Below are 72,089 nucleotides of genomic sequence, written 5' to 3'. Positions count from 1 at the left end.
CTGATCCCACATGAATTAATTAGTTTTGCTTCATTTCGCAGTAGCTTCCATTTAATGAGTACCTACTTTAAGCCAGTCCTTATGGTACGCTCTCCCTACATTTATTTCAAATACTACCAAACCTGGTTCCCTATCTGGAGCTCCTCTTTCTGTGAAAGGCACCCACATTTATTCAATTGGCAAGCAAGAAACACTTGTACTTCTTCTCTCACAATCTTTATTTCCAATTCACACCAAGTTCTATGAATTTTACCTTTTAAGTATTATCTAGAGTCAGTTTACATCTCTCTTGCTTTACTTCTGTCCTCACATTTGGAACTTAAATAATCTCCAGCCCAAGCTACTGAAAGAGCCTCATAACTCGTTTTCTTTCACTTACTCCTGGTCTCCTCTTATCCACTTTCCACCTGGTACCTGTCCAAGTCTGCCATTTTTAAGTAGAGTCATTTGGTTTTCTACAATTGAGGTTTAGGAGTGCTTTGTATGTTCTGAATAAAAGTATCTCTTTTTGAAATGTGCAGCAAGTTTCTGACAAATAATAGAAGATCAATGTTTCTTGTTGAATAAATGAATGAATAAGCCTGTTGGAGCATAAATTACCCCTGTTTATGGCTGAAGAACAGGTTCTCAGAGGGGTTAAGTTACTTGCACAAGGTCACCTAATTAATAAACTGCAGAACCGGGATTGGAAACCAGGTCTGTCTGATTTCAAAGACAACCCTTTCCACTATGCTGTGTTGATTCCCAATTCACTGCCACAAAAATGTGTTCTTAAATTTGCTGAACCATCTTATAAATGTATGTGTTACAGGGAAAGGGAGGCATGTCAAGAGAGTATAAATACATAGAATTACAGGTACTATCAGTAACAGAAAAACTATGCAAAGCTTATGTTTCATTATGATTGTGTCAGCAACTCTACCATTCATCCATCTATCTTTCCATCCACCCATCCATCCATCTATCCATAACTTAGCTACCCATTTTTATCTATCTACCAATCACCTAAGACAGCTTCTCTATTTTATGTGGTCTAAGGTATACCTTTTTATACTGAAAGAAAGATAAATAATATTAAACATATATCAGAAAGAGTTATTTTTACAGTTCATTTTTCAGTAAAATTTGCCTTAAGTGTTCAATAAGATGAACTTGACAAGCCAATGCAGCCATATACCTCACACCACTGTCAAGATAAGGATCATTTCCATTGCCCAGAACTTTCCTTCATGCCCCTGTCCAGCCACCACAGAGACAACCATTTTTCTTTCTTATTTTTCATCATAGATTAGTTTTGCCTGTTCTGGAGCTTTTGTGTGACTGGGGTTATAGTAGATTCTCTTTTGTGTCTCACTTCCTTCTCTCAACCTAATGTCTTTCAGACATGTCATATTGCTCTTGAATATATAATCAGTTTTTATAGATGAACACTATTCCATTACGTGAATATCCCGCAATATTTTTATCCGTTCTCCTGTTGATTGATACTGAGTTATTTCTGGTTTGAAGATATTAAAAATGAAGCTGTTGTGAGTCATTTTGAACATGTACTTTTGTGAACATATGCTTTTCATTTCTTTTGATTTCATGCCTTGAAGTGGAATAGTAGGTCATTGGTAGCTGTATTATTAACTTTATAAGAAATTGACAAAATTCCTTCTAAGTGGTTTTAGCATTTTTTTATGCCTACTACCAGTGTATGAGAATTCTAGTTTCTCCATATTCTAGCCAATATTTGGTAATAATAGTATTTTTATTTTAACCATTCTAGGGGTGAATAGGGATATCTTAGTGAGTTTTTAGTTTACATTTCCTTAATAATTAGAAATACTGAATAACTTTATGTGCTTATTGGCTATTTGTATATATTCCTGTGTGAAGCAGCTGAACAAGTTCTTCCCCATTTTCAAATAGGGTAGTTTATGTTTTTGTTAGTGAGTAGTAGAAATTATTTATATGTTCTGTTTATGGGTCTTTGTCAGATGCAAGTTTTATGACTATATTGTGGTTGGCCTAATCTTGTTTATTATTGAAGCATAATTGATGTATAGTAGTATATTAACTTCAGGAGTACAAAATGGTGATTTGATATTTACATACAATAAGAAGTGGTCACCATGACCAGTCTAGTTACCTTTTGTCACCATGCAAAGATATTATACTATTATTGACTATATGCTCTACTCTGTCTGTTACTTCCCAATGACTTACTTATTTTATAACTAAAAATGTGTGCCTTGAAGCCCCTTTATCTATTTCTTATGTTTATGTATAATATTGATCTGTGATTTTTCCTAATAATATGTTTACCAGGTTCTGTTATAAAGACTTTTCTGACATCATCAAATAAAAAATTTGTATAATATTATATTATTTCTCACTTAGATGCTCAATAGAACTCATAAGGGAAACTATCTTTGCATTTCACCTAAGTTGGCACATGTTGTTCATAATATCCCTAGGTTTTCTTGCAATACTTTTAGGATCTGTAGTGAAATTCCCCTCCTTCATTACTGATATTGGTCATTTGTGGATTTTTCTCTCATTTTTCTTGGTCTTTTTAGATGTTTATGGATCTTTTTAAGAAAACAAATATGCTCTTTAATTGATTACTCCTCTTATTATCTTATTTTTCTCACTTTTTAAAACTTCTTAAGGTAGAAACCTAAGACACTGCTTTTAATAGTACCATTTTTCAATGTAAGCACTTAAAGCTGTAAGTATTTCTTTATACTGCTTTAATTCTATATCACAAATTTTGATATGTTGTGTTTTCATAATTATTCAGTTTTTAATATTTTTTAAACTTCCTTTGTGATTTCTTCTTTGACCTAAGAGTTATTTACTGGAGTGTTGTTTAATTTCCTAGTATTTGAGACTTTTCTTGATACCTCAATATCATAGGAATGATTAGTCATATTGATAACTAATTTAATTCTGTTGTTTCTGTTTTATGACCCAGTATATAGTGTATCTTGTTGAATGTTTTTGTGCCCTGGAAATAAATATGATTCTACTGTAGTTAAGTTTGGTACTATATAAATGTCAATTAGGTTAGGTGATTGATAGTGTTATCCAGATTTTCTTTACCCTTAATTTTTTGTCTACTTGTATATTGAAAATCAGATGTTAAAATTTCCAACATTATTCATGGATTTGTAGCTTTCTCCCATTAGTTATATAAGTTTATATTTCACATGGTTGCATCTCTTTATTTAAGAACTTAGACACTGCAGCCCTGGCTGGTGTAGCTTAGTGGATTGAGCATGGGCCTATGAACCAAAGGGTTGTGGTTCGATTCCCAGTCAGGGCACATGCCTGGGTTGCAGGCCAGTTCCCAACAGGGGATGCATGAGAGGCAACCAACCATACATTGATATTTCTTTCCCTCTCTCCTTCCCTTCCCCTCGAAAGATAAATAAAATATTTTTTTAAAAAGAACTTACACATTGCATTTCCCTGATGAATTGAAATTCATCCTTTAATCATTATGAAACATCTGTCATGTTATTTAGATTTTACTCATTTTTTTCTGTTTTTCATATCCATTAATTTATATAGCACTCTACTTTCAAATTCACTGTCCTTTTTTGACATATTGAATGTGCTATTAAGAATATCAGTGATTTTCTAACTTCAAATACTTTATTTTCAATTCTAGAATTTTCTTTTGGTTATATTTCATAATTTCCAAGTCTATGCTGATATTTCTACTGTTTATTTGTTATCAACAAATTTTCCCATTAGTCCATAGCATATTATAATAGCTGATTTTTATTGAATTTACTGGGGTGGCATTAGTTAATAAAAGTATATATGTTTCAGGTGTACAATTCTACAATACATCATTTGTACACCATATTGTGTGTTCATCACCTCAAGTCAAGTCTCCTCCCATCAGCATTTATCCCTCCTATACCCTGTACTACCTTCCTTTACCCCCTTTTCCCTCTGGTAATTACCATACTGTGTCTATAAATGTGTTTATTTGTTTGTTTTTTGCTTAATCTCATTACTTTTTCATAACAGCTATTTTAAAAGTCCTGTCTACTAATTTAAATATCTAGATCAGCTTTGCGTTTATTTATAAGGACTGATCTTTTTTTTTTTTTTTTTACTATGGGGCACTATTTCAGGTTTCATTCCATGTCTAGTAATTATTTTATCATTGTGGGTAGTATGTGGCAGAGATTCTGGATTAAATGATCTTACTGTAAGGAATCTTAAATTTCTTCTGGCAGGCAATTACATTTCTGTTAGGTACATTTGAACTTGTTAGATTTGGTATTTTTCACTAAGGTGGTTCTGTTTCAGTTTTAAGCTTAGTCTTGATTCATATTTGTTAGTTCATGGCATGGACTCTCAAACTGAATACCTAAGTCTCTCATTGAAGTCTCTCTATTCTGATGGAGCTGACACTCCATCTCTCAACACTGTATTAGGAAATCTCTGCTAAGCCTCTTGGTATATTGTCTTGAGCATGTGCACCTCAGTGATTTCTCAAGAACATTCACTGAACCCTACAAAGAGTTTAGACCCACCCCCTGTGAGCTTTTTCTTTTTAGATATCCTGCCTAGCACATTCCAGTGACTGGATTAGCCTAAAACTCCAATCTGATCCTCAGCAAGTTAAGACTGCTGTTCTACTTAAGTTCCACATGTCTGTTCTGTGGCATGAAAGTACCCATAGGAAAAAGTAGGAGCATTCACAGGCATTCATGGGGCTCACGTCATGTGTGTTCTTTCTCTCAAGAATCATAGTCTTGAACCACACCTGTTTTTTTCATTCCTAGCAATATTTGTCATATTTACGTTACCTGGTATTACAATTTTTTGGTAAGAAGGTAAGTTCAGTACCAGTTACTCTATTAACACTAGAAATGGAAGATGTCAAGATATAATTATTTAAAATATACATGATCAATTTGTTGTTATATATAATTCTATTAGCTATATATTTCTATTAATCATGTTTCAACAAATATATAGTAAACTAATAGCTGAAGTGACAGATGGTATGCAGAAGCTTCTTGTCAACTTAATAGAAAAGTACACTCATTCAACAGAAATTTAAAATTTGAAATACACACACACACACAAACACACACACATATATATGTATTTCCTGAACATAGAGATCTATGAAAGAAAGGACTGGGAGGAGCTGGCCCACAGCAATGCTAATTTCATGTGGAGTAAAACCAAGGCTAAATTATAGGGCATAGCTCAGTGTATTTCTATACATATATAAGAACACTACCCTGGCATGTGTGAGCCTAAAGCTAATCATAGGAATAATAAACTACCCTCCAAACAAGGAAAGTATACTTCATTTTGTGTAGTTTAATTGAGAACAAGGTTTTTAAGAAGTCGGAAAACTTTACATGTTCTTTCCAGCTGGAATTTCAGAGTTTTTTCTCCATGAAAAAAAAAATAGCAAAGTATCTCTGAACATTCTCTCTGAAGCACAGTGAAAGCTAAGCAATCATGATATTTGACTATAACTATACATTAGAGGTTCAAATAAATGAAAAAGATGGAACAAGGAGAAATAAAAGAAAAATAGAAAAGCAAGTCAGAAAATATCCTTTAAAAAGGGTAAATGATGATTAAAAAGAAAAATTGCTAAGTTTCAAGTAGTAGTCAGGGGGAAACTATATGAATATCACAGGGGAATAAAGAGGAAGAGGAAAGGGAGGCTTCACTAGCTCTAGCTCCTTCCATGGATTCACTTATTTAATCCATACTGCAACTCTGCAAGCGAAGCTTTGGCCAAGAGGATAGCTGACCGCCAGGGAACCCTGCTTCCCTCCCTCGGTAGAGAGCTATTGATGAGAAGCAGCTGTCCAGCCAGAACTACATTTTCCTGCTCCTTATGTTTGGGAGTGAGGTGTGGGACTAGTCCTCACCAGGAAGGTGTGAGTAGTACTGAAGTGTGTCATTTACAGGCTGAAGCTGTTAAGATATCTGTTCTTCCTTTATCACAGAAATACTTCACCATGTTATAACACTGAATATTGGGGGTTTATCGGTTACAGTCACTAGCATTATCTTAACAAGTACGGTAATATGATAACAAACCTAATCAACAAAACAAACAAGCAAGCAAAATATAACTAAAGACATTGAAATAAAGAACAAACTGACAGTAACCAGAAGAGGGGGGGAGGGGCATAACCGAGGAAAGAAGAGGAAGGGTCATCAAGGAACAGTATAAAGGGCCCATGGACAAAACCAGTGGGGGTAGGAGTGAGTGTGTGACTGAGGGAGTGGGTGGAATGAGGGAGAGTCATGTGGGGAAATGAGGACAAGTATAGTTGACAATAACAAAATAAAATGCATTGAATTTCACACTTAAAAAAACACAAAGCAAATGTATGATCCCTATTTTACAGACAAGGAAACTGAGGCACAGGGAGGAAATATCTCCATTTAGCAGAATAAAGATAATCAATGCTTGATTTAATTATTGCATTAACTGTAATTTTCACAAGCATATGATTGTAGTCAAGAGAAGTAATGAACTCTGCCTAGAGACTGAATTTTGAATAAATATTGAAGTTAGTGAAGTATATTGTCCTCTAGGCAAATTGTTGACAAACATGTTGTTCCATTGAAATAATAACAATAAAAATGATTGATTGATATGATTATTAGATCATCAGTGGTGGGTATTATTTTAGAACTAACATTTTGAATAATTGTGAGATCAGATGGGTGTGTTGAAATTATTCAGGTTTATAGAGAAAGTCTGAGCTGAGGCAGAAGACAGGCCTAACTGACAAGCTTAGACCAAAAGAATCCAAACAAGCAAAATCTGGTCACTGGTTTGGAGACCATTGATATAGTTTTGTCTCAGAGCCTAGAACTGTGATTGGAACTTGTGCATAAGTCTGCCCCTATTCTAGGCTTTTTTGATACTATTTTCATGTTCAATACTAAACATACAAAACTTAGAAAGAAAACACTTTAATGAAGAATAAATCAACCAAAGACAGCTTCTAGTTTTAAAATGAAATGCTGCTGAACATAACAGTCTGAGATCTATGGTACACAGAAAAAACAATCCTAAGAGAGAAATGCATAGCATTACAGGTCTATCTCAAGAAACAAGGAAAAATTCAAATAAATAATCTAACTTAACACTTAAAGGAACTTGAAAAAGAAAACAAACAGAGCCCAAAGTCAGTAGAAGAAAGGAAAGACAAATACCAATGATGTATTTCACTAAATCAAATTATTTCAAAAATGTATATGGAACCACAAAAGGCCTAGAATAGCAACAGTCATCTTGACAAAGAAGAGCAGGGTTGGAGGAATCATGCTACCTGATATCAAACTGTACTATTAGGCCATAGTAATCAAAACAGCATGGTACTTGCATAAAAACAGAGACATTGATCAATGGAACAGAACAGAGAGCCCAGAAATAAACCCACACCTTTACAATCAATTAATATTTGACAGAGGAAGCAAGAACATACAATGGCTAAATATAGTTTATTCAATAAACGGTATTGAGAAAATTGCACAGATATGTGCAGAAAAATGAAGCTAGACCACCTTTTTATGCTACATGCTGGAATAAATTCAAAATGCATTAAAGACTTAAGTGTTAGACCTAAAACCATAAAATTCGTAAAAGAAAACATAGGCAATAAAATCTCAGACATTGTTCATAACAATGTGTTTTCTGATATATCATGTCAGGCAAGGAAAACAAAAGAAAAAAGAAATAAATGGGACTACATCAAACTAAAAACTAATGGCACAGCAAAGGAAACCATAAACAAATTTTTTTAAAAACCCACCAATTGGATGAATATATTCACTGATATAGCTGGTAAGGGGTTAATATTGAACATCTATAAATAACTTATGAAACACAACACCAAAAACCAAACAATCCAACTTAAAAATGAGCAAAGGAATTGAATAAACACTTTTCCTAACAGGACATACAGATGGCCAACAGACATATGAAAAGATGCTTAGCATCACTAATCAGAGAAATACAAATTAAAACCACAATGAGATATCACTTCACATGAATCAGAATAGTTATCATCAATAAGTCAACATACAACAAATGCTGGTTGTTGCATCCGCCGTCATGAGAAACAGAGGTTCGGAGACTTTCAGAATTTTCAAGATGTTACTTTATTGGCAAAGTTTTACTTGCACAGGGGCGAGCTCTCTAAGTGTCCGAGGACACTATGCTCAGGAGAGCTGCAGATGAGAGCCGTGCCCCAGTGCTTACGGCTATGTCCTTATATAGGGGTATGCAAGCAAGCTTTGAACAGAAGCAGATGTGGCTGTTACCTATTGGCTAGCTCTAAACAGCTGATTGCCATTGGCTTATTAGGGAAATTCAAAAGGCTGTTGGCGGTTAGCCCTTTTAGGAAGTAAAAATTTCCCTGCTCCTGGTCAGCCTAACTTTAGTTCCTGGTCAGCCTAACTTTATCTGGAGCTCGTTCGGGATTGTCCCTTTTCAACATCTGTTTTGGACCTCAACACTGGTGAGGATGTGGAAAAAGGGGAACCTTTTTGCACTGTTAGTAGGGATTCAGATTGGTGCAGCCACTGTGAAAAGCAATAAAGAGATACCTCAAAGAACTAAAATGGAACTGCCTTATGACCCAGCGAGTCCAATTCTGGGGATTTATCCAAAGAAACCCAAAACACTAATTCAAAAGAACATAAGCACGCCTATGTTCAGTTCAGCATTTTTTACTATCACCAAGATATGAATGAAAGCAGCTCAAATGTTCACCAGTAGATGAATGGACAAAGCAACTACAAGACATTTACACAGTGGAATATTACTCAGCCACAAAAAATTTCCCTTTGCAATAGCATGGATGGACCTGGAGAACATTATGTTAAGGGAAATAGGCCAATCAGAGAAAGACAAATACCACATGATTTTACTCATGTGTGGAATCTAATAACAAACTGACCTAACAAGCAAAATAGAGATAGACTTACAGATTCAGAATAGGCTGGCAGCTCTTGGTTGGCAGGGGAGGTTGGTTAGAGGAGGGGAGGGATTGAGCAAAAATGAAAATGGACTCATGAACTTGGACAACAGATTGGTGATTATGGTGGAGAGGCGGGTATAAGAGAAAAAATGGTAATGGAAAAAATACAATTAAAAAAAAAAGAGAGAGAGAGAGAGAGGTCCTGGGAAAGCAGTCTCCAAGGAGGAAGGAGGAAACTGAAGGTGCATTTATGTTGGCAGACTTGGGGAAAACCTTGAATATTTAGGGAACAACTGGATCACAGAAATAAAGACTGCAATCAGACTCCATCCTTTGAGCAACCATAGTATTAAAGCCACAGATTAAGAAATAGAATTCCAGCCTACTTGGCTTTTCAGTGAGCAATGTTTTTTCTACAACACGGAAATACATTTGTGTTAAAAATGCAAAAAAAAAAAAAAAGTAAAGAAAGGAAGGAACGGAGGGAGGGAAAACAACAGAATGCTGCTTTCTCATTACAAGAAAAATATTTTCTTTCCAAAGGTTAAATAAGTTAATTCAAAAAGAAAGAATTCCACGGAAAAAAAGGGTTTATACAAACTAGTCTTTGGCACTGTGTCCATTGTGTTTTTATTTGATTATCGGTTGAAGACATTTTTATGTTCTTTAATTGTCTGCTACCCTGTATGACAAAAAAAGTCCTAAAAATAGATTTTACACATCTAAAAATTCTAGTAGCTCAATGATTCTACCCTTGCAGTATCTGTAATTTACACTTATTCCTCTCTTAAAATAGACCGAAGTTTACAGATGTGTTTTTATTGAATGACTGAACTTATTGGGGGCTTGATCACTTAAGAACCTGTTCTTACCCACTTCTCTTTATATAGTATCTATTACTTTTGAAGCCAATGGCTGCACAGAACTCATTGTGAAGCTCCGAGTATTTCCTTGGTCTTTGCCTTCCTTTCACTATTTTACAACTCTTTTGATAATAACATGATTATAAGTTTCCATTTCCCACCAAGACTGCTCCAAACTCAACTTAATTTGAGACATAAATAATCACATAATTTTGGGAAAAGGGGTGAAAGCTGTTAAAGGACATACAACAGAAAAACAACATAGGTGGGTGATAATGCAAGTAATTCCCAACTGTCATTTCTGAGTTCCATAAAATAAAAAGACCACTGGTGCTTTGAGATTTGCTGGAATGATAGAATCTGTACTGACAAAGAGGTCAATATTTCAGAAGTTATATATATATATATATATATATATATATATATATATATATATATATACACACACACACACATATATATATATACATATATTTTTTATAAGTTCATTCAATAAGTAAGTTTTTGAATCCTTAGGTGTCAAGATCCGGTGTAAGACCTGGGGAACTGGTTGTGCCCTGCGAAGTATGCACAAGGGAACACGAGGGACACCTTCTCTAATAGTCACTAAAACTTAGTGTTTGAAGAGGATTTGATGGAAGCAGATACAGCCCTGCCCTGAAGCAACTTGGAGCAAGGGAGGCAGACATTAAACAAGTAATAAGCAAAACCATGTCAAGTTACAAATTGTGTCAAGTGCCTGAAGAAAAGAAGCAGGGTGCTAAAAGAGGGAATGACAGGGATAAAATGAACATTTCTCAGTCAAGGTTCCTTGTCACTTCTCAGATGAAATTATATTCAGGCTGAAATCCAATGGATGAAATAGAATGTGGCAATGCAGCAATGGGGTGTGTGTTGGGCAGTTCAAGAGTAGGGAACTACCTGCACAAAGCTACTCAATCAAAAACAAAAACAAAAACAAAAACAAAAACATCTCAGGAAAAAAATTCCTGAAAGAAGATCAGAATGACTTCAATTTCTCTGGCAGACACATATACAAAAAATTGTGTTTTTGGCTTATCTATACTGTAAAGTAAGTCACTCGCTCTTCCAATTAAATGCCAATCTGTCAATTTCTTACTTTCTATAAATTCTTGATAACAGGACATCTCTTACTTGGAAGCATTTGTAAGCAAAATGTAACATATTGTATGTCGGGGCACAGGTCCGCAAATTCTGCCTTGACCCAGGATGCAAAGCCTACCACTTCCTCCTGAAATAGCACAAACTCAAGCATAGTGGGGACCCCATTTGGACAGCCTGGCCTAGAATACACTACAGGCTCGTAAAGTCTGGGCTGACCTGTAGGGGTCTAATTTGTGTGAGACACTGCAGCACTTGGGGACGACCTTCCCTAGTAATGCCAGGGTGACTTGAGGAGCACAAGTTTGGCCCCTAGAAGTCATGAGGGAAAGGCAATATTGAACTATAGGAAAGAACATGCTATTAACATTGTCCTTTAGCCTGTTTTCATTGCAGACCAGGCCTGAGGAGAGGCCTGGCAGGGATGATGGTTAGAGTAAAGGGTCTGGAGCTCAAACTCTATTTAAGATGTGAATGAGGAGAGGTAAAGGCCACCATTTCTTCTTTGTCATTGGAAGTCACAGGAGCACAAAACATATCATCATAACCACTTGGATTGGAAACAGCTACAAGTGAATAATAAAGACAGGAGATTAATAAGCACGTGTACTGTGCGAGGCTCTGTTCCAGGTTCTGGGTGCAAAACAGATACATCTCCTGCCCTCACAAAGCAGAAGAGAGCCACTTATCGATAATTACGCCAATACATAAATACAAATCATGGAGGGCTATGAAAGACCTACGTAATATGTCAAACATCCTATTAGTTGTGTGTCCTTGAGCTTATTACTAAATTCCCATGAGCTGAAATTTCCTTATCCATTCTGTTGCTGTGTCGTAGTGATATAGTAAGACAATGCACGTAAACCATTTAACATGCACTTGGTCTGTAACAGGCTCAATCAGTAATACCTATTAATAATAATTGAGAAGTTCAATTATTCAAATTGTGGCTGATTTAGAGAAATACTCTTTTGTCCAGTGTTTTTGCTGAGGAAATATAGATGTCACAGATATTAAGGAACTCAGTAACCGTGTCAACTTTCCCTCTGCACACTTACATCGTGACCCTCCCAGGGAGCACTGGCAAACCCAGGCCTGTGGACAACTCTGTGGGTCTCACTGTTTCTCAAGGTAACAAACCAAAATTTGATAATGGCCCTACATGTATTTCAGTCTACATCCAATGACCCTCTAATAACACATATACTCAATTCCTGAAAGCATTTCAAGTTGCAAAACTAAGCTTACTGGAACCAGGCATTTAAAAACATTTTAACTGAGTACTGAAGAGCTTTTAAACAGTTATAGGACGGGGTTTCCCACATGCGTTACGTGTCAACACCTCTTAGTCTGTCTCGTGGGAACTCCTCCAACAGTGCGCCGGGCCCACCGCTTTTCATTAAACAAATGAAATAGGCTCCGTACCTTTATTAATGTGCATCCTACTTTAAGTAGATACAGCTGTACGACCTAAATTTATTTCAAAATATAAATCACAAAAAGTAGAACACAGGTACAATATATGAGTATTAATCATGACACACTGAAAGTGAGAACACCGTCAGATTCTAGAAACCAAATCAAAGACTAAAAGCACAAATACTCCAACAAAACAATGTTGTGGGAGATTCAAACAAGCTAAATAGCTAGTTTAGAGGAGGAGGGCGGCCGTACCCAGGAGGACCACCACAAATACTTTCCTTCTTCCTACTTCCGTTTGGTCATCACTGATCTCACTTATTTACTAATTTCCTGTGTTAGACCATTAAGAACTCTTCATTGAAAATGTAATTTATCCAGTTCAAGTGAAGTCTTTGAAGACCAGGTAACATATTTGAGACAAGAAAGGAATAAAACAGTGTAGCTAGCAAGCACCAAACTTCACCACAGAACTGTTACCAACTGCTCGGGCCCATGTGCTACACATGAAATTTTGGTTTTAGTTACATAAAAGAAGGAAAGACAGAAAAAGAGAGAAAATAACCAGATTTTTTTTCACTTTTTTTGACTGTTGTTCAGGTAGAGTTGTCTCTATTTTACCCCCACCACTCCCCACACCCAGCCATCCCCACCTCCCACCCACCCTTGATCCTACCCACTTTGGTTTTGTCCATGTGTCCTTTGCATGTGTGGACAACAACCCTGATTAAAGCTGATTAAGAACTGTGCTCTACAACAAATTGGCCTCAGACACAGAAGTGTGTCTTTTGCAAAACTACCCATGGTTTTGTTTTGGTTTTTGTTTTGTTCCGTATTTATATCTTTAATAAATGTCTCTGCAGAAATTGCAGAGGCTTTTCCCTCCTTCAGAAGCTTTGGTTAGCCAGGGCATCTGCACAAAACACACACGAGAGGGCATTTAGTTTCATCCATGTTAAATGGCAGCAGAACTTTTGGTAAAAGCTGCACCGGGCAAACAGGGGCAGAACATAATGACCCGGTCGAGCACACCTTTTATCCCTCGTGGTCATCTACCCAAATGCCCATAGACAGATCTAAAAACCTTTAACTTGTCTCCCAAGAAGCCCCTCTGGATGCAAACCTCCTGAAAGCACACTGGGAAGGGTCAGTTCTAAGAGACCTTCCCGTCACAAAATGAACGAGGCAAGTTATGACTCTTAAGCTTATATTTCTCTGTTAGATATTATCTCATATCCTTACATAAAGTCTGATTTATACAAATTGGCTCACTTTCTGAGGGTTTGCTTTTATTTTAAATACAGCTTTTCGGTCAAACTTCACTTTCGGTGGAAACACATTTTTGATGGCCAGGGCCGAACATAAAATTCCATTATTTAAATGGCAAAGAGTTGGTAAGTCAAGTCCGCAAGGCCTGTGGCAGTAACTTACTCTGTTTGTGGTTTCTACTTTGTTAGACTCAGTGGAGCCATGAATCTATCTTGTCCTTAAAAAACTGAAAGAGGTGGCTTTTAAAATGAATGTAATGCTAAATTTATGGGCCCCGGGAGCAGCGTATCAAGGCCTCCGGACTGATTAAACCCAGATGTTGGTAACAATGTTAGTGTTATGGACCAACTGCAGGTGTGGGAATAGATCCCCTTCCCTGGGACCCTCAGCAATCAGACCAGTGGTTTCTTCTGGCTCTCAGTTTGGAGTTTTCAATTAACACTACAATGGTATTGTTGTTCTCCAGCATTAGATCATATGTCATGTAAATGAAGCTGAATATACAGTTAAACTTGACAAGGTGATTTAGGCCAACGATACATGTGTTCGGTATTATAACTTGATTGAGGTTAAATAATAATAATAAAAAAGCCCTGACATGCTATAAAGTTTTTATTATTTGGCTTATCAGTAGATTTTCACATTATGCTTTCATAAAACAGAATGTCATTTATAGCAGGGTGAGACGCTTATGAAAAGGGAGACACAAACCTACTTATAAATGACCAAAATGATTAATTCCAGATTGGATGCTTTTATATAGTCAGTATAGCAATTGGAAGTTCCCGGTGTGCTTTTTTTTTCATTTCCTTGTTTCCATTTTCCAAAATCCTGTTGTAGTTCTTTAACTTCTCCTTTAACATGAGTGATCAGTGCCCACATAATCACCCCTATCAGTGAGAGCAGCAGTAGTATCTGGGATTATTCAGAAATACTACTTGACTCAAAGCAATGAATCCAGCTCGTCAGTGACTGGGACTATATTCCACTCTCCTGTGGGTGTCATGATGCTTAGGAGAGAAGCCCAGCTCACTAAAACACATCCCCACAGCCGCCATCTCTTTGAGTTAGACTGTAAGCTTCTCAGGGCAGGAACCTTATTTGCTCTGTGTTTATAGGTGCTGCAGACACTGATTGTCCCATGAATAAATACCAATAAAAACAACTTCGCAGGTCTGTTTATCTACTTCAGTCTCGTAGAACATTTATAACTCTCATTAATGTTGATGCACTGTAGAGAACTCTCCCGTTTTACTTATGTCTTCGTTTGTTGCAGCAATCTCTTAGAGACCAGACCACATTGTAAGTCAGCTCAGTAAAATGTGCTTTGCTGTGCCAGTTCATGGGGAAAGCTTTATGCCCTAAAAGTGTGTACATCACAAATGTAAAGAAAGACAAGGCTGATTATTTTGAGAGAGAATTAATAAGTTCATGAACTAAATTCTTCACAACTCATTAATATCATAACCGACAAGTAACTTCCTTCAATGAATGATAAATAACTGGGAAAATAAACGGTGCTGAGAGTCACATCTAACCTCTTTGTCAGGGACAGAAAGGGCTGACGGCATTCCAATCTCTTTACATTACAGCCCATGTATGTGTGTGCATAGTATTTCCTCTTTAAATTTATAAATGGCTCAGTAGACCTAAAACATTGATTTCCAGAGCAATGACAAATACTTTGACAAGCTGCTAATGAATCTCAATTTACCTGTCTGCAAAAAAAAAAAATTAATGTGACAAGGAATAAATGAGCAAATAATCTCTGAGAAAAAAAGCCAAATACTCTTTGTCAATAAATTGTTTCAAGACACTACATTGTAGTTCATTCAGGCATTTATTCAGCAAATGTTGACCATGTGTGATAAGTAAGGCACAGAGCAGGGTACCTGGGTACAAAGACTGCACAGTCCTTTGCTCAAGGGCTGACAGACACATAAACCTAAGTGCCATGAGGCACTGCTGTAAGTGAAATGATAGCAGTGCACAGAGTATCGTGGAAAATGTGTCAATAGCAAAATTAAATGAAATAAACACATATGAGTGCATAATTTTTGAGGCTGTCCTATTTGTTTTCAGTACAAAGTGGACTGTAAACAACAGCATTCACATTGTTGAAAACGTGATTCAGCTACTGCTGTCAAGGCCATTGTCAGCACTAATTAAATCAAGTGAACAAGTGCAACACAAAGAGTGAAGATATTTGGCCACTGAAGTGAAATGAATTCTTATTTCCTACTCTTCCGGGATATCCTAGGTATATTTGTCATTAATTTTCTAACTTAATTTGTATCTAGAAATTCCTCATTATCTGGCTTTTCCTAGGGCCCTATTAAATGTTTATAATCTATGGAACACTACATAGCTGTCCCTAGGTGCAATGATAAAATGCAGCTCATTGATTTTTCTGCCAAGTAAGTAGAAGAGTTATAAATGCAGTTATTCTATATTGTATGACCCCACATTATAGTAATGTACTCTTTCCCTTCTCCAATGGTGACCAAAAGCATGAAGAAAATGAGAAGTAATGATGTTAGTGACTGAAATTACTAGCCTGAAAATAATTCATCATGTCACTTAAATTTCCAAGGCAAGGCAGTTTCTGGAAGCTAACACATTTATGATAGTTGAAAGTGGAAGCACAGCAAGTAAACATTTCTGTTACAAAGAAATCAAAGGATACACTAGTTTAGAATAGTCACCATTATTTTCAAATTACTAAAAAAAAAAACAATAGGCAATTACTTTCTCTCTGCAAAATACCAAAGTAAAACTACAGAGTTACTTGTTGCTTGGGTTTAGCAACATTTCATGCAAATTACTCCAACATCAGTTATGACTGTAAAGAGAAGTACTGTTCCTCCTACATCACAATTGAGAAGTTGAGGACAAAATGTCAATGCAACTCATCTATTGGTTTTTTCCTTTTATTTTTGTTCTTGACACTAATACAGGTATCTACATGTTCCCCCACTTTGCACACCTTCATGGCCACCATCATACTGTTATCTGTATCTATGAGTTATGCATATACGTTCTTTGGCTAATCCCTTCACTTTCTTTCATCCCATCACCCTCCTTCCTCCTGACAGCTGTCAGATTTTTTCCATGTGTCCATACCTCTGTTTCTATTTTGTTCACCAATTTATTTTGTTCATTAGATCAAGAACAAGACAGGGTTTTCCACTTTCACCACTCTTACTCAATATAGTACTGGAGGTCCCAGCCACAGCAATCAGGCAATGAAAAGAGATGAAAGGCATCCACATGGGAAAAGGGGAAGTAAAAACTGTCATTGTTGGCAGAAGACACTGTATTATATGTAGACAGCCCTAAAGAGTCCACCAAAAAGCTATTAAGCCAAATAAATTAATTCAGTACAGTAGCAGGATACAAAATTAACTTTCAGAAATTAATGGCATTTCTATACACCAATAATGAATTATCAAAAAGAGAAGCTAAGAACACAATCTTATCTACTACTGCAACAACAATGATAAAAATAATAAGGAATGTAAAAATAAATTTAACCAAGATGGTAAAAGACCTGTTCTTGGAAAACATTAGGGCATTGAAGAAATAAATGGAAGATACAAGTAAATGGACGCATACACTGTGTTCATGGATTGGAAGAATTAACATCATTAAAATGTCCATATTACCCAAAGCAATCTATAGATTCAACGCAATTCCTATTAAAATACCAGTGGCATATTTCACACATCTAGAATAAATATTTTAAAAATTTACATAGAAACAAAAAAGACATCAAATAAACTCAATAACATTGAGGAAGAAGAACAAAGTAGGAGGGATCGCAATGCCTGATATCAAACTACACTACAAGGCCACTGCAGTCAAAACAGTCTGACACTGGTATAAGAACAGATCAATGGAACAGAACAGAAAGTCCAGAGATCAATCCATACCTATGTGGTCAATTAATATTTGACAAAGGGGCGAGACCATGCAAAGGAGTAAAGACAGTGTCTTCAGCAAGTGGTGTTGGAAAAACTGGTCACCTATTGTTTCTTAAACTTACAAAGAAAGGAATCACAATGGATAATTCAACTTTTTTGAGATTTTTAAATAGAGTTCTATTTTTTAATGTTTTATTTATTTATCTTTAGAGGGAAAGGGAAAGAAGTATATTCAATGTATGGTTGCCTCTCATGTGTCCCCTGCTGGGAACTGGCCTGCAACCCAGGCATGTGCCCTGACTGGGAAGATTTTATTTATTTATTTATATTTAGAGAGGAAGTGAAGGAGAGAGGGAGAGAAATATCAATGTATGGTTGCCTCTCATGGGTCCCCTGAGGGGAACTGGCCTGCAACCCAGGCACGTGCCCTGACTAGGAATCAAACTCCTGTCCTTTGGTTCTCAGGCCTGTGCTCAATCCACTGAGCTACACCAGCCAGGGAATTCAACTTTCAATTCCTTACTGCAAACACCTAGTGAGTCCTTTCACCATAAACCGTTGAGCTAGATATGGAGTAGGACATTAAGGTGAATAAAGCCTTGTCCGCTTTGAGGAGCTCACAAAGAAATTATTCTGAACTGGCGCATGTTAACCAGCTTGGGGGACTCTGATAAGATGTGAAAGAGGAAAACATTTTTTTCTTTAGGCTCTCTGTTTTCCGTAACAGTAATCTCTACCAAATGTTACACCCAAGGACTATCCATGTGTTACCTGAACTGATTCAAGCACTTTATCCCGAAGGAGAGCATCTTCAGTCTATACATAAATTGTTCTAACCCTGAGCTGGTTCTGCACGCCTGTCACTAGGAAGAGACTCCTGTTTGGAACCACAGCACACCAAGTGCTTGTTTCAGCAGAGTTAGCCCTTTGGCTTTTTTATTATTATGAACAATCATTTTGGATCTATGATAGAATCCAAATACAAAGTTCTTTTACCCTATTTCTGATACAAAGGAACAAGCTGTCTATAATCTATATGTATCCAAAAAAGCAAGCAAACAAGCACAGGTGTTTTTTTATTTTCAGTGTAATTCTGTATTAACCTCCCTGTTAGGGTCTTTAAATTTTTTTATTTAGTTATTTTTCAAGTACAGTTTTCTGTTTATATCTCCCATCCCAGCCCACCCCTCCCCCATGCACCCCGCCTGCCTCCCATTTCCGCCCCCCTTAGTTATTGTCCCTGTGTCCTTTATACTTGTTCCTCTAAATCCCTCCCATTTTTTCCTCTTAAATTTCCTCCCCTATCCCCTCTGGTCACTGTCCCCCTGTTCTCTATTTCAGTGTATTTGTTTTTATTTTGCTCGCTTGTCTGTTTTGTTGTTTAGCTTCCTGTTAAAGGTGAAATCATATGGTATTTTGTCTTTCAATACCTGGCTTATTTCACTCAGCATAATGCTTTCCAGTTCCATCCATGTTGTTGCAAAGGGTAGTAGTTCCTTCTTTCTCTCTGCTGCATAGAATTCCATTGTGTATATGTACCACAATTTTTTGATCCATTCATTTACTGACGGGCGCCTAGGTTGCTTCCAGCTCTTGGCTACTGTAAATTGTGCTGCTATGAACATTGTGGTGCATAGGTTCTTTGAAATTGATGTTTTGGGGTTCTTAGGATATAATCCCAGCAGTGGAATTGCTGGATCAAAAGGCAGGTTAATTTTTATTTTTCTGAGAAAATTCCATAGTGTTTTCCATAATGGTTGTACCAGTCTGCAATCCCACCAACAGTGAACTAAGGTCCCCTTTTCCCCACAACCTCTCCAACATTTGTTGTTGGTTGCTTTGTTTATGATAGCCATTCTGACTGGTGTAAAGTGGTATCTCATTGTGGTTTTAATTTGCATCTATCTGATAGCTAACGATATTGAGCATTTCTTTATGTGTCTCTGGGTGTTCTGTATGTCCTCCTTGGGGAAGTGTCTGTTCAAGTCCTTTTCCTATTTTTTAGTTGGGTTGGTTGTCTTCTTAGAGTGGAATCGTGTAAGTTCTTTGTATATTTTGGAGATTAAACCTTTGTCTGAGGTATCATTGGCAAATATGTTTTCCCATACAGTTGGTTGTCTTTTTAATTTAATACTGTTTTCTTTAGCCATACAGAAACTTTTTATTCTTTCCTTTATATTCCTTGCTCTAGGGGACATATCAGTAAAAATGTTGCTGCGTGAAATATCTGAGATTTTCCTGCCAATGACAAGCACAGTTTTTTAAGGAATTTGCAGATGTTATTTATTTTTTCCCCAGAATAGATGCAGAAAGAGCAGTGATGATAGAATGATCACACTCTATCATTAGTTGAACCTCTCCAGTGAGAAAAAAATCACTACGTGGTTGTGTCAAGAGTCTTAGACACCATTAAGAGTTTTTTGAGGATTCCTCAAGAGTAAAAATATATATATAATTAAAACTGAATCATTGATCCATTCTTTTGCTTTCTAATGATGGTGTCACATTTTATATCATTGTTGAAAAAATCTGTGTGCTCTATGCTTTTCTTGCAAGTCGTGGGTGAGGAGAAGAAGAGCAAATTGTCAGAGTTGGTGGCTCTTTTGTCCTGATAAGTGTAGGATGAAGGGGATGAGCCATCCACTGACATCCAGCAGAACACATCCAGGTAGTTGGATAGGCAAAGAAAGAGTTAAGTGAAATAAAACTGTGGGGCCTAGAGTAATTAATGTAGAAACAAGTAGATTGAACATAGGAACATTGGGCTTCTGCCAAAGATGATCTACGGGAAGGTCCTTCTGGCAACCATAGATCATGAGAAGGAACTTTTCAGCTCTTTCATATTTAGGATTGAAGAAGCAGAGTACAGTTCACACACACTTGGAAAGAATACAATATAAGTTTATTGAAGTATTGTGCAGCTCTATGAGAACTTCTTGTATGTCATGTATATATGTTGATACTGTATTTCTAAAACATAAAGATATAGAAATCTTCTGGGAATATTTGCAAGAAATGTAACAGTGGGCCCCTTGGCAAATAAAAACAAGCAATTGTGTTGGAGGGAGCAAAACATTTAGTACTTAAAAAAGTCCTTCTGAACTATTTGAATATTTTAATAAGCATATTATCTGTATACATTTTCCAGCTTTACTGATGTATACTTGACAAACAAAATCATAAGATATTTAAAGTGTACAATGTGATGATTTAATCTATGTACACATTGTGAAAAGATTCCCTCCATTGAGTTAATTAACAGATTGCCACATATTTAATTTATATATTTACCTATTTTGATAAGGACATTTAAGTTCTACTCTCTTTGCAAACTTCAGTTATACAATACAGTGTTATCAACATAGTCACCATGTTACACATTAGCTTCTTAGGACTTATTCATCTTATGACTGAAAATTTGTATCCTTTTATGAACCTCTCCCTTTTCCCTCCAGCCCAGGCTCCAGCATCTACTTTTTCACTGTTTCTATGACTTCAACTATTTTGTTTTTTAGATTCTGCATATGACTGATACTATGTTGTGTCTGTATTTCTCTCAGTATCATGTTCTCCAGCTTCATCATGTTGTTGCAAATGATAAGATTTCCTCTTTTTTAAGGCTAAATATATATTATATGTTATACATACATATATGTATTATATATATTATATAATATATATTATATTTATATCATATTTTTATCCTTTCATCTATTGACAGACATGTAAGTTGTGCCATACCTTTTTAAATTTTAATAGTTTAGTTGTAATAGTTTATTTTATTCTATTTTTTTACTTTATCATTTATCCCCCTTATACCCTCTTCTACCTCCACCCACCTCCCTCCCTCTCCCCACAAAATAACCATACTTTAAAAACAATAATCACAAGAGTTGATCGGGGCTAACTCTGTGGCATAGACCACAAAACTGAAACAAGCCACCCAAACGAGTATATCCCTGGAAAGCTAGTCTTGACTTAGGGTAGCTCAGTTAGGGTCTTGGGGAGATGAAATGATTTGCCCACACTCTAAGAAGAGTATGTATCTTTTAAATAGGAGAATAATAAGTGATGGCTTTTCCATTTTTTAGCTTTTATCCTTGTGTTCATGCAAGAATATATACTCAAATGAGCATCTGCAAAATAAGTTTCCATCAGAAATTGCCTTGTTTTAAGATTTTGTTCCGCCCTTGCAACCCGTCAGTGGATTTCCTGTGCCCTGCCCCTTGGCGTTCGTCTCCTTCTTGTCACGCTCTTTTCTCATCGCACATCTCCTCCTTGGCACTCTGGCTCGCCTCACAGCTTCAGCTCCTTCCTCATGTGGAAATAACTCCCCAACCTATAGCTCACACCCATGACTCCTCTCCTGAGCTCCGGAAACAGCTCTGATCTGTTAACGAGCCGTCTCCACTTTGATTTTCTGTTTTATATTTTTAGCTGTAAAGCTGAACTTATTTCTACCCAAACATACACCTGTCCCTATTTCTGCTCCACTAATGACACCATCACACCCATAAAGTCATCATCTAATTCCCTTTCTCTCATCCTCTATCCCCAATTTTGTCAATGTAGTCTCTAAAACACCCCACAAGAAAAAACAAACCAAGCCGTTCACTTTTGCAACTGCTTTAGTCTCGTCTTGTTTAGTGTACTGCAATAGATTTTTAAAAACTATTCTCCCCATCTTTTGAGCTCCCCTCTTTAGTTTTTTCTTCCTGGGTGCCACCAGATAAAACATTCTGCTAGAAAAATCTTCAAAGGCTCCCCTCTTCCTAGAGGATTAGCACAGACCCAATCTACCTGCCTGGTTTATCTCCATTATTCTGTATTTCAGCCAAACAGAACTGCTTGCTTTTCCCCTGGACTATGGCATGCACTTACACGCCTTTGCATCTTTCATCTTCAGCTCTCTTAGCCAGAAATATGACAAGTGCTGTGGGGTCGCAAAAGGTGGTAGTTTTTTTTAAGCCTCACCTTCCGTCCCCCATCTGGTGGCAGTGCTGTGCTGGGGGCGGGAAGATGAGCCAAGAAGTGGAGAGACACCACTTGCCAACTCATTGCCAGGAATTGCTTTGTCAAACAATGGCTGAAAACTCTTAAACACTATGACAACTGTTAATATAAGAAGTTGAATAAAGGTCACAGGTGTTTCCAAGGATTATCCAGCATAGGGGAGGAAGAGACAAGAAGCTGGAGAATAAACTGTCACCTTTATGCATCGGCCTAGCTGTGACATAATTACTGTGGCCTCTTCTGAATCTGAGATGCAATCATTCTATGCATCTTACTCACAGATAATCAAATGTATTTGTCTTGTAACAAGAAAGAGATTGTTTCTTATAGTTAATATATTCTGATGAGTAAATAAAACACTAACCAAATGTTAAAGTAATTGTTAAGCTACAAAGCAATGCAAATGAGTTGTACATAAGTAGTGTTTAAGTAAATATAGTGGAACTCCTGTAAACTGACCCCAGGGCATACGGCAAAACCAAGACAGTCCAACATTATTCACCCTAAAAGTCATGTGGTCACATACGTATAACTCAGCAATAATACTTCAAGACTCTGAGCAAATTTACTTGCCTTCTCAGCAAAACTTTCTCTATTAATGCTTCCCTAGAGATGGATCGTGTCTCTTTAACAAATCTTAGAAAAATAGAAAATACTGTTTGGCCCATTATGTTTTCAAGTCAGTAAATATGAATAATTGAAGGATAAAAAACAGTGAAAAATCATTTTATTCTGAAGGTGTGCTTGGTAAATACCTTTGATACTACCTTTAAATGTATGAAATGTGTTGTTTATCTAAAACAACAGCCCCCACCCACCCATCCTAGGTATTTTTTGTAAGTCTGGAACTAGGTGTTTACCTTTAGAAATCTATGATGAGAAACTAATTTCAGGAACTTTTATTCTTTTCCTGAATATGTGTTTACTACAGAACTGGAGAAAAGCCACCTTGAATATTCCTTATAATTCCCTCTTGTTCTTAGGATGAAAATGGGAGCAATCAGGATGATTCAGCCAAATAGGCAGAAGGCTGTGTGCTCCACTGCACATCCCCCCACCTTTACTCAGTCACTCATCCGCAGTCCCCCTGTGGCTTTGTGCACAGCTCTCAGTGCTGCTTTATTGAGAGATGGGGAAAAACACCATTTTGGTCTTCTCTCCGCCATCCTTCAGGCCCACATCCCCACTCCTAGTAAGTTCAAGCCCACAACTACAGAGACATATGGTCTTTAATAGTTGGAAACTAATTCAGTGTGGGAGGATAACTGCAAAGACCGGTCCCAATTTTCCAGACTCCTTGTTATTATGATTTTGCAGCTACTCCCTCTAAGACAGGACAAAATTTATTCTTCCATTTCTTGGATCTAGGCTGCTCTTGGGACTTCTCTGAGCCAAAAACAGGTCAGTAAAACTGACAGTGTCTCAGTTCCAAACCTAGGTCTCAAGTGTCCTTGCATGGTTTCTGTCTTTGTCAGAACCCTGCCACTTCCACACAATAAACCCAGGCTGGCCTGCTGGAAGATGAGAGTACCATATTTCTAGGATTATAAGATATACCAGAACATAAGACACACCTAGGTTTTAGAGAAGAAAAACAGAAAAAAAATTTTTGAAGCAAAAAATGTGGTGAAATATTTAATAACCTGTGACCCTGCTCCACTACTGCCCGCCTACCCCACAGCAAGCCAGGTAAGCCACATTCAGACTCTAAGATGTACCCCTTCTTTCCTCCCAAATTTGAGGGGGAAAGTCCATCTTATAGTGGTCAATTAAGCCAGCCCAGTTGTCGAGGCCTCTGGCCCAGACATGTGAGAAAGTCCAGCAAAATCAACACACCTGCTTTTTTGACAGTGAACTACTGGCCAAGATCAGAAGTGCTCTGCCCACTCACAGACACGTGAGAAAAGTAAATGGGTGTTGTTTCATACAGCTAAGTCGAGTCATGTGATTATTGTTTCACAGGGCTGAGTCAAGTTCTGTGGTGTGGTTGGTATAACACTACGTATTGTGGCAGGAGATAACAGATATACTCATTGACTCTGAGAATATGTTGGCCTGGAGCTCTCTGTAGAAGCATATTCACATTAGCATAACCCCCTAAACTGTCTCAGTGCAATAGAAGTAGTAATGGCCTTATAAAGACCATAGTCGAACCCAAGAACTCCAAACTCTGACCTGGGGTAGAAGCCACTAATACAAGAGGTAGGATGAAATATCAGTGCCTAAGGCTAAAAGTTAAAGGCCAAAGCCACAGACAGAAGGCCAGGCAGAGTGAATGAACCAATGAACTAACGCAGTCATGAACTGTAACACTTGGAATCAACAAAGAGAGTTAAAATCTATGGTATAAGTCAAAAAAGGATCAGTTTAAGGAAGGCAGTACAGGAAAGAACCACAGAAGGAAAATGATATAATTGGGCAGCTAGTTTAACTTCTGCCTTTTCATACACTGATATCTGAACATTGGCTGATTAAGAACTAGAATTATATTGGTCAACTGAACATACTACTTTATTACACTAGATTATATTGTCCATCAGAACAAAAGGTTTATTTGTTAGGTTTTTGTTTGCTATTTTGCTAACCTTTGTATTTGGTCTTAGCAACCACAGTGCCTACACATACTACACACTCAACCGATGTGTGGAATGAATGAGTGAATGAATGAATGAACAAATGAGCACCTTGAGTAAACATCTGATTTGCAGCTGGGTCGGCCAAGCTCTGGTATTAAGAAACATGGAGAAAGGCTGGCCCACAAGAATAACCCATAAGACAGAGTTTTCAGATTATAAACTTTCACAATTAGAGTTTCTATGTTTTTCCCACCCACAAAACTGACTTTGGATCCCTGGCTCTTTCACATAAAGGCATTTAATAATGTTTGTTGAATTGCATTAGAAGACATAATGGAGTAAGAAGTGTTCTCTTCATTTTTTAGATGTCATGACCAACAGGGAAACACCAAAAAGGACCTCCACCACTATCCCCATCCTTAAGTAAGGGCTGTTTCTTGATACTTGGTGCATCTGTGTGCAGCTGCACAGGGTTCTGGCAATAAAATCATAGTGGGCAGTCCAAGGGAGCTACTCACATGCTTCTTTCAGGTTTGTCTTTATCAAAGCTCAACACCAAAAGTATCCCCCAAGATTATCAGAAGGCCCTAGCTCCAGGAGTGGAAACCAACAGTACTGAATGTGTTGCTTATTTTTAAATGGACATGTACCAGGTGGCACAGAGTGACTTTCCTTAAAGTCCATTTCCTGGACATATATTATTCCATGCATTTTGCACTTAGAAAAGACTAAAACACTATGCATCAGTATAATTGAAATATAGAACTGGATCTGTGCACCGACTGTGATTTCACAGACTATCATTAAGGAACACCCTGGATACACGGGCGAGGGATGAGCTTTTTGTTGTTAGCAATAATTCAGTTTTGATGAGTAAGGCCACATAGAGGTAAGGCCACCTCTAGTCCTGGCATCACCGGTTGGAGAAATTAGGATCCTTTGTGATGGGCTTCTTAACTGATCCACTTCTTTCACACAGTAGTTGAAGATGATGGGAAGCCTTTCAAAAAAGTGTTTAATTAGCATTCTGTGTCTTTTTTTCCGTGATATAAAATGGAGTCGATTTTTTTCAATGTATGCTGTAAGTAAAAGATCAGTACTTGTGAGCAGAGCACAGTAATGCTGATAAAACACCTATTACATGGTGTTTTCTGCTAAGTCACTGTGGGCAATAAAATGAGCCCACCCAGTCAAAACATGACAAGGTTTCCACAGACACCTAAAACTCTCATTATATGCGCCATCCTAAATATCAGCCTCTGGGACATTTAGGCATATGGAAATATGGAGTGGACTGTCTCTTCATCAGACAATATCATAAGAAGTACCTCCTAAAGGAGGAGGTCCCCCTACTCTTTTTCCCTTTGCTTAGTTTTAGAAATCATCTTATGTGTATTCTCTCTCCTAATGCTGTGTGTGTGGTAAACCTCACACACACTACACCCTATAGCACTTTAGAGAGATCTCAACTCACTAAATTACTTTTTTACAGATATTAAGAAAAACATTTTCACCATTATCTTCATACTTTGCTGTCCATCCACAAATATCAAAAATGGTAACTCTATTACTAAATGTTTTAATGGTGAAGTTGTACCAGAATGACTTGACTTTTCACAACTGGACTGGAAAGGGTGTTTGAAAACATTTCATTAAGATATTTGGTTCATCTTTTTACCCAGCCCAAATCCAAAACTAAGAAATACTAATATGCAATTGAGGAAAGTTAACTGAAGTATGGATATGTATCTGCGTGTTTTTCAAATTTTTGATTCATGTTACAAAATCTGAAAGTCGCTTCATTGGATTTTCATAAAAAGCAAATAATTCTGCCAAAATTGCAGCATTGTGATATAAATATGTGTATTGACAACTTCAAGGGGACTCTTTGAACATCAATCTAATTAACTGCTTCTCTCCTTGTCGCAGTGATCATTCATTGTTAGGTGCCCTAGGACAGAACTGCTGGGGGGGGGGGGGGGTTGGGCAGAAGAGAAAGCTAATAGTCAGAAGACCGTATGTAGCAGGAATTTATGGAGGTGAACTGTAGCACTTAAATATTCCAAACCCTCAAACACGAAATCTTCTAAATTTCAGATGACACATTACTAAACTGAAATTTAAGGAGAAAGTTCTTGTCTAATTATCGAGTTGACTTTGAACCTATAGAGACAGTGGTAGAAAGTCAGTGACAGAGGAAAGATGCAATGGTAGTGGGCTGAGGAAATGGGAGGGTAATGTACAGATAATCTAAAGATAAGAAAACACATACACATCACCATAGAGCACCCTTTCAACCCAAGTTTATAACAAGAAATAATATTACCTGATTTTATATTTTACCAGGTACACACTCCTTCTTATACAATGACCAATGTTTTGTTATAAGTAAGAATAAATTAAATAAGCCAGAATAAAAACACAATGCAAGAAGCTTTGATAGAATTCACAGTATTTAAGAACACTTCTCTCAGTCTAATTCAGTAGGACCTTATTTGTGTCTATATTGTGTCCGGTGCTGCACTCAGTACCATGCAGGCAAAGATGAATGCAACAAGGCCCCTGACCTCAAGAAATTTAGCGTCTAGGTGGGAAAGGAAACAGTGAAACAAATACTCTTGTTACATGAAAAATCAGAACCACAGAATTAAAACAGAAGAAGGAATGAGTCATTTGGTCCAGGGGTGGGGACAAGTAAACAGGAAGTAACTTCTGTCCAAATATTGAAGGATAAATAAAAGTTCAAGGATAAAACAGGAAGGGATTTCTAAGCAGATGGATTGATATGCACAAAAATCCAAAGCCACAGAGCAGGTTATGTAAGGTAAGCTAGAGGCAAATTTTGAGTTAGTTACATGAAGATAAATAAGGATTGAGACAGGACCAGCATCTTTAATTCCACGTCAAGGCACAAGCTTGAGTGGTACCCTATAATGATATCCAAGATGGAAAGAGGTGAAACAGAGTCAGGGTATATTTTACAAAGTGCACCCAGGGCAGAGAGAAAGATGTATGAAAGGGTTGTAAGACAGAAGCATAGAGACCAATAGGAGCCTCTGCAGCAGAAAAACCTCCTTAAGTTTCCACCTCATTAACTGTGATCTTTAAAATGGAGATCTCTCTACTTTCTACAAAGCAAGAAAAGGTTTACAAGGCAGCTCATCTCGAGGCCAAAGTTTTAGATATCAAAGCCTTTTCAAGATTTGAACTTATTAAAAAGGAAAATCATTATTTTGAAAGCATAAAGTGATTGTGATACTTAGAAGCATCATTTACGTTCAGTATTGCTTGGCTTGTGGCAGGCACTAAATGCTTATGAAATATATGCATAAATTAATAAATATAATTGCCCTTCAGATTTGGTCCTTTTTATATCATTTACAGCTCATTCTTAGTAATTTATCACTTTTAATAGTAAACAGAGTTAACTTAAAATACTTTTAAAAATAATCAAACTGAGATTATTTAAATTTTTTTCTATAAATCAGACTTTTATTTAGTCAGGTTGCCCTTTACCCCAATTAATCCAAATCAGTAAGCTTTTACGGTAATTGAAAGTTGTGCACACTTACCATTTTCACTGACCCTCTAAGAGCCTGTAATGGCAATTGGAAAATTTCCAAGGTGCTCATACCTTTAATTTCTCCTTTACTCTTCTTCCAGACAATAGAAGTTTTCATTGTCAAGTTTAAATCTATGAAGATGCTCCCTCATATCCTAAATATCTCCCTTACAATTTTGCTGTTCTTAACCCTAGCTTTACCTAGCAAATTCTTTCATGAAAATTGAGTAAACTTCTTGCATTCACCATCTCCATTAATTTCAATTACCAGCCACCAAGAAAGAGACCTGAGTCAGCTTCAGCTTCTCTCTCCCTCACTCAAGCAATCAGGTATCAAGCCCTTTAATCTACCACTGAAACTCCTCTCAGATTTGTTGTTTCTACTCCACTCCTCTGCCAGTCTCTAAACTTGAGCTGTCACAATTTCCTGCCCAGCTCTCCCTAAAGAGTTCCCACCTCTAACATTATCATCCTCCAGTCCATCCAGAACCATCATCCATGGTACTTCTCTCAGATGCAAATCTGATTACAGAGGCCTCCCTTCCTTATTCTAGGTTTCTCTTTTCATTGTTGGTTACCTGCAGTCCATCACAGTCCAAAAATATTAAATGGAAAATTCCATCATTAAACAATGTATAAGTGTGAAAGTTTGCATTGTTCTGAGTACTGTGATGAAATCTCCCACCATCCCACTCCATCCCACCTGGGACATGAATTATCTATTTTACCAGCATATCCACATTGTATATGCTCCCCAACTGTTTAGTCATTTCATACCATCTCACCTATCAGATCAACTATCATGGATCACTGAGCTTGTGTTCAAATAATTTTTATTTTACCTACTAGTAATCGCCACAAAACACAGGAGTAGTGAAGCTGGCAATTTGGATATGCCAAAGGGCTTCCCCTTTGGCATAAAGTGCTTCCTTTAAGTGGAAAGGTAGGAGTACTCAACTTAATAAGGAAAAAAAGTGTATGCTGAAGTGCTAAGGTCTACTGCAAGAGCAAATCAATTTGTGAAGAAGTTGTAAAGAAGGAAAAAAATGTGCTAGTTTTGCTGTTGTACCTTAAATTGCAAAAGTTACAGCCAGTGTGTGACAAGTGCTTAGTGAAGATGGAGGTATTGAATTTATGCACAGGAGATATAAAAACAAAATATGATCCAACTGATGACAAAGTGTGGCACCGGAAAGCATTGAGCCTGGACAAAGAGTTCAGCCAAAGACCCCATGAAACGAGTGACCACAGTTACAGAGCTTTTATGACAGCATATTGTTGTAATTTTTCTGTTCTTAGGCACTATTGTTAATCTTTTCCTGTGCCTATTTTATAAATTAAACTTTACTGTAGGTATGTGAGTATAGAAAAAAAACACAGTACATAGAAGCTGTGTCACTATCCGTGGTTTCAGGCACAAATAAGGGGGACTACGCTATGTAACTTTTCTCGATGGCTTTAAAATCCTTAAAATCCCTTCCCACCATTCACAAGCCCAAATCCAAACTCTGTAGCATGGCCCAAATGGCCTTTTCACATATGGTCCCAGACCCTTTTCACAGACTTCCTTATCTCTGTACTTTCACATATTTTCCCTCTTCCTGAAATTCTTCCTTGCCTACCTCCCTTCTTCAACCAGCAAATTTACATACATCCTCTCAAGATGAGCCCAAGGGAAAAGATACATTAGTGCAGTAGGAAAGAGCCTAGGCATTAGTGTGCCTAAACCTTGGTGTGAATCTTGCACTCTTTCTAGCCTCATCTCAGCTCTACCACCTCCGGGCTCTGGGACTTGGAACAAATGGCTCCGTCCTGCTGAATCTCAGTGCCCTCTGTTAAAGAAGACTCATTTGACAGGGCGCTGTGAGACCGAGATGAGATCACATGTCCAAAGTGCTCGGTTCTGTGCCTGCAACATCATAGCTGTGACACAGTGACTATTATTTTTAAATGTCATCTCTTCTGTGAGGTTCTCTTTAATCTAGTCACCATTTCTTTAAGTGAAAATTGATTCTCCTCCTGTGCTCTTAGATTGTTTTGTTTATGCTTCTATAGTTCTTAGTTTATTATAGCATGATTATGTCTTTAATAATAGTCACAGTTAATCATGATTAGCACTTTCTATGTATGTCACTTTTTTAAAGCCTCTAACACGTATTATTTCCTTTAGCCCTTGGCAGCCCTATGAGATGGGCATGGTTATCTGATGAGAAAATTGAAGCCAGAGAGGATAAGCATCTTGCCCAATGTTACTCGCTAAGTAGTAAAAGAACCAGGACTTGAAACCAGGTAACCTTGCTCAGAACACATTCTCTTAATCACTGTATATCCTACTGGAAATAAGGTGGGATATTGAGGACAGAAATTGTATCCCTCTCACCTCTGTATCATTAGTACATGTGCAGCTTCTATAAACAAGGAAGGTTTATTATGAGCTTCTGAAGGGACTCCTAGAACCCAAGCTTTGTGCTGCTGCTAAACTCAGGAGGCACGAAAGCCACCCAGCTGACTTATTCCTCTCTCTCTCTCTCTACAGAACAAATTCCTCTACTTTGATCCAAGGAAAGTATGGGAAATCTTACCATACTAAAAAATGGTCTAGCACCCTGCCTTTGTGCAAGGAAGGCAGCAATGGGAGATTTCTGTGTGTTGAGAAGTTACTCTAAAACATAGGGACCCACAGTCCAGCTTTATACAGTCATACACAGCTCAGTCGTGGGGATATGTTCTGAACAATGCATCCTTGGGCAATTTAATTGTTATGCGCACATCACAGAGTGCACTTACACGAACCCAGACAGTAAGAGGCTATGGAGTACAGCCTGCTGCTCCTAGGCTACGAGTCTGCACAGCACTCCACTGCACGAAACAACAGAAGAATGAATCAAGCAGAAGAAAAGTGATGCAATCAGAAGACACAGTGAACACGAGATTCATGAGCACAGCATACTGTTTTATACTTCTTTACAACTACGAAATAATAATAAAAGTATAATAAATGAATAAACCAGTAACCGTCACTTAGCAGTAGAAAGTATTATGAACTGTTCATGATTGCACGTGCTATACTTTCACATAACTAGCAGTGCCGGTTTGTTCACACCAGCAACACCACACCCGTGCGCAGTGGAACACACTGCCATGTTAGAATGTCCCTAAGTGGTAGGAGTTTTCTCAGCTCTATGATAATCTTATGGGACCACCACTGTACATTCTTGTGAGACAGTCATTGACTGAAACATTGTTACATGGTACCTGGCTGCATCTGCTTTAACAAGGTGATGAACACAAAATTGCATTTGGCAAACTAGTCTAAAAGAATTCTTTGTTGTTGTGGGAAAACTTTGCCACTTTATAATGGACTGAACTTAAGAAAAGAAAATTCTGGAGACAATTGGACTTGAAGAACACTTTTAAAAATCTAAAAAAAAAAAGAAAACTTTAGCTAAAGTATATCTCCACATTTGCATTCAGAGACATGGAGATAAAGAAGATATACACTTATATATTAAATTCATTAGTGGGAAATAGCATATTTCTGAAATGGGGCGTTTTGCTGACTAAAATTATATTCTATCTGATATGGGAGTAGGGTGGTAACTAAAGGCCCAGATAGACACTTCATTCACTGCTTCAGCTACTTGCGTTCTTACTCCCAATTATAAACTAGGTGAAAGAAAAATCCCCCGGGATTACTCCGTGTAGTTTAAAATACTGTCAGCCTGTGTTTGCCACGGAAATTTGCATTCGTGTTGTGACTGTGGCCCCACAGATCTCTCGTTTAAACACGCAACACTCTGCTCCTGCCCGAGTTCTTGCTGGGTCCGAGGTCGGATCACCAACACTCACACATTTGGAGCATTTCATGAACTATAGGATATGCGCAGGTCATTAGTAAAAACTGAAAAAGTAAAAAGCCCCATAATTAGCTCCTGAGGTAACTTTGAATGTAACATTTTCACCTCAGATTCAACACCATTAAACAAAGTGACTGGGGTTTGTTCGCTAATGTCGCCTGAGAACCGTTCCACTGCAGTTAAGCATTGCCAAATGGAAGGACACTCGAACAGCAATATGTTGTGATTCATCGAAGCAAAGGCCACAGACAAATCAATAGAGGTAGTGGCTGCATAAAAAATGATAATGAACAAACGTAACAATATCACCAAGGTTACCTTGAGAAGAGTAAAGAAGTGGTTTTAAGCCATCACTAAAAATAGGGTCAATATATCAGCCTTGAATGGAAGGCTCATTAATTTTTTTCAGCAGATATAGGAAAAAACTAGGGAAAAAAAGGGCAAATAAATAATCACTGGGGAAATAATTTATCAAGGTATACTGTAAGAGTCCAGTCTCTTAACATTATAAGTAACCTCGCGTGTGGTAGCCTCACTAGCAATAGCTTAAGACCATAACATGACTGTTATAAAAGCAAATCCTAAGGAGGAATAGAAACCCAGTACACCAGATCAGTGACTCAATTCATACTTATTTTAAATGTCTTGAGGTAAAGAAGCAGCACATTAGTCAAGTAGCAGACAAGGGAAAAAAGAATGGAAATTGTCTAATTCTCTCCTTATTTTAACTCAATTTGATTATTTGTCTTTGAACCAAAACCAATGCCTGGAAGAGATTATAATGTTTACTTAAATTACTCAAGTGGCTCTTTGAATTATTTATTAACATAAAGAATGCAGTAGCAAATTATCTATAAGCAATCCATTGCTAATCCAGATAAAAATTGTTACACTGATTAATATAAACTCCAACTAGAACTTCAAACAGTTGGTGAGAAACAATCATTTTTTTCCAGTGACAGAGTCTAAAATTTCGCAGCTAGAAGACGCCTTTGACATAGTTGACTCCAGCCCACCATCAACATTTCCTTCTCTTATAGTACCCTTTTCTCAATATACTACAGAATTAAGATGCTTTTTATACTAAATAAACTAATAAAAAAAACAGACTCATAAATAGAGAACAGGTTGACAGCTGTCAGAGGGAATGGGGTGAAAAAGTGAAGAAATAAAGCAAAAAAAACAAAACAAAACCCAGCATAGACAACAGTCTGTGGTTACCAGAGGGAAAGCAGGAGGGCAAAGGGGAGATAAATGGTGACAGAAGGAGACCCAACTTTGGGTGATGAACACTCAGTACAGTACACAGATGATCTATTACAGAATTGTGCACTTGAAGCCTATGCACTTTTATTCACCAATGTCACCCCAATAAATTCAATACGTTTTTTAAACAATAAAATAAAACACTTTCTACATTGACTGTTCCAGAGTGAGTTTAAGTATTTTTAAACATTTTAAAAGAAACAATATTTACATATTTTTCTAAACCACAAAATCTCTGTATGCAAAATAACTAAATCATAAGGCAGACAAACCTCATTTTAAATAATAAAGGTTAGATTTCAGGTTCATCCTGAATCTGAATGTTAGACTCCTAGGAAAAGGCGATGAGCAGGTTAAGCCATATCTTCTCAGTTGTGAGATCAGCCCTTTTATCTAGAATAAAAAATGTCAATAATGCGCTTTGTATTTTAGCAACAAAAGAGGAACAACAACTTCTTACCTGACAGAATGGTTTAGAAACTGTTTTGATTTCGAGATCTTAGAGAAATATTTCGTCTTTAAAAATCAGCATTTTGTTTAATACACATACAAATGTGAATTTCTGAACTCTTTTATCTCGGAAGCCCAGCAAAACGACCACACTGGTATCGTTTTAGAGAATTCATATCCCAAACCATGCCTAAATAGAAAAAAATTTACAGAGCTTCACAGCAAGAATAGATGTGTTTACTTATCTAAGGCAGGGGTATCAAACTCATTTTCACCAGCAGGCACATCAGCCTCGGGGTTGCCTTCAAAGGGCCGAGTGTAATTTTAGGACTGTATACATGTAACTACCCCTTAACTAGGGACAAGGAGCTCAGCACTACTGCCAGCTAGAAACAAGGTGCTGGGCCAAATAAAAAAAGGTGGAGGGCCAGACTCTGCCCAAGGGCCTTGTGTTTGCCACCTGTGATCTAAGGAATACCAGGGAGGTTTTATAAGTGTATACATCTGAATGACGATGAAAACGATAACCATAAGTTACATGTGACGATTCCAGTTCACGGCATGGCTTTATTCACCATCCCAGAACCTGGGGTTGTAAACTTCCCTTTTGTGTCTCTCTGCAGACAGTTCCCAAGGCCACCTGATAGTTTCTAAATTATTGACTGTTTTCAGTAGAGCCCAATTTAAAAAAGAAACCCTTTCATTAGAACTATTTAATTTTAACCTCCAAAATGCAAATAGGATGCAGGGACAGAAAGAGAAATACATAATTTGGCTACAATGCAGGAAACAAAGACAAAGCTCTAGCATATGATTGACTAACCCCTGACCTGAGAGGGACCACCTGAGCATACAGTTTATTTAACTTACTGAATTTTGCCTTTGAAAGTAATACTTCTAAAATGTGGGCTTTCTAACCCATGTTATAGCATTTTGCAAACTGGATGGCTAAAATTACTCTACAGCAGTGGTTCTTAATCATCTGAGAGACACAGACCCCTTTGACTGCCTGATAAAAGCCCCAAACCTGCTCTCCTACAAATAAGCATGCAAATAAAGATGTCTGCACACCATTGCAAAGGGCCATGGACCACCCTGCTTAAGTCCCTGCTCTGATTCTTGCTCTAGGCTATGTCAGCAAAATTGGAAACCTTTCTTTTTAAACTGAAAATTAGCACATTATTTTGACTACCATGACATTTGAACAACATTTTTAATGTGTGCTGGTTTTCATCAATACAATTGCATTCATTCTACTTTATTTGCTATATATGAAAGGAAAAAATGACACCATATATTTTGGTCAAGGATCTATGTATACATAAGATTCATATTATAGATATAAACCTTTTTTATATACTTTCCCAGCTCTATAAATACATAATTTTTCTAAAATATGGAGAATCAAGGGCAAAAGAAAGAAGAATTTTGATAATTTTACTTTATATATAAGAACTTACGAACATGAGGAAATTGGCATAAATTTTGGTGTGTAAAGTTGCTACCCATCTGGATTAGCCTAGCCAGTCAAGAAATGGTTTCCATTGATCTACAAAAGTTCTACAGTAAATCATGACATCACAACCTTCTTGAGTATCTGGCATTTCTAAGCCAAGTCCTAAGCCACATCTGTAAGGTATGGTTATGCTCTACTGCTCTACTTTCTCTAACTTGTAGATTCAAACATTCACTGAAGAACAGCCAAAGAGCCTTCCATGTCCACTTCTAGCCATCTGGACATTAGACAACTAGTAGTAGAATCTACCCTAATCTCTGGAGTGGAACTTATCGAGACCTACATTCCAGCACTCATTCTTGTATGCAATCCACCAACAACTACGTACTGAGTGTTTCTGTGCCAAATACTATATTTAGGAATGAGTTAATGCCAATAAAACAATTAGAGCAATGTCTACTTATCGAAGCATTTAACAAATGTTAACTACTATTTTATCATCATTATTGTATTTATGGTTGTACAAATTCAAGTGACTCATAATTCCTGAATTCAAGGAGTTGTGACCTAGAGAGGCACTTAAAAGAGCGTGTGATAAGATCATGATAGAAGTATGTAGAATTGCCACAGAAACCATGAGAATGGACCATGAAAGTGTATCTAGTGAGTCAGGGAAAGCTTCCCAGGAGAGAAAGAACAGTGGTTAGCTAGATGGTTAGCTAGATGGTTAGCTAGTGGTTAGCTAGATGGTTAGATGTGTGGCCCTTTAGGGAATTAATTATATATGAAAAACATAATACAACAGATATTTGGGTGACTACAATAATTTAGTATCATTGGAGAAAACATTACAAGTGCAAGTTTGACAGAGATGAAGCCGAAAGGAATGAAGAGGCAGATTACGAGGAGTTGTCAGGTGCTAAACTAAGGAGTTTAAATTTTATTGTGAATACCACAGAGACATATGGAAAAACTTTTACACAACAGAACTCTGCCACTATTAGATGTGTAACAACTTTGATTAATTCACTTAACCCAAGGCACATCATAATTACATTACCCAAGATTAAATATAAGGACAGAATCTTAAAAGCAGCAAGAGAAAAAAATTACTTTATCTGCTTCCTAGATAAGGTCAAGTTAAAGGAGTTCATCATCACCAAACCATTACTACATGAAATGTTAAAAGGATTTATCTAAGAAAATGAAGATGATCAATACTATGAACAGTAAGATGACAAAAACTCACAATTATCAACAACTGAACCTAATAAAACAAAAACAGAAATGAACTAAGCAAACAACTAGAACAGAAATAGAATCACAGAAATAGAGAGCAAGTGCACGGTTATCAGCGGGGAGGGGCAGGGGAGAATGAAGGGAAAGGTACAAGGAATAAGAAGCATAAATGATAGTTACAAAATAGACAGGAGGAGGTTAAGAACAGTACAGGAAATGGAGAAGCTGAAGAACTTTTATGTATGACCCGCAGACATAAACTAAGGTGGAAGAATGCTGGAGGGAGTGCAGGACAGAAGGGAACAAAAGGTAGAAAAAAATGGGACAATTGTAACAGCATAATCAGTAAAATATACTTAAAAAATTCACTTAAGCCTTTGGGCTTGGGTTTTTACATGTGACCAATGAAATGGTAGGGTTCATGGTTAGTGAGGACTCATCTGGCTTGAATTTTTAAAAAAAAGACTCCATTGTTCTATTTTCAAGAATGACCAAAATAAAAGGAAGATTAAAAAGTTTTCACTTTGCAGTTACCAAATATAATTTCAGAGACATTTACATGACTTTTGAACTTTACATTTAGCTTATCTCTGAAGTAAACAAATGACTTTCTGATTTTGGCTTATGCCCTTTGCTCTATAAGCACATAAAAAAACACAAACAAGCTTCCAAAAGTCCAAATATAACCTTCAAAATAATAATCAAAATGTATTTGAAGGCCACTAATAACTTTTCTGTTTTGAATTTGAAAAAAAAAGAAAACCCCCACAAATTATTGTTCAATCATTAACACAGTCAGGTACCACTTCAGTGGCTGATATTCAATCAGCCGATTAAAATTATCTAGTCAGTTACTTTATGATCAGTTGGAGATGTAAGTAATTAATTCATATCCAACCTATCAAGAGTTTTAGTTCTGTAATGAATGTCACTGAAATTATAATTCTGATTGACAAGTATAAAATTTCATTTTCTTTGCAAGACTTGAGTATTTCAGTTGTTATATTGAGATTAAAAGGGTTCTTCAAAAGTTGTATCCATGATGCAAGCAGACGTACGAATCTGATGAGACTGTTATGAATATATTCTGCCCGCCCTCATCTACATACTTCCCTCTGTAGGTAAGTGTAGCCATGGACTGGGAGGACCATAATCATGTATATTTTCTTTCATTTACCTCTTCTGGCTCTGGAGTCCTCACTCCTGCGAATGGTGGGGTGAAGAGAAAATGAGTCTTTATGTTTGACAAATTTTTTTTTAGTTACTTGCCAGGGTCTCATCTTCTGTCTTTCTCTTCTGTTTTCCTCTCTTTTCCCTTCCCTAGTAGAAAGAGTGTTTGAGTGAAAAGTGTTGCCTTGGACTAGAACTTGAGTTCTTTCTTACTCAGTGATTTATTCTGTGTCGGTCTTTAAATTTTGGTTCTCAATATTTTAAGAAAAGTCCTTTAGAATCTAGAAAATTCCTTTTACTTGTTGGCAAATTTTCTTTCCAGATAATTGACTCAAAGAAAAATCAACTTAGATAAATAATCAAGGTCAACTAATGCCTTCTTAGTTTTAGGTGGTATCCTTTTCCTCTGGAAGTGGTAAATAGGCACCCAGGCAATGTATTTTGTGAGACATGTTTAAGATACATCAGTCTAGTAATGGTTAAAGGGGATATGGAAGACTGTGATAGGAGCATTAGAAATCCCAAACGAGGGGGTGAATGAGGGTAAAGGTATGGGGAATAAGTACCATAAATGGAAGGTAGAAAATAGACAGGGCGTGGTTAAGAACAGTATAGAAAATGTAGAAGCCAAAGAATTTATATGTATGACCCATGAGCATGAACTAAGGGGGAAAGAATGTGGATGGGAAGAGGTATGCAGGACAGAGGGGAATAAGGGGGGAAATTGGGACAAAAAATATTTTAACTTTTAACATTTTAAAAGCTCTTAAAGATGCCTCCAGATCTGTCAACATTTAAGTGCTTCTGTTATATAGTCTCTATTCTTTCCCCCTAGTTTATTTCCTAGTTTAATGGTTTCATTTAAGTTTACCAAAAAATAAAATTACTTTTATTCATAATTTTGCACTTTAGCCATATTTATTCAATTTTTTATTTTTATGCATTCCATTATTTATTTAGACTGAAATCCTTCCAGTTTTAGTTCTTTTTCACTTTATTATTTCTTTACATTGCCTATCTCCCTTATTTTTAACCTCCAAATCCCCTGCCCCCCCAACATGATTATCTTTATTTTGCACTATTTTTATTCACCTAGCTCTTTGAAATCAATGGTGAGGATTTGTAACTGGGATAAGGAGACAAGTATGAAGATAACTCAGTCCTAGGTAAGCAGGTTGGGCTTCTTCTTTTTTCCTAGTTAAGCCAACAGTGATAGTTTTAAGCCCCCTTTTATCATTCCTTCTAGAGTTCAACTTCTGACTTTAAAATTTTCAAGCTAAGTAAACTAATAGACCCACAGATGAAGTCTTCAGGATAACAAATCTTCTCCCAGTGGCACTGCAGTGGAGCAGCTGGAATGGTGTTGTCTTCTCCTATTATATTTACAGGGGAATCCTTGGGAAAATCTCTGTCTGGGGACTAAATCTCCAAGCTCCTGACATGCAATGATTTTTCCTTCCTAAGAAAACACAGATTGTGACCATTTTCTCAACTGAAATCACTCTGCCCATCTCAGTGAAATATCTGCACCAAGGGAGAATAAATAATATGTGAAAATCCACAGCTTAAGTATAAGTCTTTCTCATCTATTGAGAAAGGTCTTGTCCCTTGCATTTGAGGTCAAATGTGAATTTTCTTACGAGCAGAATTTAACAGGGACATCTGCTTTTCAATGGGCCAAATGGGGTGGAATGAGAAAGACTGAAACTGGGCTACCCATTTTGCTTGCTGAATGGTAGACCCAAATTTCCCTGCCGAGCATGGCTGTAGACTAAAAGCATCACTATATCTTCCCCATCCTTGCTTATGGCTGAGCCATAACAGATATACAGGGAGGTCCCCACCATCAGACAGCAGGACATGAGCAAACTGATGGAGTATCTACTATCACATGGGCAAATGCATATAACTGAGAGAGTAAAAGAGTATTGTAAACCCTTTGACTGTCTTATTCACTGTGGGTATGGAATTATTTTTTCTGCATATGATTAAAGCATTCTAAATATTACGTGGCCCAGAAAAGGATGATTTCTTAATTTTAAAAATCCTAAATCAATTTTCATCCCTTTGTTTTTATCCCTATATAACTAACTCATCTGTACAAAATCTACATGTGAACACCAATACAGCCATGGAATAAAGAATGCAGTATAGCAGGATCTTCCATCAAAGCAGGAACCCTCAATATTTTAACTGAGGGTTAATCTTAAAAACATGGACCTTCCAATAATATCCATGAAAATTAGCTATAGTAAAAGTCCACATTCAAGCTAATAAGTTGTTTTATATCATCCTGTCTCTGGTATAATTAGTCTTAGTTTTAGTGTTCAGATCTCCAGAACTAAATAGTGTTCAGATCTCCTCAACAATCTTTCTTTATCATAAGAGGTAAGAATTTTTGATAACACCTAAGGCAATGCTCAAGAGACTTAAAACTGAGAAAAAATATATTTGAAAGACTCAGAACCCTAATTTAATAATCCAAGCTGTGTGGAACTCTAGGGACTAAAAGAACAGGACACCTCAATCAAGGCGCACAGGCTCTTTCTTCCATGTAACCACTTATTTATTATTGTTGTGGGTTGAATTGTTTCCCTTCAAAAGATATGCTGAAGTCCTAACTCTCAGTATCTCTGGATGTAACTTTAGGTGCAAATAAGGTTTTCACAAATGTAATCCAGTTTAAATGAAGTTACTAGTGTAGATTCTAATCCAATATGTCAGGTATCCTTATAAGAAGAGAAAAGGAGACAGAAGCAGACACACTTGGGAGAGCACCATGTAGAAGGGAGCAGGGATTGGAGTGCCGAAGCTGTACACCAGTGAGCACCAAGGTTGATGCCACCACCAGAAAGCCAAGAAGAGACAAAGAAGGGTTCTATCCAGACTCTCAGAGAGAGCACAGCTCTGCTAACACCTTGATTTTGGACTTCTAGCCTCCAGAACTGTGAAAGAACACATATCTTATACTACAAGATATGTAGTACAGCAGTCCTGGAAAACTAGCACACCTGCTTATGAGACAGTGTTTAAAAAACAACTTATAGGGCAGATTTGAATTCCTAAAAAATGACTTGATTATACATGTAGATTAGAGCTTTATGAATATAATATTATAACCAACTAAAGTGCCCATTTACTGTGCCCTGAGGTTCAACCATCTACAGAACTTGCTCACCTTTCTACTACCAATATCTGAATGCTCTCAATCTGGTACTCACAGTGCTAAACAGTTCACACCTGTTGTTTTACTTAATCCTTATAACAGTACTCTAAGATATTCATTATTTTCCCTGTTTGGAAGATGAGAAAAAATGAGGGTTAGAAAGGTTAAACAAGTAACTTGCCCCAGGTCACAAAGCAAGGAAATAGGAAACTGTGATTTAAACCTTGTCTCTTTGATATTCATTTCCAGACTCTTAACCATAATGCTTATTGATTTTACTTTGCACTTTGTCCAACAATATTTAACCTGTTCAAATGTTCTTTTCTATTCATGGCATAGAACACTGTTTCCAAATTAGATAGAGGGCAGATCCCAGAATCATCTCATGGGGTACCATTTTAAACATTATTTAAATCCCTTAAATACTAGCACAGAACTTTATTCTCATTCTATCCCTCCCACCCACCTCCATTTTCTACATAATCTTATAACCCCATCCCTTCGCAGGACAGACACCACTCACCCCTCTTTCAGGTGTCCATTTAAATATCATTTATTCACTGATCTTCCCTTGATGTCACAGTCTACTTGGGGCCTGCAATAACACAGTCCCACATCACCCTCCATGTCTCCTTCAAGGCACTTATCACAATCGAAATAAAACCATTATTTGGGCAGCAGGATAGACCTGCTAACTGGACTCAGACCCTGTTGGCATGAGTCACCTGAAAGACTGGGTAACTAACTTCTATACAAGTTCCATTGGTCTAAGAATAGGAAAATATGTTGACTAGGCTGCATTAGCCTGGGGAAGCTGAGAGGGATCGATAAGGAGTCTACTCATGCTCAAATGTGCTTTCAGTACTGTCCACTGCCAATGTATTAAACATTCATAAAAATGATATGGCTCAATTGAAGGGTCCTGGACATGTCCAGGCTAGCTAAACTTTGCTTAAAGGGAGGCAGACTGATTCCACAGGGTCTTGTGTGACTCGCTCTGTCTTACAGCCTACAACTGGTGCATCTCCATGCTAGTATCTGCGATTGGAGATTATTGTCATTCTGGGTGTGTGTCTGCCTGTTGATTTCCTTCTGAATACTGCAGAGAGGTAAATCTTATTTAATCCCTCAGGGGATGTTTGCTCTCTAAAATAAATTACTGAATTTCCCAAGATCTAGTAAGCATGATATTTCTCTCAGCAACAAAGATTTCTTTCAGAGTGAAGAATGAAATGATAAATGTAAGTCCAAATCATCTAACTTTTCTCAGGGACTTTAAAAATCTTTGCCTGTAACAAATACGGATGATACAAAACAAATACCTTCTCTAAGGATTAGGTTTATATGTATAAAAAATGCTGACAGAGGAAAATGTAGGTTGATCCTATTAATCCAAGGAAATGACAAGGCTCTCATTTTACTCCCACATCTTCAATTAGTTATATGCCTTAGTTTATATACCTCTCCTGACAAGGAGCACAGAGGTTGCTTAGGTGTCAGGCCTTAAACAGCCTCTTTTCTCTAAGTATTACATGTGCCCAATGTTTGACATAATTTTTTCACGAGAGGTCTAAATGTTAGGATTTGCAAAGATACTGCCCAAGATCCATCTCACAAAACTGAGGCAACGGCCCACAGGCTGCATACAGCCTATAGATTTATTTTACTCGGATTGCAATGTTTTTGGTAATGTTTCAACTGAGGTTCCTCAAAATGTTAAGTATAGAGCTATACCATAAGACTGACCCAGCAATCCTTCTTCTGGGTAGCTACCCCCAAAATTTGAAAACACTTATTTGCAAAGATATATGCACATCTATGTTCATAGTAGCATTATCCATGGTGGCCAAGACATGGAAACGCCAAGGTGTCCTTGGAGAGATGACTGGATAAAGCAGATGTGGTACATTTGTACAATGGAATACTACTCAGCCATCAGAAAGGTGAAATACTGTCATTGGTGACAACATGGATGGACCTTGAGAGTATTATGCTAAGCAAAATAAGTCAGGAAAAACTAAGAACCATATCATTTCACTTGTATGTGGGATATAAAACTGAAAATAATAAATTAGCAACCCCCCCCCAAAAAAATAAACAAAAACTCATAGATACAGACAACAGCATGGTGGTTACCAGAGGGGAAGAAGGGAGGGACAGGAAAGGCAAACAGGGTTAAATAGATAGTGATGGAAGAGGATTTGGCTTTGGGTGGTGGGCACACCATGCAATGTATTAGATCGTGTATTATAGAAAGGTAACACTTCAAACCTATCTTCTTAACCAATGTCACCCCAATAAATTTAACTAAAAAAAAAACAAAGTAAAACTAAGTATCAAAAATTGTTTCAGGAATTGCTGCAGAACAAACAACCTCAAATCTCACTGGCTTCAATCACAAACATTTCTTGCTCACAGGCCTGATTATTGGTTTGGACTCTCTTGGGTTCAACAGGAATCCACTGGCTTCTGCTAGGATTTATGCAGTTAAAAACTGAAGGTAAGGTTCCAGTCTGTTTCATCTAGGACTGCAGAAGAAAATTTCTAAAGGTAAATGCAGGAGGACAAGTGGGGTAAAAGATCAGAAGTCCTTCTTAAAGCAACAGTTCGTGTTTTTACACATTTTATTGAGCAGTACAAATAACGTGACCAAATCCAAAAGCAATGAGGCAAGTGAAATGTACTCCATCTGTTTTATTGGGAAGCCCTATAGAGTTACATGCTAAAAGTAACAGGTATATAATTGTACTGCAAGAATAAGATACAGAGTTGTGAACAATGACCCATACTAACACAGTGGTCAACATTTAAAAATTGGGAAGGATTCCACACAAATCTGAAGTTCAGCTTCTCGCTCTACTTTTTAAAAGATTTTATTTATTTATTTTCTTTTTAGAGAGGGGGAAGGGAGGGAGAAAGAAAGGGAGAGAAATAGCGATAGGTGGTTGCCTCTCATGTGCCCCCTACTGGAGACCTGGCTCACAACCCAGGCATGTGCCCTGACGGGGAATCGAACCAGCAGCTCTTTGGTTCACAGGCTGGCACTCAATCCACTGAGCCACACCAGCCAGGGCTCAGGTTCTCTTTAAAAATAAGAAGATTTAATAATAAGAACCCAGAGTTCAAAAGATAATTTATCCTGTTTCCACATAGGGACCTATAGAAATCGGACTTCCAAAAGAAGACAAAGCAGCTCTTATTTCTTTGAATCAAAATCTGTGGCTCAGTAATCATCCACAGTAGCAGTCACTCTCAGCCTAAAGGAAAGCCCACTGTGTCTGGGCTTCAAATGTGTGGGTTCAAATCCTGGCTCACCACTTACTACCCGTGAAACCTTGAGCAAACCATTTCATCTCTCTGAACTTTTATTACTTCATCCCATAGAGTTTTAGTGAAGGCTAATTGAGATATTATACATAAAAGTTGGTCTGTGAATTTAAACATGCCACACAAATGTCGGTTGTCATTACTGGCAGGGCTCACCTACTGAAACTCAAATTACTATTTAAGGAAATGACCGATTTGCATAGCCACCTGGATTTTACTGCCAATGACACTGACTGGGGACTCAAATGCTTTAGCAGCAGGGTTATTTCATTCACTGAAGATCCAGCTGGTGTAGCAGTTTGGGATGTGCACTAAAAGGTGCTTGGAAATACCTGCTGGTCTTTCAGCTATTGTGCTATAAAACCAGGTAGGGGAATCCTTTTATCATTTTCAGAGCTGAATATGCTTTAAACCCCCTAACAGAGCCAAAATTGTCAGACCAGATTCCACTTGTGATGAAATCCTACCAGGTTAACATGCTCTTTCCTTGTTAACCACCGAGGCTCCTCTGGATGAAATCCTGCAGCCCTAACACAGGGAAAACTTGACTTAACTTCAAGGAAAGTTTTGGATGTCAATGGACCTTTGAAGTCCTTTCAAAAGATGTAAGGACTTCAATGAAAGGTTTGCCTACACAGAGGACAACAGAGGCAGGCCATTTGTAGAAACTCAGTCCATCTAGGAGCAGAAGTTGTCTGGTGAAAATTGGTTCAGGAAGGAGGGGCTAAGTGGAGCATGTAAGTTCAAATTCAGCACAGTGAAATTGAGTCAGTTTAGATGATCAGATTTGTTGTTTTGTGTTTTTACTCCTGCGTTTATAAAAGCAAGCATTGTATTTTTACTACTAGAGAGATCAATCAATTTAATAAGGGTGGTTAAACTAGAGCCACCATATACTATAAAAAATTTAGTAAATACTCAGCACATGGTTTTTGATACATTTAAAAAATATTTAACAAACAAGTATTTTAAAATAAAGATGTCTACAATGGCTATGAATTCAGACTTTGACTCACGAATAAAGACTTCCAATTTATATTAAGTGCATTCTTAGACACCAGATAAGGGAAAGTGGCAATTCTTCAAATAGTTCTTACCACACAATATTTTCCAAATCAAGCTAATAATAATTGCATATTGGGGATCTTTATCTCAAAACATTTCTACAGTGCACATTATGCTGTAACTAAATCATTTTTACTGTGAAAGTTATTGTTTTCTAAGCTGCAAGAAGTGTCAAATTGTGCCACAGGAAGTTAATTATAGCAAATGTATTTAACCACAGCTCCCTGCAGAAGAGCTTCCTTCAAATAGCTGCAGTACATTTATGTATATATAGTTGACATTCCATAAGAAGACTTTTCTTTCTGGAAAATGAGATTGTGTATATGTATTGAAATTACTGTAGAATGCAGTAACACCATCAGGTATGAACCAAAGGATGCTCTCTCTAGCTACAAAAATTGTTATTATACTAACCCATATCCACTGGAGACTTTTAGAATGTTTTTCATCTAAAAGTTGTACTAAGATTTAGCAACAGTTATAACAGGAATGCTAAACACAATATTTTTTTCTAGGAAAAAAAAGAGCACATTGTATTCTGTGTCAATTCCTAATACCTCTTAGGAATCTAAGGATGTTATTTAGTCCACAGATTAAGATCTTAGAGTAAATATAATAAAATATTTTAAAGGTGATGTATCACTAAGGTGTCAGTATGCATAAGGATGAAGTATTCTAGTCATAATTAAAATTTAAATCTAATTATAATTTGAGGCATCCTTTTAATTACATTGCAATATTTTCTTTTCCCAGGAAGATGAGTGGTATAGCATCTTTTATCTGTAATTTTCATTTAATTAAAAATGTAAATAAATCAAACCTCCTTAAAAATATTTGCTTTGCACATATAAAAGAGGATTTATGAAGTTAGGTTTTATCTAGTTAATCCTACTTACTTTGAGCTATAAACATATGATGTATGAATACAAAGGAGTTGAGGTCTAAATTTTCCTAAATATTATGAAACAGAAAAAAAATTGTTACTGGTAATTATCTTTCTTGCCAGTAAAAAAACTCTTTGCTTACTTTTAAGGGAAATCCCTATTAATTCTTCAAAGTCAAGTTCAAATGTCACCTCCTTTGTGTTAAGCTTTCCCTAATTCCCAAAGCCACCATCATGGGTAGGCAACCACACAATAGCCAGTGACTTAAATCCATAAGGGGCATGAAAATATCCCTAGAATTTTACTAAATTCTTGGAGAAGGGTCTGTGCCAGAGTTCCCTCAGAAAGAGAACTGCATGTAGTTAGAAAAACACTTAGGCCACTTCAGGGAGGAGACCAACTACTCCCCTCCCTGAAGCAACATATGTGAGCATCCTGGAGAACTAAATTATTTCCTAAAGATCCAGCTCCCTGGCAAACTTCGATTCTCCTCTGTGAAATGTACAAGTTTAAAGCCAAAATGGGATTCCTGGACCATAGGGAACAGGCCTGACTTTTTCTCTTCCGCCTTATCCCGACAGTGATAGACTTTTTTTCTAAGTGAATATTAAACAAACATTTGCAAACACTGCCTGGTCCCATTTTCTTATACTATTCCAACATCAGACCATTGAATATAAACTAGGAAAGAAGGAATATGAGGGCATGAAAATGTAAATCACAGTGATAAGATGATAAGATTAATGAATAGCAAGCCTTACCCATGAGGTAGGAGCAATTTTGTAGTGAAGAGTGAGCTAGACAATAGGAGGGTTGATCAGAGAATACGAACTTGAATTGAGACTGTAGACAGTTTATAACTATTAGTCATCATGAAGAGGTGGCCATGACAAGAGAGGCAAGAGCTGAGATAAAGGTCATTGGAACAAAGAAGGACAAGAGAAGCAGGGGAGTAGAAGGACTGTCCTCAAAAAGAATGAAATCACTAAGAGTTATGACAGATGATGTTGGAGTCAGTGGCAGTGAGCCAGGAAATCTTCAAGGAATTAGGGAGAGTGGCAACGGCAAGGAGAAGGTAATAGCTGGTTTGATGATTTGATGACTTCAGGCTCAAAGCTGGAGTTATCATCACGAAGAAGACCTGAAAGTAGCAATGAGGAACAAGGAAGGCATCTAACCTCCTCCACACCGCAATAAGAGGTGTCAGTTAAAAGAGGAAGCAGTGTCTTTAGGTATGAAACAGGTTTTTTTCCCTGGTGAAACAGAGTGATGGGAATTTGGCAGTGAAGGCAATGTTCACAGGAGAGGTTTAGGACATGAGGAATTTTTCCTGATTGCTGATTATGAGTCCCAGGAGACAGATCGGGGGTGTGGGGGTAGTATTGAGGAGCAATGGGCCATGGGGTGGTGAAAGGAGATATACAGAGCTATGCCTGTGGAGTTTTGGGATTACCTGGCTGTGTTGATTTCCTTTAGGTACTAAAATAAATAGAGTTAAGGGATGAAATTAAATTACTGTTGATGATTTCAAAGCTGATGGTTGTGATTAGGCGCTAAATGTAGTGTAGGAAGAGGGTAGATGGGTCAGCCAGGATCTATGGCACCCCAGGGTGTTTTCTTTATCCCCACCAGTGCAGAGGCCATGACAAGGTGGTCTCGGTCATCACACTGGGACCTCTGCAGCACCCTCTCTCAACAACTGGTGCACTCAGGGCAGGAGATTTTACCCTGAGTTTCTAGGCTCTTAACTCCTATGGCAATATATCCTTTTTTACTTTAAAAAATGGAGATCCATTAAATATTTTTGAGGCTAGGAATGATAAAATTCAAGTAGAGTTTTAGGGAAATCCACTAATATTTATTTTTAACAAATTATTTAATTTTTAGAGATGAGGGAAGGGAGGGAGAAAGAGAGGGAGAGAAAGCATCAGTGTGAGAGAGAAACATCAATCAGTTGCCTCTCTCATACATGGCCTGACCAGGCACTGAACCTGCAACTCAGGCATGTGTCCTGACCAGGAATCGAACCAGTGATCTTTTGCTTTGTGAGATGATGCCCAACCAAGCAACTGAGCCACACTGGTGAGGACTCTATTAGTTTTTTTTTTTTTGGGAGACCCCGGCGCGCCTGTTTGTCGCATATCCATGAGCAAGCCAGGGCTTTCTATTAGTTTTTAAAAGTTGGTCTCAGAATAGGCAGTGAAAAAACCTTAATTTTATTAGTGCAAGTGGAAACAAAGAGAAAACAGAAAGCTGCAGATTACTTAAAAAAAAGGAGTATTTACAGCTATACAAGGGGGAATAGAGAAGAATCCTGAATAAATATAAGGTTTCGGGTTTGAGACTCTGAGTAGATAGCAGCTCCATTAATTAAGACAAAATAAAAGAAAATGAGTTTGGTAGAAATAGAATAATATTTTAATTCAATACACAATGAATTTGAGGTCTCCAAGAAACATTCACCTATAGATGCCTAAAAGGATTTGTTTTTTAAGAATAAAGATGCTGCCTTGGCTGGTGTGGTTCAGTTGGTTGGAGCATCAACCCATATACCAAAAGGACTGGAGGTGGATTCCCGGTGAGGGCACATACCTAGGTTGGGGGTCCAAGCCTTAGTTAAGCTTGGAGACATGTGGGAGACAACCAATTGATGTTTCTCTCTCATATCAATGTCTTCCTCCTCTCTCTCTCTCTCTCTCTCTCTCTCTGTAAAACCAATTAAAATATTTTGAAAAGTAAATAAGTAAAGATGTTTCTGTGTATATTATGAATAAGGCACTTACTGTTCTTTGTTTCAGTCTGTACCTTAAAGGATTTTTGTATAGCAAACAACCTTGGAAGACAGAACACGTCTCCCTCCAGAGCAAAGGGAAGACATGTATACTGCCTATTATAAAAGATTCAGCTTCCCTAAGTTCAATATTCCTCTCATGTGATACAACCTACCAGTGTGCAGGTATTACCTAGCTCTCTTGGCATCATTGAATAAGATCTGGGGTCCAGGGAAGTAGCACAAAAAATGCCAACACTCTGGCTTCTGCCAGTGCTGTAATAAACTACCCATTTTCTCTGACCCAGGAATCTCGTGTCTTCTAATAGCATCAATAAAACTATGGCAGGTTAACATGTTCACTTACAAGTTTAGAAAAATCTTAAACCCTTAACAGTTCTTGACATTTATCTTTAAAATAGCACAACATTTTAATTTATATAAAGCATCTTACTTTTTGCAATATCAGATGTCAACATATTAAGGTCTTAACAATAAACTGACAGTCTCTAACATTTTTCAGACCCTTAGCATATTAATACATTAACTCTGACGGCTAAAAAAAATAATTGTCAGCATTCTGTGGAAGGAAAAATCAAAACACCGCTCACACATGATTGTGTTACTATTACAATTATTTGGCATCTAAAGCATTATTTTGTATATGGGCCCAGTAAAATGTGAAATGAATCTAATTGGCTAAAATCTGATGAAAAATATTTAACTGAACTTCTCAGAAGTCCATTATCCATTGTAACATAAATAAACAGTATAACAGAAGTCCAAGGAGAGTAAATATCAAAAAGAGCCAAATAATGATGCCCTTTAAATATGTCTATATCCTAATCCCCAAAATGTGGAGATGTTATTCTACATGGCAAAAGTGATTTTGCAGATGTGGTGAAGTTAAAGATCTTGATATGAGGAGATTACCTTGGATTATCTGAGTGTGCTTATTATAATCACAAGCATCTTTATAAGGGAACAATGGAGGCAGGAGAGTCAGAATCAGAGAAGATATAATGATGGAAGTAGGGGTAAGAGAGAGGAAGAGAGAATGAGATTTAAAGATGCTATGTGGCTGGCTTTCTGGATGGAGGAAGGGGCCATAACCTAAGGAATGCACAGCCTGTAGAAGCTAGAAAATTCAAGGAAATGGATTTTACCCTACAGCCTCCATTAAGAAGGAACTGCACCCTACTAACACCCTGATTCTGAGACCTCTGACTTCTCCACAGATGCAAAAAAACCCCAAGTTTGTATTTTTTAATCTACTACATTCCTAATAATTTAACACAGTCTTTTTTTAAACATTTATTTTTTTATTTTATTGATTATGCCATTACAGTTGTTCTATTCCCCCCTTCATTCCCCTCCACCCTGCACCCCCACTCCCCTACCATTCCCCCCCTTTAGTTTATGTCCATGTGTCTCAAGTTCTTTGGATTCTATATTTCCCATACTATTCTTGCCCTCCCCCTATCTATTTTCTACCTACCGTCTATGCTATTTATTTGCTGTACCTTCTCCCCCCTTCTCCTCCCACTCCCCTGTTGCTAACCCTCCATGAGATCTTCATTTCTATGGTTCTGCTCCTGATCTAGCTGTCCTTTTAGCTTGCTTTTATTTTAGATGTGGTTGTTAATAACTGTGCATTTGCTGTCCTTTCACTGTTCATATTTTTTATCTTCTTTTTCTTAGATAAGTCCCTTTAACATTTCATATAATAAGGGCTTGGTGATGATGAACTCCTTGAATTTGATCTTATCTGAGAAGCACTTTATCTGCCCTTCCATTCTAAATGAAAGTTTTGCTGGATAGAGCAATCTTGGATGTAGGTCTTTGGATTTCATGACTTGGAATACCTCTTTCCAGCCCCTTCTTGCCTGTAAGGTGTCTTGAGAAATCAGCTGACAGTCTGATGGGAACTACTTTGTAGGTGACTGTCCCCTTAGCTCTTGCTGCTTTTAGGATTCTGTCCTTCATTTTAATCTTGGCTAATGTAATTATGATGTGCCTTGGTGTGTTTCTTCTTGGGTCCAACTTCTTTGGGACTCTCTGAGCTTTCTGGATTTCCTGGAAGTCTATTGCCTTTGCCAGAATGGGGAAATTCTCCTTTATTATTTGTTCAAATAAGTTTTCCACTGGTGGCTGTGCCTTTCCCCCTTCTGGTACCCCTATAATTCGGATGTTGGAGCATTTAAAGATGTCCTGGAGGTTCCTAAGTCTCTCCTTAACACAGTATTAACAGAGAACATCTTTGGTTATTTTTATGCTTAGATTGTTTGCTATTTCTCATGTACATCCTTTGGAAATTGCTTTCAGAAAAGTAGAAGAAGTAGAGAGAGTTGAAAGGGAAAGAGAGAGAGTTGTGCCCTAAACAATAAAAAAATAAATTTTAAAAATACACCTCTGAAACTTCACAGTTAAACCAATGAACAATACAGAAATGCTTTTCAAGGGTCATGATTGGCTTACAAGAGGAAAATAAGTGGAACAAACGTAGCTGTACATAGCAGAAAAAGGAATCAGACTTCTTCAAATCTCCCTGACTAGATGGTTTTCTTAGTAACCAGTTAAGGCTGGGATTCTAACTACATTGTCTGGTAATTTTCTCTATGCCAAAGGAGGTCTTGATACAGGGGGTCGAAACGAAGGTCCAGCCAGGAAGCATATATTGCAGCATGCACATGGGTGTGCTATTTGTACAGCTTTCAGGCATGAGACACAAAGTACTTGATAAAATATAATCCCTGTGATGTGGTCTAACACTCAACTGAAAAAAAAAATACAATGTTTATAAGGAGAGTGTTGATATAAGTCACTAGGACAGAACTCCAGACAGTAGAGGGTGGGGATTTGAGAAGAATGTGGGAGGGACGATCTAAAGTAATTTTTTTATGTTAACACAGTTTCACACGATTTCTGTGCTCTCAGACACAAAGGACCTAGGGAAGAGCTGAGAGCTGGCCAGAGCTGCCCCAGAATGGCAGACTCTGCCCAGTGCTGAGCTGTCAGTACGAACGCACTAACATGCATTTTCTGTACATGTTGCTGAGCAGTCTTGAGTTACCTATTCAGAAAATGCCTAAACTTCAGCTGCTCTCACTTACGCTTCATTGGATTGCCCTCCCTAGAAACCATTGCTCCTGTGGATCATCACACAGCTCCAAAACCTCAGGAGTGTCCTCTAGCGACTGACTTTCACCAGGCTCATTTCTTTGTCTTCTTACACATAGTTAACACTCCTTATACAGTTTTCTGCCTCTTCTTGGTTTCAAAGTGTAGAGCTCATTTCAATATTTGATACTTTTAGTAGAACCCAGAATGTTAAACCAGTTCAACTTCACAATAAGCTTTTACTATGTGCTGGAAACTCTGCTAGGCATAAAGAGATCATGCTCTTTGGTGCAAAAGAATTGACAATTGAATAATACTTCAGCTCTTTCTATATCATGCACCCTCTCTTCCACAACTAGAAGGGCAAGGGAAATACAGTTCCTGTCCCCACAAGCCTGCATACAGTTCATCCTCCCATATGGCTACATGGCTGGAGAGATGCTTTACTTTTCTCAGTTATGTTCAGTCTGTCACTCAACCCACAGGACCATCATCTGTGGGGTCTAACAGGACTCACTCTGTGAACATTCTTTTATGATAAAATTCCTCTATTTGGCAAAGGGGGGAAGTATAAAATTATATTTCCCACCTTCCCTTAATCAAATTTTATTTTTATCCTATACTTCTGGGTCCAGTGGACTGAACATTCATGAGTTATTATGTTTCCAAGAAAGCCACATAGATTTCAAGAAGAGCAACACAAGAGGTCATCACAGAGTCCCTAGCATTTTTTTAACTTTGAATCAAAATATGTACACTATCATTGCCTTTTTTCCTAGAAATCAGCATTCCTAAACATTTTTCAGTGACAAAGCTCAGAGCTACATGTATGTTAAAAGCAACACCAAGCCTCCAACAAAAATTTAAAAGAAAACTAATATTTCTTACCAAACAGGCTCGTACATAGAAAGAAAAGCACATATATTTTTACCAAAATTGTCATAGAATAGATTCAAAACCTTTCCACATCAAATGAAGAGTCATTTCATGGCCTGTTTTGGTTTGACATACACAAGCAGTTACAGGTGTAAGGGTTTTTCTATGCTTCAGATGAAAAACCTCTGAAGTAAGTAGTCTTTCTTCATTTGGCATCTTATTTTTGCACATGAAGTGTTTTGGATTGGAAAGACAGTTATGGTGGTGATCAGTGGTAGTGTTCTTTTCCTAACCTGGCTTGGAAAGCTGCCATTCCTCTGGATTCTGTGAAAACACACTGAATCCCATGACCCTGCCCCTCTCAGCGTACAGTACCATCCTCTCACGGAGACGCCAGGACTTTCCTATACTATGGTCTCTCAGACAGTTGCTGTCTTTCCTACTGCAGTCAAGCCAGACTTTCTTGCAGCCTGGGCATATTTTCCACTTCAGTGTGCAGTGCCAAAATCATTCCATAAGGCCTGCTCCACGTTCTCCTGTCAGATAAGCTTCAGCCTGATGCAGTGGATTAGCATAGAGCAAGAAGACCACAATCTTCTAAAACTGGCAGCACAGCCTCCTAAGTTGAACAGTGCAATGAATATACCCTTCCAAAGTGAAAGGTAAAATAGATTTTCCAAAAAGATACACATTTTATAAGATGACTTAGAGAACTTATTTAAAAATAAATTTTAAATGTGATTATTTTATACCTACAAAACCATAGGAATTTTCCATCACTTAAAGTTATCAACCAATAGCAGCATTTTCAAAGCTGCCCTTTGTTCATTATATTATGTTTACTTCTTTGGCATCTTCACAAATATAAATGTCCATGGGCCAAGGTCCTTCTGTCAGTATGCATTGCTTTAGCAACAACCAAAGGGAAAAACCATGCCAGACTCGAACAACCTAGAACAGTAGCCAGCAATGACAACTGACCACTGTGGCATGGGATAAATATCTTCCATAAAGTCAAACTACAGATAACAAAGTCTGCCTGTAAAACAATTATTTCTGAATACCCATTGCCTAGTAGCTTGACTGGCAAAAAGTATATTTATTTATTTATTGAACGAATGAATAAATGAATGAATGAGAAAATGACTAAATGAATGAGCACCTCCATTTTCCTCAAAGCTGTTCATTTAATAAATTCTTGACCACATTCCAGGTCCTTGGCTCACAAGTTCTCTGTGTTGACTACTCTTACCAAACCACTTTAAGTCTGTATAAATACAAACCATGTTGAGTTTGCATTCTGCTTAAGTTATATTGTTCTGTGGGGTTTTCTTCTTAAAAAATGGATTTGCCTAACAAGGGCTTCCAGAAAAGGATCCTGGCAAAATTTGAGATATTAGAATCTCCAAGCTCTTAAAAAAAGAAAGCTTTGTGTCACTAAGAGAACGAGGAATGATTCTTCTCAATTTTAGTGTTGCTTGTTTCAGGAGACATCTTTGAACCTTTACCTCCCTTTCTCTTGTACTTCTACCCCTGCCTTAAATATTTCTCCCTGCATCTCCCCAAATTGTGCACTGTCTTTTCATTGTCTCCCTTCCTGGACTGTGGAATTGGGGTCTGCAATGACTGAGAATTATTCTTGGTACCATCTGTTTCTGGCATAGATACTGGTACTTAGGGAGTGCTCAATTCGTGTCTAGACAAGTAAATGAAGGACTGAACCATGATAGTATATTACCTGAGATATTTATTCAACTAGAAGCTGGAAAATGTTTGGATTCTTGAAGAGTGGGAAAGTTACTTTCTTCTGTTTAGAGCAGCGATTTTCAACTGCTGTGCTCCAAAAATTTTTAAAACATGCAGTACCTGATTATTTAGTCAGGGGCACTGACCTCTTTTCCTTTAGATTGTCAAAAAAAATGACAACGACCAACACAACAATAGCCATCCATTACATATGAATCAAAATGATACCTATTTTTGTCAGATCTGTAAAAAATATAACATTTTTTGGTGTGCTGCAGAATTTTAATAATTAGTTTATGTGTGCCATGAGATGAAAAAAAGTTGAAAATCACTGGCTTGGGGAAAAGATCAAAGGCTTTCAGCCTGAGAAGAAGCCTCCATATGGTTTTTATTGTAATCTTTTTTTCTCCTACTGATTAAAAATAAAAAAGAGAGAGAGTCCAAAATAATCTAAGAGACTGGCAGAACTGTGAAAAGACTGTGAAGCCATATTTTTTTAGGGCCTTCTGGCAACCCTTGTCAATCCAGGCAAAGCTGGCCCGAGGCCCGAGGCCATCAGCTCTTAGATGCATCGATGGACAGCTTGCCTCTTGAGGACATGCTTCAGGAGGTCCTCAGAGGCTGCTCTGTCAACTCTGCTCTCTGTTCCTGCCATTTCTCCCTGTCTAGCACTCAGCAGGGCCCACGGATGCCCTTTTGCTCCGTGGTCTTTCCAGCAAATTTAGTAGAGCCACTATGCTGCCTTGCAACCTGGATTCTGCCTGAATCCCTGCCAATCCCCTGGCCTGATTCCTCTTATTTTGTCTGTCTACCTTGTCCTTTCACTTTGTTTCCCTTGCAGAGATTTTGATTCATATCCTGATCTTGAACAAAATCCATCCCTTCCCCATGCACAAATTTCTTCTACCTGGAAAAATCTGGCAGGTGTATGTATTCAAAGCAGTCAGTTTTTGCACAGCAAAGGAAACTATGGACAAAACAAAAAGGCAACCTACAAAGTGGGAGAAGATATTCACCAACAATACATCCAATAAATGGTTAATATTCAAAATTTAGAAAGAACTCATAATAACTTAATACCAAACAAATAAACAATCCAATTAAAACATGGATAGAGGACCTGAATAGACACTTCTCTGAAGAGGACAGACAAATGGCCAACAGGCATATGAAAAGATGTTCACCATCACAAATCATCAGAGAAATGTAAATTAAAACCATAATGAGATATCACTTCACACCTGTCAGAATGGCTTTCATCAATAAATCAATAAATAACAAGTGGTGCAGATATAGAGAAAAGGAAGCCTCATCACTATTGATAGGAGTGTAAATTGGTGCAGCCACCAGGGAAAACAGTATTGAGTGTCATCAAAAAATTAAAAATAGAACTACCAGATGATTCAGCAATTTCACATTTGGGTATTTATCTAAAGAAATCCAAAACACTAGTTCAAAAAAGATATATGCACACCTATGTTCGTTGCAGCATTATTTACAGTCACCAACATATAGAAGCAACCTAAGTGTCAATAGATGAGTGGATAAACAAGATGTGGTACTTATCTACAATGGAGTAGTACTTAGCCATAAAAAGGTAATGAAATCTTGCCATTTGCAGCAATGTGGATATACCTAGAGGGTATTATTATAAGTAACATAAGTCAGACCAAGAAAGACAAATGTCATATGCAGAATTAAAAAATAAGCAAAATAGAAACAGACTCATAGATACAGAGAACAAACTGATGGTTGCCATGTGGGAGGGAGTTTGGGAGGATGGGGAAAAAGAAAAAGGGATTTAAAAAATACAAATTGGCAGTTACAAAACAGTCCTGGGGATATATTATGTAATAAGTATTTATGGTACCAGGTGGGTACTAGACTTATTGGGGGTGGGGGAATCATTTTGTAAGTTACGCACCTGAAAATAATATTGAATGTCCATTACAATTTAAAAATAGAAATAATTTTTTTAAAAAGCAAAGGCATCAGATAAAGTGCTCTGCATGTGCAGGTATTAAAGACCATAAAGGCAACAAGTTCACATTTGAGGAAGACAACCAGGTCAACAGGAAATGGAGAAAATGAGCAGGAAGTCTGTTATGGGGAATTAAAAGCTGAAGTCAAGAATTAGTGTCATGGAGGGAGGGCCAGGAAGTCAAAGAACCTGGGCAGCAGCTACAGGTTTCAGCAACATGCCCCTGTTTCTGCATCAATTCTTTGCTTCTGCCAATAAATTTGTGATTATGCCCTATTAGTGAAAAGGAAGGAGCACGGGAGAACTCTTTTCAGTTTGAATAAGGACTCTTCACACTTGTGTTTTTGTGTTGGACTAATTTCCTAACCTCTTGGCCTTGATTTCTTCTTATGTAAAATGGAATGAATAATACCTACATTAAGAAGTTTTCCTGGGCATTAAGTGAGATAATATTAGACAAAGCATTGGCAGAGCCCTGTTCAACAGAAAGCTCTCAATGAGTATTAGCTCTCCTCATTATTATAATGAAAGCGATAGTGTTTTGTGTGATGAGCATGGGCCATGCTGATAGGAGTTAAGGATTCAGGATCCCCTAAACAATAACTAAAGGAGCCAGCAGAATAACATTGGATGATAGGTATCTCTGAAGTGGAAAGATATTAAAAGTTTAGTTATTTTTCTTTAGCATTATTCTTCCAGATTTACTGAGGCATAACTGGCACACAATAAACTGCATATTGAAAGTCTACAATTTGATGAGTTTTGACATATGCAGACACCCCTGGAGCCATCAGCACAATCAAGATAATGAGCATATGCATCACCCCCAAAAGTTTCCTCCTGTTCCTTCACAACTCCCGCTCACTTCTCCCTGTCCTACTGCCTATCATCCGCAGGCAACCACTGATCTGCTTTCTGTCACTGTGGATTAATTTACATTTTTCTGGAATTTATATAATGGGATCGCACAGTATTCGTTCTTGTTCAAGGGGTATTTGGCATCACTGACTCAGGGAAATTATTTTGAAATCAATCTATAATGTCGTTTGTGTCGACAGCTCATTCCTTTTAATTGCTGAGTAGTATTCCATTATAGAGCATGATTGGTTTATTCGCTCATTGGCTTGTGGACATGTGGGTTGCTTCCACAGTTTAGAGCTGTTACAAATAAAGCAGCTTTGAATGTGCATGTACAAATCTATGTATACACCCTGACTTTCACCTAAGTAAATTCTAGGACTAAAATGGCTAAATCATATGATAAATGCAGGCGTAAGTTTTTAAGAAACAGCCAAACTCTTTTCCAAAATGGTTGTACCATTTGCATAGTTAATAGTCAAAGACTTACCTTTTGAATTATTTTATTCTAAAAAAAAAAAAAAAAAACAGCTTTGCGGGCCTGCAAACCAGACAATCGCAGTTTGATTCCCAGTTAGGGCACATGCCTGGGTTGCAGGCCAGTTCCCTGCAGGCCAGTTCCCAGCAGGGGATGCGCAAAGGGCAACCATACATTGATGTTTCTCTCCCTTTCTCCTTCCCTTCCCCTCTAAAGATAAATAAATAGATTTTAAAAAATAGCTTTGTCTTTTGTCTCTATACAGACTGAGTTTGCTGGCTGAGTCCGTGGGTCTGATCTGTCTTGGAAACAACCTAATTGTTTATTCCTCTGGGGGAATAAACTTTTAAAAATGCAAACCTACATATTTAAAGAAATCAAATAATAAAACCAGGCATCATAACAACTATTGGGCAAGGCATTTATTTACTTAAATTCAAACTGCCTCTTTTAAGATCCAATAGGGAAGGCCTGGATCGAACAGCCCACAATACGCTGAACAAATCACCTGTTAACCCTCATCCCACAGCCTTCCCGCCAGCCTCTGCATCATTGCTACCCTCTCAGACTGAGAGAAGGCATGAGTTAGTGCCACATCAGAGGCACCATTCCATTTTTTTTCTCAAGGTTACCTATAGACTTTACCTGTGAGGGTCCACAGCAACTGCCCAAAAAGTGAAGGAATTCTCAAATAAGACTCAAAAATTCACAGTATTGTTCAAAAGAACTGGTCATCTCAATCCCAAAAGCTTAAAAAATCTCTAATCTAAGAATCTGCTTTAAAGAGGAAAAAAATCCAGTGGTATCACTGGATGCTTTAATAACAGAATGATCAGCACCCCTGCATTTTTGGCTGGCAGCTGCTGGTGGAAATCACAGTCCTCTCCCTCCACATCCCCCTCCTACACCCGCAGCCCATTCTCTCTCCCTCTCTCTCTCTCTCTCTCTCTCTCAGTCATGGGAACTCTGGTTTCCTAAACAAAGGAAAAAGGAGATTTTGCCGAAGAAAAGGGCCAGGAAAGTTGAAGAGGAAAATGAAAGGTAAAAGCTCATGAACTGGGTTTGAGCACCTTCGTTTACAGCAGTGAAGGCCAGAAGCTATTCGAGAGGGACTCGGAACCCCAAGTGTAAGTCAGGCTTCTTCAGAGCCAAAGCACAAAGGTGTTGACTCACTGTCGGGCATGAAAACAATAATCATGGTACCCTGAGCCCATAACATGGGGAACTTTCAGAGGCTGTTCCTTGGACATGGATATTGGTCTACCAAGCAAGAAAGAAACTTCACCAAGTAACTTTGCAGGCAGTGAATGTGGGTTGTAACAGCAATAGTGATAAAAAGAATAGCTAACATTTATTAAGCTCTGCTGTATATTAGGTATCAGCTAAATGTCTTATGAATATCATTTCATTGTACCCTCCGAATGAATGTATTGTGACAGCATGAAGTTAGGTAACTTGCCTGGGCCACACAGCTGGTATGTGTTGGAGCCAAAATTCTGTGCAGTCAGTGTGCTTGTAGTACCCACGCTCCCAGGGAAAGGAGGATGGGGTGGGAGGGGATGAGATGCCCGTGGCACTGCAGTTGGCTGGCAGTTGTATGAGAACATGTGGGGCCCCATTTGGGATCTCTCAGAAATCAGGAGTGGGTACTCTGAAGAAAGAGGGAGGTCCCCTACGATTATGCAGATATGGACTGTCCAGCACAGCCAACTGGGCACCAAAAACCCTGGCACATGTCAATTCCAGCAAAACACCTTACCCACAGAACTATGTCTACTAGGGATTACCCTTTTTGAAAGTGTGTAATAATTTTAGAGTATGTTGTTTGTAATGGAAGGTGTAATTCAGTCAGTCCTCAACATCCCTGAAAGCAGACATGCCAGTGTAATAATCTCAGGCACACCTGCAGCAGGAGCACTGGCTGAAGCAGTTACTAGAGAGAATGTTCAAGCACAACTGACAGAGGAAAGCAGCCACCTGACAGTGTCTGAACTCAAGGCGGACGGTAGTCATCAAAAGCTCCTTTCCTGAAAGGGATCTTTTCAACCATGAAAGTAATGACCTCCCAGAGAGATTTGAAGGTTTAGGGGACCGATTACTTTGAGGCCTGAGAAGAAATCTGTCTCTGACCTGAGAGTTTTTCCAGCTTCAAGTCCCAACTTCAGGCTTAAGGAAGAAGCAAGTAATTAAGCTCTGCCAAGGGCCAGGACTGAGCTCCAGTTCCATTCCTCTGGCTTGCCCTCCTGCTCCTCTTTGCCAGGAGTGCCCTAGGCCCCTTTGTCACCCACCAGGTCTGTGTCTCATTTTGGAAGACACACAGTCCAGCACCTCCTTGAAAAGACCTTTTCCCACACTTCTGTGTGCCCACTCTGCCCCAGCCGGTGGCTCTCCGGAGGTCCTGTGACCATGGAGCATATTAATTTGTTCTCCAGTCTATCTCCCCAGACTAGGCAGAACATTCTTTAAAGGCAGGAATGCTATATTATTCACCTCTGGCTCAGTGCTGGGAACAATATTTTTTTAAAGGAAGGGAGGACAATGAAGAGTTGGTGTAAGCTTCGGCAAAGGAAATCAAACTTGCAAGAAATCCTAGTCTCTTTTCTGATTCTCTGTACCTTCCTCTAGGCCAGAATTGCTCCTCCCTAACTCTAGGGTTTAGGAAAACTGGTAATAATATGTGACAGATGGACATTGTCCTCAGAATATCTTCAGTAAGCCCCAGGACTCAAAGGCACCCAATTGACAGTTCCCATGATGGATGAGATTACTCAAAAAGGAGAGACAGGCCAGAGCAGGCAATGTGAGGGCTGATGCAGACAGACCAGGGCAAATAGGAAATTTCAGGATGTCAGAACAGAGAATGTCAATGTAACCCCTATTCCTATCTAATACACTGCAAAACAGGCCAGAGCCCTGTTCAGGAATGACTTCAAATTTGGCATATAAAGATAAGACCCTCCTGACAATGAAAGTTGGTACCACAGTATTGCCACCCTCATCACCAAAAGTTTGGGCATTCTTTTGATATGCAGACATACATATCAAGAACAACTTTCCCCATATTCCTTTTAAGAAATGGGTAAAGGGAGAGCAAGAGGAGTGTTGGTTCAGAATATATGTACCCTGGCATCTTTTGATTTTATTCCCTCTGCCTTGCCAGAGTCTCAACCATGCTAGTAAGATCTTTACCTTCCTAAGCATTCAATGCATAGGTCCATCAGAGCATGGACCACTCCTTTGAGCTTTTAAGAATAATATTTAAGAAAATGTAAAATAACACAAAAATATAACTAATGTTAATTATATGTAAGATTTTGTAAAAGAGGGTATAGGCCTTCCTGAGGCTTAATCATACCTAAAAAAAGGTGTTGTTGTTGGGTGGCCAGGAGGTGGATGTTAATTTACCATATTGATTCCTCTGCTACCTCCCTTGAGCTATAAATTGACATTAATTATTCATAGCCTAGAGCTGTCTTCTATCAGGAGAAATTTCTTCCATTAAGACTTAATGTATCAGCTCAACACTTCAGAAAGTTGAGGTCCGGGCTATTGAGAGGTGGGGATGCACTCTAATCATGTCAGTGTGAGGACGAGGCTGATGTCTCTGCCAGGACGATAAGGGAAATAGAGTGCAACTGACGAGGGAGAGAGAAGCAAACTAACAAAAATCCTTCTCCTGCCTACATTATTTATAGAGAGAATCATTATCATTATCATTATCACCATCCAGATAAAAAGACTCTCGGCTTGGATGAACACCCAAGATCATCTTCCTCAATAATAAAGGATTTGGTCCCCCCTCCTCAGACAGCTTTTCTGCCTACCCTTCGTGTTTTTAGTATTTCCTGACTAGGACAAATATGCTCATGAAAAATATTCCCTGATCTGGCTCCACCATAGGGAACTGACCACAGGTCATGGACCATGGAATGACATACTACATTATCATCCAATCACACACAAAAATAATAAACACGAGGAGCTAGCTATGGGGTCTTGAAAGCATAGACCTCATAGCCAGCTCTGTCTTTGAAGTTTCACTTTTTTGTTCAATACTGACGTGGTGTTGTTCTTAGCCTATGACCTGTGTGCCGTCCCCTGCAGACGGTGAAGATCTGAGGGCCATTGTTGTGGAGTGTGTTCATTAGATATGAAAAAAGAGACTGTGAATGAATGAAACAAAATGTCAACTCCCTTCGGGTTCTTTAAGAATAAAAGCAAGCAAGCCAGATATCGAATACTGCTAGGTTTTATGTGCAGTAGGAGACAAAACCAATGTTGTCTATTAAATGTACTCTGTCAAAGGGGAAAGGAAAGAGAAAGTGATCTTCGAATTAAGATTTTTTATGATGTTTGCCAAATCTAGGTGATATTGCTACATCCTTTTTAAAATAAAGTACCATTTATACCATGTGTAGAGTATATACCAAAGGCTCCATGTGACTTTGAAAGGGGATGAAATTCCTCAACAGATGGAGAAAGAATAGATGCCACAGACAGAGATAATCCATATGCTAGAGAATGTTGCTAAATAGCTCACTTCATGGAATGGAAAGGTCAGTTGTTAGAATGAAAATTCAAATTCAGCCGGCCCATCTCTGAGTTTCTGTCTTTCTTCACTTATTCTTTCAAATGCTGTCTGCCAGCGCTGCACTTGGCCTTACAGATACAGTAATGAGGAAGAACACATCCCTACCCTCAAGAAGATGACAGTCCAGCTGAGTTTGACTGCCTATCACACCCTTGTCACTCTAATTCATTCTCATCAAGGACATATAATAAATCCTGATCCTTATTTTATTTTTAATATATTTTATTGATTATGCCATTACAGTTGTCCCATTTACCCCCTTCATTCCCCACCACCCTGCACCCCCTCCCCCACCATTCCCCCCTTTAGTTTATGTCCATGTGTCACAAGTTCCTTAGATTCTATATTTCCCATACTATTCTTATTCTTCCCCCTATCTATTTTCTACCTACTGTCTTTGCTACTTAGTCTCTGTACCTTCTCCTCCTTTCACTCCTCTGTTGCTAACCTTCCATGTGATCTCCATTTCTATGGTTCCGCTCCTGATCTAAATATCTCTTAGTTTGCCCACTTAGTTTGCTTTTGTTTTAGGTGTGGTTGTTAATAACTGTGAGTTTTCTGTCCTTTCACTGATCCTTATTTTAAACACCACTATTTCTTCATCAATCCCTTCCTTAATCCTCAACAGAACTAGAAGTTAACAGTAGTCCTCCAATTAATGTCCACTGCTCGCCTCCTACTCCCACCCATCCAGGAAGGTTTTTCTTTATACACTTAGCTTCTCCCTCTCTCCCACCCAAAAGGAGATGCCTAGTTTTCCTGTTCACTTACTTTTGTGGAAAAGAATTGGGAGAATGTGTAGAAAGTGACTGGGATGGAGGGTAGTGAAGGAAAGGGAGACAGGAGAAGAACAAAAATAGGTGCCTCACCCCAGACTTAGAGGATGGGCTGGGGGCCAAGTCCGGAGCTGTGTTACGGGCTTTTCTTCTCCCACTGCAGCCACTGCCGTGAGCATGCTCAGGTTTCAGAAGAAGCTTACCCCCAGTGTCCTTCACTGAAGCCAAAAAAAAGATCTGATTTTGGACCTCAGTGAGACCAATGAAATAGCTGATGCCAACTCCTGTTAACAGATCCAGAAGCTGATCAAAATGGGTTGACTGTCCAGAAACCTGTGACTGTCCATCCCTGGCTGGATGCTGGCAAAACACCCGGGCCTGCCAGGAGGCAGGCATATCAGCACAGGTGAGTGAAAGAGGATCGTCAGTGCTCATGTGCCTGAGAAGGTGACCTGAATGAGGAAGATGAGAATTCTGTGCCAGTTGCACAGGACACACTGTGAATCTAAGAACAGTGACTGCCACGTGGATCACAGCCGAACATGAAAATGAATGGGAGCGCATTTAAAGCAAGCGGGCTCTCATGGACTGCATCCTCAAGCTGAAGGCAGACAAGGCTCGCAAAAAGCTCCTGGATGACGGGCTGAGGCCCGCAGGTCTAATACCAAGTAGGCACACCAGTGCTGTGAAGAGCCCTTCCAGGCCAAACCATCGAGACTCTGTCCAAGGAGGAAGAGACCAAGATATACAGCTCCTTCTCTTCTGTCTTTTAGTAGCCTTGGTAATTACACACATGTCATTCCATAAAACTTTATCTGCCTTAAACAAAATGAGTGAGGGGATAAGAGAGAAGCCATAGGCAGGATGGGAAAGACACGGGTGAGAAAATGAAGGAGAGATTTAAAAATATTGCCCTGGATTATGACTTTGATTCCTTCTTCACACTATTCAAGAGACGTGAGTAACAACTGGAATCAATTCCATTTGTCTTCTCACTGGGCCATAAGAGCATCAAAGGCTTTCAAGTTAGTGTGGTACTTACTCGAATTTCCAATTGAAATCATGAGACATGGAGAAACAGAGAGACTTGTAGGATTTTGCAGTCACTTAGGCAAGGGTTTCTGATTAGAACCTGGATCTCTAAGCTCAAGGCCTTGAACCTGTTTTCACTAAGAGCACAGACTCTGGAGTCAAACTGCTTCTATTCAAATCACAGCCCTGCCACTCACTAACATTCCTTAGTTTCCCTAATGACAGTTCCTACATGAGAAGGCAGCTGTGAGGATACATATGTTAATATATAAGAAAATCTTACAACGGTCATGGTAAGTACCCAATAAATGTAGGTAACAGTACGGGCAGTCCCAGTAATAATAGTAATAGTAATAGTAATGATTGTAGAAATAGTGATAGTAGTAATATTAGTATAAGTCATTTTGCTCCAAGTCTTTAATTTTGGTAAAAAAAATTACAAACTTTGTGCTGGCTTCTTATATATACATGGGAATATTATAAACCACTTAAGCTTACTAGAGGTACATTATAATCTTTAAAAACAGCTCACCTCCCTTCCAAAATTAAAGGTACATGTAATCTCTTTAGCCATTTGTATTACAATAGAGTCTTAGGTGAACAAGGCAAAGAGTCTTCTAAAAATTTTACCCTGAAAGGGGATTTGAGGGGCTCTGGGGCTTGGTTATACAAAGCATACCTTCCCCATCCTACTGTACTGAATGGGATGATGTTCATAATTCTTGATTTTGGCACGTGTGAAAAGCAACACACTTTATACTAATTTTTCCCTTGAACAGAAAGAGGGAATTTGGCCTCCCTGTTGGAAACCAGAACGCACAGCTAAAGAAAGGTTCATACTGATCAGACTCCGACAACAGTAAAGGACAGAAAAAGAAGCTGTTTCTCATCCATCTCTTCCATTTAGGTCCAGCAGCTTACAAAGCTCTAAGCAATATCCTTCTTGCCATGGTTGCCAATGCACAGGCTTCTGAGAGGAGGGCTCAGCAGCTACTCTGCACCAGCCTGTTTCATACATGCTCTCTCCTTTAATCCTCACCACTGTAAAATGTAGGCATTACTTATTCTCACTATAAAGTTGAAGAAATTGGGCCTTAGAAAGGCTCAAGTGACTTATCCAAGGTCAAAAACTGTAACTGAGTTCATCTAAGGTCAGAGAGCTCAGAAGTCATATGCGTTCAAACCCTGACTCTCAACCCCAGCTTCTTTGTATGACCTCACAACTTCAGGAAGCATGAGACAGGACTGGACTTTTACAAAAGTGCAGATACTGTTTGCTCTTATGCTCTGGTCATCAAGCCACCCCCACATGCTGGTCTCCTTGCTAGACTTAAGAAAGTTGATTTTCATAGGCCTGAAATATCCCTCCCCGGTTAACAATATTTTCCTCCATCCAACCTATTCTTCCACAGCTCCTACAAGTTATAACTAATTTGGGTTTTACACCCTCCTCACTCTCCCATCTGGGTAGCATATGTTCATCTGGCTACTGAACATTTATTGAGCAATGTCATGTGAAAATATCTGTGTTAGGTATCTCCATTATAGAGGAAAATGGATAAGGCAAAGTGCCTGTCCTGCAGGAGTTTATAATCTGGTAAGAAAGTAAAGAGGATCAGAAATAATCACAGCAGAAAGCTCTAAGTGCTGAGTACCTCAAGAGCATGACAAATATAAAAGGTAAAACACACGCAGAAAATGCACTGGGTATATGCAAGGTGCATGGCCGTGGGAGCTGTGCTCATTCCAGAGACAGAGCATTTATGGGGGAAAAAAAGAAACAAAACAGGGCTCGATATTGATCTAGCCACACTGCCATCCAGGAATAGCAGGTTATTTTGTTCCAAAAATCTATAATGCAATCAATTCCTGATTAAGAATTGTTTATTATTCTTTACAGAGATGATTTAGCATTTGTACATCCACACAACCAACTAATTTCCACTTATTCGATTTTAAAAAGAGATGTCGACTACAGATGCCTAAAGAACAAAGAACACTCAGAGATTAAGCGGAGGTGGCATTTGAACAGGTGTTACACTCATTTAGTATAAAAAGGTACAACCTCAGTGCCTGAGTGTCATTTCTTCCTTTAACCTGCCGCACCTGAAAGAGTCTACAGAAGTCAGATTTTAGTTCTGTGATCAGGAAGTATTTTTTTTGAGACCAGTTGGGGAAACTGATGAAGGACATTAGATACAATGAGGCAGGTGTAATCACTGATTTATCGGTTCCCCTCCACCTGCTAATTCATTCTTGCTGACAGTCAGGATTCTCTGAGTCTTAACTTTTTTCCAGATCCCAATTATTCAATGTAAACAAATGAAGAGCAAGTATGGGTATTCAGCATGATTCATTTGAAAAGAAGATAGGAAACATTAGTATCGATGTATTCCAAGACTTGCAAGCAAAGCACAACTAAATTTAGCAGCCAGTGATATTGATTTGATTAAAAATGGTTTAAGACTTGTAAATGTCACTGGAACTTAGCAAAATGAATATTATTAAATCCTTCTGGTGATGGGGAAAACTAACAAAGGGATTTGCTGTGGTTTCTGTAATTAATTGCTCTGTCATGACTTATATTAACTTACAGTACAACTCCATTAGCTCAGACCTGTCATCTCTGCTCAAGGAACCACCAAGTAATCACTAGCACATTAAAGAATAAATTAGTTTTTGGCTTGGAGCCTAGTTGTAGAATGTTTCATTTGTGTCTGCTGCAGACATATGTACCTAATAAAGTTGGGACGAATGAGTTAAAGTACATATATATCAATGTCAGTGGGTTATATTTTAGAGACAATATGCTCAGCATTGTTCATTAGGGCTAATGAATCATGGTCTTTCAGCTGCATCACCTTGTGTTTAGCAAATGCCTTCAGGTAGGCTGAGGTGCAAGATTCCTTGAAAATAGGTACATCTCTAGAGAGTTTACCCTCTTAGCAGTCTGTGGCCTGTGGCTGTAATAATAGTTTCATGTGGTTTTTGTTAACACTTCATTACCCTAAAGTTGGATAAATTATCCTCCTGCTTCTGCCCTACGTGCAAACAGAGAGCCAAAGCCTTAGCTACTACTACTTACCATAGATTATGGGGATTTGTAAAGTTCTATCAAATCATCTTTGACTTTGATAGTTGAATGATACCTTAAGCAGTGCTTGAGAGAGGACTGTTTTACATTTCAAAGAGAGCTCCAATTGCCTTGCGGGTTTGTAAACTAAAACTTGAACCACTTCCTTTTCATTTCAGACCCAGGAAGGCTAAACTGGCACTCCACTGGCTGGCCAGGACAGTAACTGACACAGAGAACAGAACCTGTGGGGCAATGTCCCGTGGAGGCTGTGCACAGGAAAGCCTGTGGCCCCAAGAGTTCACCAAAATCCGCACAGCTCCAAGGGCAAAGTCATTTCAGCTCAAAATCTTTGGGCACTACCCAGACGTTCGTAATTTGTCCTGGATCATTTCTGCAATTCGAATCATCAGATGTCAGTGACTCCCTCACAGATGCTACGCCTGCAGTGCAAAGAGCTTGCAACACAGGGGCTTCTCCTGCCTGGCTGAATAGAGTGACAAAAGTCCAAAATGCAGAAAGATTGCAGACTTAGCCAGCTGGAAAAGGCATACATCATTGAGGATAAAATATGAAGACTGTGAGTCCATTTATGAAATATGGGGAAGCTTATTTTTGCTCCTATAATGTGCTAAGCGATTAGATTTCATATTTGTAATGAGTGGTGCTGATGGCTTTGCATTTAATTGGAGAAAAACCTGGAAAAACCCTGCCCCTCAAACAAAGAAATTTCTATGTGTGTCCTGCATATTAGAGTAAATAACTAACAAAGTAAAAGCAACATGTTTTTTAAAAGTGGTGACAGGAGAGGAAGTACAGTAAGGTAAGAGATGACGAACGAGATGACAAGGAGAGGGGAGGCATGATGACTGGGAAGATGGAAACATAAGTTAAGGTTCAAGGAGGATACTTAATCCTTTTGTAAAACAAGAATTATTTCTAAATATTTCTAAACATTGGTGTCAGCTAACTAATAAATGAAGAAGAAAAGACTTGAAGCCAGTCTTTCTGTGAATTTTTTCACTTTTTCACATAACATCCTTGCTAAAATCATTTCATGTGTGCAGACAGGTTTTTTAAATGTCTGAAAAAGCTTCTCAGCTAAGTAGTCTCGTGTTTATTTTTATTCATAAGATACAATTACAGTGACTTACCTTTGATCCTAACATATCAGTAATTAGATACAAAGAATATGTCCTAAACTACACTTTAATAATAATAACAGCCAGTATTTAACATTTGTTCAGTACTGAGTGAAACATATCATCAAAGTAAGAACAAGGTGAAAACATGGGAAGCAAAGAAGGAAAACAACCAACCAAATGGGTTAGTTTGGCTGATCAGTTTTTATGAAAGTCTTCCTCATTTTCAGGTCTCTTGTACTTTTTGTGCTTTTAGAGCCAAACCCGAGTGCACTCAGAAAATTCACAGACTCTCCTGTGTGGACAGAATTAAGAGGCACTACATGTACCACAAAGAGAATCCTTTCCTTAGGCAGTGCTTTGTGATTCGTGCCCTTTTGTTTATGCCTCCCCAGAGGATTTGAAACGATCACAGGTTCAAAATCTATTAGAACAGCAGATTCGCTGTGGACAAAGAAGAGGCACATGCAGATCAAACGTCCAGATTTTCTAATCTTTCCTTGACGGGTAACACAGACACAACTACATTATCCAAACAGTTACAAAAATACTGGTGGTTCAGAAAGCACTGGCAATCCCTTCTTTCATATACTTTTGAGTCAACTAATTAATCATCTAGACAGAGAAATTAAAATATCATTTTTTTTCTTGTTTCTCACATCTGTTGGGCAGTTTTTTGTGTCCTTGACGACTTCAAACAAATTATATAGCTTTCTCCCTTTTTTTCCCCTCCACTTTGAGCTCTGGCAGAAGTTTCACACGCAGGGCTGAGCCCCAAGTCCTTCGGTAAAGCAAATGTTTCATTTTCAGCAGATACCACATATTCCATTCAGACTCATTTCTTTCACTTCTAGATGTAAAGAGCAGCTGTGTCTCCCGAGTTGCTAAAGAAGATCCTATGTACAAAGTTAACAAAACATGGCTTGGACAATGGATTTGATCTCTACAGCAGGGAAGCCGTACTTTTCAAATTCAGCTCTTTCTAGCTCCAACAAATTACAGGTCCCTGAAAAGATGTGGTGACCCTTTTTAAGTGTGTTTGTTGAACAAGCTCAGAGGTGACCATATGATTTAGTGCAGCACAGTAACATTTTGCCAAGCACTATGGTCCAGGATAGACCATCTATGGAGTACAGGCTCCCTCAGTTGGTGGCATTTAGGAGCTCCAGTAACTCTGCACAGACTGTATTTATTCAATCACCTTGGACTGACTGACAGAGCTGTTTACCCCTCCATCGGGGCTGAAGGCTGATGCTAATACATGGAGTACCATCTCCCTTCTCCTGACAAGATATTCTTTTACCTCCACAAAATAATGCCCTTTAAACATTTGTTCTTCACTTATTTATTCATTTACTAGTTAGCATCCCAGCATAACCTGGGAATATATTTATGTACACCAACAAGTGTGGGCAATTTAAATCTTCCGGACACTGCCCCTGCTGCATTTTCCCTATCCAGAATGCACTATAATGTAGTGAACCCAATTTAATAAAATGTACATCATTAAGAAGAACAGCCACTATTATTTCAGGTTCATAGGCAAATTTATGGCTGGTAAAATTACACTGTCAGAAGCACTACTAGGAAGACAATTAGAGAGGAGCTAGCTACTAAGTAAAGGGTAATTTTTGGGACTAGAATTTTAGCTATACTAATCCCAAGTCCTAGCAACACTCTATATGAAAAATAGGAGCAACAACCAATGTTATTATCATACAATACAGGAGCTGTGAAAAATTGCCTTAATGAATCATGCCTCCTTTATTATAACCCTTGTATCATTTCCTCCCACACTGATTTTGAACTTGGCCACGTGGCTTACTTTGGTCAATGGAACATTGAAAAGTACATTGCTCTGGGCCTTACTCATTCTCTTGGAATGCAACTGCCATGTGAAGAAGTCTGAGTTGGTCTCCTAAAGACACAAGGTTTAGCCAATGGGTGGCAACAAGGGCTTGGCATGGGAGTGATACCATCTTACACTTTTCAAACCCATTTGAGCAGCCCAATGATTGTAGTCACATGAGTGACCCCAGCAAGAGTTACAGAAGAACCATCCAGCTGAGCTCAGCCAGAGTTCTTAATCCACTGATTTGTGATTATTGTTTAAGCTACATCATCTTGGTGTGGTTATAATTTAGAAAGAAATAACTGATGTGGCATCAAACTGTCATGGCCTCCATTTCTTCTCTTAAGGTTTCACTATATTTTTGCTCACATTTCCAATCTTATCAGTTTCTTCAGCTTCCAGACTATTCTACTCATTCTCCATTGTATTTGTCCTTGGTGTCTGAGATGCTATCAGTTCAATTCAACTAAATTCACCAAATATTTGCTGAATACTTATTCTTTGTCTAGGCTTCGATTAAACTAATAAAGATGCTATCAGTTACCTGTTCACTAAATGGGCTTTAATTTTGGTCTAGTCTCTTTATGAATTTATGTTGGACAATACAAGTATCATTAAGTTAATTTACATGAAAACTGTTAACTTATAAGAGAGAACTACAGCCTATCGAGGGAGCTTAATAGAATCATGTGAAAATGAGTATTGGAGAACAGGAAGTGTGCTGAGTCCGTGAATGCATAACTACGAGTAGTGGGACTGAGGGCTGAAAGGAAAATTAAAAATCTGCAGAGAGCCATTAAAATAGACATCAACAAATTTCATGCCTTTGCTTTATATCACCATTAACCCTCTTCTTTATGCCTTTTCTTTTTATTTCTTATGTTATCTACTCAATAGTTTATTATTATTGTTTTCTTACACTTTCTTTTTCTTCCAGGCCTATTCTAAATATCATGAAGCTTTGGAGAGATAGAAAACTATGTAAAACACATTAATTTTTTTTTAATTCTCACTGGGAAAAGCACAGTAGTCCACTGGCATCTCCTCTACCATAGTGTTTATATCATCATTAGCCACAAAAATCTGGTTAAAAGTGCAACAAAAATAAAGTGGTTGGTGAAGATGAGCCACATGGCTGGACATGCTTCAACAGCAGGCGTCTGGCCAGCCATGTCAACAAATG

The 72,089-nt window shown here is 38.1% G+C and overlaps 1 pseudogene; it reads left to right on the top strand.

Annotated features, from left to right (window-relative positions):
• The first annotated feature begins 47,497 nt into the window (after positions 1–47,497).
• On the top strand, positions 47,498–64,580 carry LOC128626803 (60S ribosomal protein L19-like; annotated as a pseudogene).
• Positions 64,581–72,089: the final 7,509 nt, after the last annotated feature.

This window comes from Artibeus jamaicensis, unplaced genomic scaffold, assembly GCF_021234435.1.
Source record: "Artibeus jamaicensis isolate MK-2021 breed Jamaican fruit bat unplaced genomic scaffold, CSHL_Jam_final contig_233, whole genome shotgun sequence".
In the NCBI taxonomy this organism is placed as follows: Eukaryota; Metazoa; Chordata; class Mammalia; order Chiroptera; family Phyllostomidae; genus Artibeus; species Artibeus jamaicensis.
Note: the sequence above shows the minus strand (reverse complement) of the source record. Positions and strands in the feature narration are given on the sequence as shown.